Genomic DNA, 72089 nt, shown 5'->3' with positions numbered 1-72089 from the left:
TCATTTTCCAAAAATATAGCCTAAGATAGTGCTGTGCAGGCTAGATCCATGCCCCTGAAGGCTAGATTCATGGGTCTGACAATTAGGCTACTCAAAGTGTGAAAGGCTATGTTATTGTTGTATACGGAGCTTTCCACAAACAGTAACAAGGTGTGCAGGAGCTGTCAGGTCTTTGTACAGACATTCAGTACATACACTTCTCTCTAGAGAAAATCTACATCTTACATTAATCTCAACCTAAAAGGACAGTGGAGAATCATCCCAATGCCAAGATTAAGGTAATCTCATCATTACATTTAACACTATCTTTTATATTTTACTCAACGTCAGATTTGAGTCTAAAAACCTCTTAATCCACCTGTCATATTTGATAAAACAATGAGAAGTTACACAGGCATGGATATGGAAAGACAGAACACGTTCGATGCTTTTACCATAACTTGACGGCATTAAACACAGACAGGCAGGCGAGTAATGTGGCAGACATCTTTGTTACCTTGGGAGCAGGCTTGCTACAGGCAGGGGGTTGAAATCTATCATTGATGCCAAAGTACTGCGTAAGCCCATCCCGATGCCTTTCATGCTCCGCTTGAGGTTCTCTGCTGAGAAAAAAAAAAAAAGTGTTCATGTTCATTATCGGTTCAGTACAAGACTACAGCATATGTTTAGAATATACATGGGTGATAAGTACCCATGCAATTTTTAGAAAGTCCTAGTAAAATAGGCTATTAGGTAGGCCTACACCAACAAGGCTATGTCCCGATTCACCACCCTTTTTATGAAATGTGCACTTGAACACCTATCATCATGGATTAAAAAGCATAGGATTGGTGTAGCCTAAGCATTGACTAGAGCGAGTTTCCACAATTCTAAAATCCATGGAAGAAAGTATGCGAGCTGTAGTGGGTGAAGTACTGGGACTCAGCCTTGAAGAGTCTATTGTAGAGCTACAGTTGAAGTCAGAAGTTTACAAACACCTGAGCCAAATACATTTAAACTCAGTTTAACAATTCCTGACATTTAATCCTAGTAAAAATTCCCTGTCTTAGGTCAGTTAGGATCACAACTGAGGTCTTCACTGATTTCTTATGATTTTCCCATGATGTCAAGCAAAGAGGCACTGAGTTTGAAGGTAGGCCTTGAAATACATCCATAGGTTCACCTCAAATTATTTTCTAGAATTTTCCAAGCTGTTTAAAGGCACAGTCAATTTAGTGTATGTAAACTTCCCACTGGAATTGTGATACAGTGAATTAAGTGAAATAATCGTCTGTAAACAATTGTTGGAAAAATTACTTGTGTCATGCACAAAGTAGATGTCCTAACCGACTTGCCAAAACTATAGTTTGTTAATTAACAAGGCATTTGTGGAGTGGTTGAAAAATGAGTTTTAATGACTCCAACCTAAGTGTATGTAAACTTACGACTTCAACTGTATGTAATACAATTACATTTTCAAAAATAGATATAGCCTACATTACCTTTCATTGTTTGATACCATGTTCTTAGTTGCTGATTTTTCATCTGTTTAGTGACGTGAAACACAAAGTCATTTATCTTGGTTCCCTGTGAACGGTCAAGTAAACTCCAAAAATCACCCTGTTGTAGTATTGTGACTCATGACCCCAGAAATATAAACGGCACTGTGGTTATATGGTGACTTTTTTTTTTTTCAGTGACTTTTGATGGAATTGTATATCATTTAATTTTGTTTGCCGTGGATCCATTCCAGTTCAACCTTTATAATTTAGTTAATAGTCTTCTAGCTATAATCAGAATCAGAATTGAACAAGGACAAATGAAAGTCAGTGAATAGGCACTTTAAAAAACAAGGATCATGAGACACTTGGACACAGGATGACCCCTCTGCTCTGGTTTTCCCTTTTCCATTATTTCCGTGATGGATAGGTCAAGTAGGTTAGGCTTACATCTGACCAGAGCAAAGATCTCATTGATCTTTATCTTCAGTGGCTATTGTGGGTATGTGTTAGAAAAGTGCAATTCACCTTTCTTATATCGTCCTTTTCTCTGCTGTCTTTTTTGGGGGAGCTTCATTGTGTTGATCTCACATTTTTTCTTCTGTTGCTCTTTAAATTTCTAAAGAACAGGAAGTGCAACCGTTCACAATTAGCAATAACAAAAGCATTAACCCAAATCATGAAAATCTCATTTTCAACAGTTAATTATGTTTGCGTGATGGGTATATCACGTTAGTGTCTTTAGTCACTTTAAAACATACAATGTAGCTTTTCAAATGAGTAGCCTATCCACATTTTACTTGCTTTTGAAAGGTGGTGCAACACTTCACATTCTTGCCAATTCTCCTCGGAAATCCCGGGTAAGGAGTCCAAACACAGGTCATTTTCTATGAAGGGCTGGATACAAGAATAACTTGTGTCTCCAAGTGTAACACAATTTTGCTTAAGACCACGCGAAAGTCCAACTGCAGTACGTTGAACGTTAGCTGCGGCTATTTCTTGATTTGCAACACCTTGGTCGTCTTCATCATCTGAACTAATTTCTGCATCGGTCAGACCTTTCGGTAAAAGTCCGCTATACATGTTGAGAAGGGCAAATCAACAACGATGTATACTCCGGTTATGACGTGTTAGTCATAATCCAAAACAAACTGGTATACCTATTTTTTTTTTACAAAATCAAAGATTGTAAACCTTTTCACTTCCTGGTGGACACTATGACTCTTGCAAAACAACCGCTCTGATTGGGTAAAACAATGTCACTTCTACCAATGAGAACTGTTCTTCTATCGATGCGCCAAACCCCATGGTTGCGTTCCAGGTCGTCTTTATTAGGCTACAATTGCAATGCGCATCTCAGATTATTACTGAGATGTTGAACACTTGTCCCTGGTAGAATTAACAGAATTGTAGAGCGATAACTTGCAAAAAAGGGTAGAATTGTCACAACCCAAACAATGCTTTGGGGAGGGTTGTGTTTTTTTATTAGGCACAGAGGGTAGTGAGTCTTCTCCTTGGTTTACCTTCGCCCTTATGCAGGTGTTCACTATAATTTCTTCCATTCTAGACACATTTCCTCATCTGCTTGCATGCCCCTTCCCTACAGTGCATTCGGAAAGTATTCAGACCCATTGACTTTTTCCAAATTTTATTACGTTACAGCCTTATTCTAAAATTGATAAAATTGCTTTTTGAATGCCAAGAGTTTGCAAATGTTTCATGGAAAGGGTGGCTACTTCGAAGAATCTCAAATATAAAATATATGTTGACGCTTTTTTGGTTACTACATAATTTCATATGTGTTATTTCACAGTTTTGAAGTCTTCACTTTTATTCTACAATGTGGAAAATAGTAAACATAAAGAAAAACCCTTGAATTAGTAGGTGTCCAAACTTTTGACTGGTACTCTAACTGTATACATCTCTGCCAACATTTCTAGAAACCTGTTTTCACTTTGTCGTTATGGAATATTGTGTGTAGATTGATGAGGACATGTTTTTATTTAATCAATTTTAGAATAAGGCGGTAACGTAGCAAAATGTAGAAGTCAAGTGGTCTGAATACTACTTTACTTTAAATCAAGCTGTTTTGGTACTTTCCTTATGTTGTACTACGTTTTCCCGAGCGCTAACTACACCACAAGACAATACAGTCTGCGAGTTTAACTGTCTACGGGCTTAGCCGTATTTTCCTACATTTTACAGAACATATGGAGCTGTATTTGTGTGTGTGTTAAAAAAAAGTTCTCAATACCAAATTCTCTTGGTAACACTTAAGTACCTTACTGTAATTGTTTTCCACTAAAATTGTCAAAAAAAGCTTAAAAAAAATACATTTCTCAAGCAAGGTTTAAAATCACATATTTAGAAGATAAATTGTAGGCGGGTTTTATGACTTTGTGGCTGTGGTAACGAGTAACGACCAGGCGCAACTCTGATATAAAGTGTTTTTTCTCTCAAAGTTGCCGGTATGTCACGTGTCCTACTTATATCAGTACACTCGTAACAACCTAATCATTACAAAACTTCTATTCGATCAAATGAGCCATATGTAGCAAATACGCCATTACATTTTTTGTTTACCAAATTCGACACTCTCAATGACCTAACAAAAACTCCTCGCTTGGTGAACAAAAAAAATCTAAATCGCCACCTGCTGGAGAAGACAGGTTTTGGGCCCATTTATCCCTCTCGCTTCGCCCGTTCCTTTCTGGTGTGTATCAATCCACTCGAGCGGAGAGGCCTAACAGGAGAAATATGTAGCCTGAAAACGAGCTATTATTGTCAGAGAGGTGGAACTCTATTTGTTATTGGTCTATTAACTTATATCACCTGGTGATGTCACCAGGCAAGCCAAAACACCACTCATGTAAACCTGCTGATTAGAAGTTCCTGTGTAGACAGTGGCATGTATTCATGGATACCAAGAGAAGCCAGGCTTCCCCCCCCAAAAAATTGTAAAAAATTATTGTCTCTCTGTTTTTCATAATTTTCCTTAAATTCAGAAGAGGCTGAATGTATCTCACAGGAGAAAGCATCCGAGCGAGCGAAACAGCATCCCTCTGTCTCTCTACGTGTAGAGATGCAGTCTGTCTAAACGAGTATGACATTGTTGATGCCCATAGCATTGAAGGCAAGAGAAGCCAGTGAGTATCTAGTCGCCCTTGACAAAGTATACAAAATTAGCCAATCAGTTTTGAGCTAAACTGAGTGAGCTCAACTGTGAATGGTCCTGGCGCACCAAAAAAAGTTTCAAGGGATGCCAGCTTGGATTTGGTGTCACTCCTATCCAATCCAAATGAAAGCATTATTTAATTGACAGAAAAACTTGAATTGTTGCATCTTGTTGTGTTGTTGTCCTCCGGTGGCTAGCTAGCCAGCAAGCTAAAAATGTCCCTTTCCTAAATTAGCCATGGATGGAGATAGGGATTTGGACTTGTGGTTTTACTTAATTCTCTGTACTGGCCAATGATTATAATAGTGATTCTGATCCAACCATTAATTCATACATTGTTGTGCCCCTGGCCTGAGAGGATAGATGTTCAATATGTAGCTAGATGTATAATGCTAATGTTAACTAGCTAATGTTGCCCATGAATGGAAGTTAGGCTAGTGATCAAGCATTTTAGCCAGGTAGCGTAGGACAACAAAAAATAAGTGTATACTGTATGACAAAGTGATAGACCATTCATCAACATTAGAGGATGGCATTGGCATTCCTCTACAAGTAGTGTGAGTCAACATATTTTTCTACTTGCACGAACACGAACACGCACACACAGAAATCAGAACCATGGACAGCCACATCATTCCCCAGTGATTTTACCCACACACCACTACTGTGTGTAGATTGTATTTTTAGCCACAAATTATCAGGAAATACCACTGATCACATTTTTTTCACACTTTTACAGTGTTAATTTCATCAGCTGTTGTACGATATGATACAAAACACAGGAAACAGAATTCTTACGGCACTTGGCCTTCAACAAGGTTTAACATTACTCATGGCTTCTGGAAGGTTTCTAGAAAACATAGTAAGAGAGGAATGTTACATTTGAGTGGTGTTTTTAGGGCAATATAGTAAATACAATGTTTACCTATTAAATTTCAGACTCAAAGCCATAAACACTAACCAATCATTTTTTGGTTAAAAATGACACATTTTTATTGAGTTGCCGCCCACAGATTTAGAATATGTGGCAGGTGGTTGATCTCCCATGAGACAATCCAATCATTGGCCTCTTTCATCCTCCTCACTCTACTCTGACTCTCTTATTGCCTAACATAGCAGACACAGATATGAGATGTACCGTAGTGGGCCAGTGACAGAACAGTAGTCATTGATGCAGGCTTTTAGGTGGGGTAGTATACAGTATATATTTCGTGCCAGTTCCAGAGCCATGCTGCTATCATCAAGTGTGCCTTTGTTTTATGAAGCTGCACTTTACATGTCCTGAGACAGCAGCCTGTTTCAAACTCACCTTCCTGTCTGAATCTGAACTGTATCTCTTGCTGCTTTATGCTCTCTCTCTCTCTTTGTGCTCTCACCCACTTGTACAGGTATGACTGAGGAAGCCAGTGACAGATTACATTTAGGAAGAAGTGTAGTTTACCAAGGCTACAGTAATATAGTTCAAAATAGCTATCTGGAATATACATTTAAAGTTCGATTTGATTCAATTCCATATTCAACTTAGATGTTTGGTTGAGATGGAGACGTGAATACAACATATCAATTATTAATTTGTAGACAAACTGAATATTGAATTGTGTTTGATTGTCAACGCAACCGAATGTCAACATTTGAAGGAGATGTATCTTCTGCTTGGATAGTTCCATCTGTGCCACTGATTTAAATCAGTGGCACGTCTTTAATTCCAGTTTGTCTGCAAAGTAATCATTGATATGTTGGATTCAAGTCTCCATCTCAACCAAAAATCTAAGTGAAATAATAGGACTAAATCAACAACCTTAAATGCACTATTTAAAGTTTGATTTGATTTAGTCCTATTCTGTAACTTAGATTTTTGGTTCAGATGGAGATGTGAATCCAACATATTCATTATTAATTTGTAAAGACAGACTAATTAAGTGACACAAAAGATACATCACCTCAAAATGTTGATATTTAGTTGAGTTGTCACAGTCGTCGAAAGAAGTAGACCAAAGTGCAGCGTGGTGAGAGTACATTTTCCTTTTATTTATACAAAATGTCGCCAACAAAACGAAAAACAATCGTGAAGCTTATGAGGGCTAAGTGCCACTAACACAAGTCAACTACCCACACTGAAAGGAGGGAAAAAGGGCTACCTAAGTATGATTCCCAATCAAAGACAAAGATAGACAGCTTTCCCTGATTGAGAACCATACCCGGCCAAAACATAGAAATAAAGAAAAATAGAAAACATAACATAGAATGCCCACCCAAATCACACACTGACCAAACCAAAATAGAGACATAAAAAGGCTCTCTCAGGTCAGGGCGTGACATGAGTCGATGATAAAACTTTTGCAATACAGTAAATAGCCTTTCAATATCTTATCTTATCAATATCTTACAAACTAATAAACTGTATTTATTCAATCTTAAAATGTGTAACACATCCATGGCCACATTTTGAGGTTACTGTAACTACAGTTGAAGTCGGAAGTTAACTTACACTTAGGTTGGAGTCATTAAAACTCGTTTTTAAACCACTGCACAAAATTCTTGTTAACAAACTATAGTTTTGGGAAGTCGGTTAGGACATCTACTTTGTGCATGACACAAGTAACAATTGTTTACAGACAGATTATTTCACTTATAATTCACTGTATCACAATTCCAGTGGCTCAGAAGTTTACATACATGAAGTTGACTGTGCATTTAAACAGCTTGGAAAATTCCAGAAAATTATGTAATGGCTTTAGAGGCTTCTGAAAGGCTAATTGACATAATTTGAGTCAATTGGAGGTTTACCTGTGGATGTATTTTAAGGCCTACCTTCAAACTCAGTGCCTCTTTGCTTGACATCATGGGAAAATCAAAAGAAATCAGCCAAGACCTCAGAAAAACATTTGTTTAACTCCACAAGTCTGGTTCATCCTTAGGATCAATTTCCAAACGCCTGAAGGTACCATGTTCATCTGTACAAACAATAGTACGCAAGTATAAACACCATGGGACCACGCAGCCGTCATACCGCTCAGGAAGGAGACACGTTCTGTCTCCTAGAGATGAACATACTTTGGTGCGAAAGGTGCGAATCAATCCCAGAACAACAGCAAAGGACCTTATGAAGATGTTGGAGGAAACAGGAACAAAAGTATCTATATCCACAGTAAAACGAGTCCTATATCGATGTAACCTGAAAGGCCACTCAGCAAGGAAGAAGCCACTGCTCCAAAATCGCCCTAAAAAAGCCAGACTATGGTTTGTATCTGCACATGGGGACAAAGATCGTATTTTTTGGAGAAATATCCTCTGGTCTGATGAAACAAAAAATAAAACTGTTTGGACATAATGACCATCATTATGTTTGGAGGAAAAAGGGGGAGGCTTGCAAGCCGAAGAATACCATCCCAACCGTGAAGCACGGGGGTGGGAGCATCATATTGTGGGGGTGCTTTGCTGCAGGAGGGACTGGTGCACTTCACAAAATAGATGGCATCATGATGCAGGAAAATGATGTGGATATATTGAAGCAACATCTCAAGACATCAGTCAGGAAGTTAAAGCTTGGTTACGAATGGGTCTACCAAATGGACAATGACCCCAAGCATACTTCCAAAATTGTGGCAAAATGGATTAAGAAACAACAAAGTGAAGGTATTGGAGTGGCCATCACAAAGCCCTGACCTCAATCCTATAGAACATGTGTTGGCAGAACTGAAAAAGTGTGCATGAGCAAAGAGGCCTACAAACCTGACTCAGTTACACCAGTTCTTTCAGCAGGAATGGGCCAAAATTCACCCAACTTATTGTGGGAAGCTTGTGGAAGGCTACCTGAAATGTTTGACCCAAGTTAAACAATTAAAAGGCAATGCTACCAAATACGAATTGAGTGTATGTACACTTCTGCCCCACTGGGAATGTGATAAAATAAATAAAAGCTGAAATAAATCACTCTCTACTATTATTCTGACATTTCACATTCTTCAAATAAAGTGGTGATCCTAACTGACCTAAGACAGGGTATTTTTACTAGAATTAAATGTCAGGAATTGTGAAAACTGAGTTGAAATGTATTTGGCTAAGGTGTATGTAAACTTCCGACTTCAACTGTATGAATATCTTCTTGTCTTTACATTTGAGTCAAATCCAATCAAATTTTATTGGTCACATACACATGGTTAGGAGATGTTAATGCGAGTGTAGTGAAATGCTTGTTCTTCTAGTTCCGACCGTGCAGTAATATCTAATCTAATCTAACAATTTCCCAACAACTATCTTATACACACAAGTGTAAAGGAATGATTAAGAATATGTACATATAAATATGTGGATGAGCGATGGCCGAACAGCATAGGCAAAATGCAGTAGATGGTATAGAGTACAGTATATACATATGAGATGAGTAATGTAGTGTATGTAAACGTTATATAAAGTGGCATTGTCTAAAGTGACTAGTGATACATTTATTACATCCAATTTTGAATTATTAATGTGGCTAGAGATTTGAGTCAGTATGTTGGCAGCAGCCACTCAATGTTAGTGATGGCTGTTTAACAGTCTGATGGCCTTGAGATAGAAGCTGTTTTTCAGGCTCTCGGTCCCAGCTTTGATGCACCTGTACTGACCTCGCCTTCTGGATGATAGCGGGGTGAACAGGCAGTGGCTCGGGTGGTTGTTGTCCTTGATGATCTTTATGGCCTTCCTGTGACATCGGGTGTTGTAGGTGTCCTGGAGGGCGGGTAGTTTGCCCCCGGTGATGCGTTGTGCAGACCTCACTACCCTCTGGAGAGCCTTACGGTTGTGGGTGGAGCAGTTTCCGTACCAGGCGGTGATACAGCTAGACAGCATGCACTCGATTGTGCATCTGTAAAAGTTTGTGAGTGTTTTTGGAGACAAGACACATTTCTTCAGCATCCTGAGGCCTTCTTCACCACGCTGTCTGTGTGGGTGGACCATTTCAGTTTGTCCGTGATGTGTACGCCAAGGAACTTAAAACTTTCCACCTTCTCCACTACTGTCCCGTCGATTTGGATAGGGGGGTGCTTCCTCTGCTGTTTCCTGAAGTCTCCTTTGTTTTGTTGATGTTGAGTGTGAGCTTATTTTCCGAGGGCCCTCCCCTCCTCCCTGTAGAACATCTCTTTGTTGTTGGTAATCAAGCCTACCACTGTAGTGTTGTCTGCAAACTTGATGATTGAGTTGGAGGCGTGCATGGCCACGCAGTCATGGGTGAACAGGGAGTACAGGAGTGAGCTGAGAACGCACCCTTGTGGGGCCCCAGTTTTGAGGATCAGTGGGGTGGAGATGTTGTTTCCTACCCTCACCACCTGGGGGCGGCCCATCAGAAAGTCCAGGACCCAGATGCCCAGGGTGGGGTCGAGACCCAGGGTCTTAATGACGAGTTTGTAGGGTACTATGGTGTTAAATGCTGAGCTGTAATCGATGAACAGCATTCTTACATATGCTTTCCTCTTGTCCAGATGGGTTAGGGCAGTGTGCAGTGTGATTGCGATTGCGTCATCTGTGGACCTATTGGGGCGGTAAGCAAATTGGAGGGGGTCTAGGTTGTCAGGTAGGGTGGAGGTGATATGATCCTTGACAAGTCTCTCAAAGTACTTCATGATGACGGAAGTGAGAAAGTTGTTTAGTTTGTCTGGGAGCAAGACATCAGTGTCTGCAATGGGGCTGGTTTTCTTTTTGTAATCCGTGATTGTCTGTAGACCCTGCCACATACGTCTCGTGTCTGAGCCATTGAATTGCGTACAACATCACCGATGCACTTGCTAATAAACTCGCTCACCAAATCAGCGTATACATCAATGTTGTTGTCCGATGCTATCCGGAACATATCCCAGTCCACGTGATCGAAGCAATCTTGAAGCGTGGAATCAGATTGGTCGGACCAACATTGAACAGACTTGAACACGGGCGTTTCATGTTTTAGTTTCTGTCTATAGGCTGGCAGCAACAAAATGGAGTCGTGGTCATTTGCCGAAAGGAGGGAGAGGGAGGGCTTTGTATGTAAGTTAGAGAAGCAATGATCCAGAATTTTGCCAGCACGGGTCACGCATTCCATATGCTGATAAAATTTTGTGAGCCTTGTTTTCAGATTAGCCTTGTTAAAATCCCCAACTACAATAAAGGCAGCCTCAGGATATGTGGTTTCCAGTTTACATAGAATCCAATGAAGTTCTTTCAGGGCCGTCGAGGTGTCTGCTTGGGGGGGATATACTGTGCATACATTTTCATACTGGTCCCCCGTGGGAAACAAACTCATAACCCTAGCATTGGAAGCACCATGCTCTACCAACTGAGACACATAGGACCATTGTTACGTAAGCATAGTGTGCATGTTCAAGACAGCATGCAGGTCGCAGGTCTGTGCTGCCCTACCAAGCAAAAGAGCAGTAACTGCATATTTGGTCAAAAATATGTTATTCACATTTTTTATACATTAAATACATTAAATACATGCTTTATTATGTGGACACATATCCTACCTCAATTGTGTTATATTATGGAGAAAATTGGGGATCATATTTGCAATAACTGAAAAAAGTTAAAGTGAATGCAAGGAAAAAGGCAGTAACTGCCATCACATATGTCAGTTACTGCCTTTTACCTTGGTTTCACTGAGCTTTGGGCTGCAGTGTCTACGGTAAACCTTGGTATTATTTATTGTTCTTTGCTGATACAAGTATAAAACTATATGACACTGGCAGCCACATGCCAATAAATATACTAACACAAGATTGTATTCAAATAAAATCATCATGGAAACATTCCAGTGGGTGTTACAAGGAAGAAGGCAGAAACTGCCGTCTAGGGTCAAAGGTCAGGGTCAATATGAATAAAAAATAACCTCATAGTAATACGACTGTTACGACTTCGGAAGTCGAAGCCTCTCCTTGTTCGGGCGGTGCTCGGCGGTCGACGTCACCGGTCTTCTAGCCATCATTGATCCATTTTTCATTTTCCATTGGTTTTGTCTTGTCTTCCTACACACCTGGTTTCAATCCCATTCATTACCTGTTGTGTATTTAACCCTCAATTCCCCTCATGTCTTTGTCAGAGATTGCTTGTTATTCAGTGTTGTGTTGTTTTTTGTATTGGTGCGCGACGGGTCCTCGTGCCCACTTTGTTATTTGTTTACATTTAGTGTTTGGAATATGTTTAGTTTATCGTTATTAAATAACTCTATTACACTCAGTTTGATTCTCCTGCGCCTGACTTCCATGCCACCTATACACACACACAACTCTGACAACAACAGAACCACATTTCCAATGATCTGCCTACAATTCATTTGGCTGGACAATAAAACACTTTTTTCAGTTTCACTCTATGAGCAGTTACTGCTCTGTTGCTTGGTAGGGCAGTGTGAAGCTCTTCACAATTGCTATTATAATCTGCACAGAATCTCGAACAGCATTTGATCACTTGCACTATGTACTTTCAATGTAATCACAATTTCAATCCAGGTCTTTTGGTTGTGCTATTATACTGAAAAAAAATATAAACCCAACATGCAACAATTTCAAAGAATTTGCTGAGTTAGAGTTCATATGAGGAAATCAGCCAATTGAAATAAATTCATTAGGCCGTAATCTATGGGCGCAACCATGGGTGGGCCTGGGATGGCATAGGCCAACCCACTGGGGAGCCAGGCCCAGCCAATTAGAATGAGTTGTTCCCCACAAAAGGGCTTTATTACAGACAGAAATGCTCACTAACAGAGATGTTAACACATGTGTACACAACATTTGAGAGAAATAATCTTTTGTGCGTATAGAAAATGCCTGCGATCTTTTATTTCAGCTCATGAAACTTTACATGTTGCGTTTACATTTTAGTTCAGTGTAGATGAAGCACCGTGATAACACATTAAGTTGTTGTATAAATACTAAATATCTGACATTGCATTCCCATTTGAACTTTGTTGTGCTTTTAAATGATTGAAAGCGCAATGTTAACACATCTAGATGACAAGTAAACCAATAATCAGACATTGTTTTTCCATTGTAGTTTGGTTGTGCTTTTAGTGATTACACATTAGGAATTCAACAAACTTCTGGCTGTCTTTTTGAGTGGGTGAATAAAGGTTGAAATCTCATTGATCAACATCTCAACTAAATATTAACCAAATGTCCATGTATAAATTACGTGGTGTGCCTTCTTCTATTCCTTGTGACTGGTTGTGTTTATGTGTGGCACTAACAGAATCAGTCACAATGTTGTAGTAGATTTTGTTGCTTCAAAAGTCTCATGTAGGCTACCTGAGCACGTTCATCCAAAATATAATTCCAGCATCCAAACTGTGCTGAGGCCATTAAATGAATGGAAAAAGACATCTATTACAAAAAAACTAAAAGTGGAATGATATTTGGAGATTGCCAAGCCTTCGATACTGAGTAGGCCTACAAGGTAGGGAGGGATGTCCCACTGGGCAAAATTGAATCAAGGTTGAATCAATGTTGTTTCAACATCATTTCAACCCAAGAAATATGTTATGATGTGGAATCAACGTAGAAAATGATTGAATTTGCAAAAAATCATCAACATAAGGGCATTTTGTATTTTTTTTTCATCCAACTTTAAACCTAAATCCAACGATATGGTGATTTTTTTTGTTGATTTCACCTTAGCTGACAACTCCTCCAAATGTAAATTCAAACCAGACATTGAACTGACATCTGTGCCCAGTGGGGGTGGGCCTATTTTCTGTTTGTTGAGATTGACATAGTCTATTTGATTGTGGTGTATCAAACGCAAACCATGATGTTGAAACGCCCAGAGTCTGTGTGCCTTGCTTATTGATTGTGTGTTATATTGTCACAGAAACCTGTTGATCAAAAATGTGTTGCATATATTTTATAAATTAATAAATCTAAATGTGAAAATCTGATTTCTACCTAGCTGATCATTATCTGCAGCCGTAGTGTAATGAAACAGGCAGAGAGAGTTAGCTCGTCAATGGTGGTCAGCGAATCCTCAACCTTCTGGCCCGTTGCCCTGTGTGGAATCGACGGTGCCACAAAAGCATGCTGAAGAGACAAAGTCAATATCCACGTTTATAAACACAGGGTCAACTACAGTTATTGTTATATGTGGTCGTAAACATTATTTTGAGTTGATTCTGAGAAGTACATTTCAAACTATCCCTAATAACTATTTGGCTTTCCCGATCTAGAAATTCAGGCAAAACTAGTGTTAGTAATTGTAGAGAAGTGGCAAGTCAATGATGAAAAATATCTGTCAATGTTATTTATGCCGTGTTCTCAGGAAGATAAGCATTCTATTTTGTGAAAAATGGTTCACCATTTATTCAAATAGCCGAGGGCATTACATTATCATTAGAATGATTAGCATGCAAATCTTGTATAGCCCTTGGCATTGGCAAAGGAACCTCTCCCCTTAAATTGCTCATTCAATAAATCAGTCTTTTTTAGTTGCATTTGATTGCCAGACCAATAATCTACATGAATTATGTCTATACGGGTATATACTGCCTATATTCCTATTTATTCCTGTATGGCAGGATGTGACCGACAACGGTACATGTGTGCATGTTCTCTCTGGACTATACTGATTGGAAGACAGCAAATATGATTATTTACCGAAGTCCAAAATATGCACGGTAGTGAAAGTCACAACTAATGACCCAGATCTTCCTTAAAGGTGACCCTCAATCAAAACAAACGTGAATGACCCAGTACTCTTCTTGACCTCTCTGCGCCCTTTGTTGGAAATGTTCTCTACTTTAATGAGAAATGTAATATGCATATTAAACCTGGGTGACGGGGCTTATGCTAGACTTGTATATTAATATGTCATTCCCCAAAATGTGAAATCTCTATCTTATCCCCTGGAATATGCTACCATTAGCTGCTATCACTCAGAATTATTCCCAATTTAATTACTTATGTGACAACTTGATGGAAAAAAAGCAGGGTGAACTTTGAAGGTAAATGAGTGACCCACAATGTCAGGGTGAATACGTATTTAACAGTATTTTGGCATTAGAAGCTTGCATATTTTTTTTTATTGATTACCAGACTTTGTGTTCTATTTCACAGTTGAATTATTGTCTCTCTGAGCTCTCTCTCTCCTTGGCATGTGCTCCAGCCCATTATTTCTGTAATTTCTTGGTAATTTGGAGTTGGCTGTTTAAAACTTGGAGCCTCTTATTAAGTTTTGGCCATGGTGGATAAGAGGCAGCAGTACTGTAAGTGCAGAGAGATAAACTAATCATCTTAAACCCCTAATTATTAGTATCTTAGTGTGACAGACTGTTTTTGCGAGCTCGCCAAATTGAGCCTCAAATGAGGAAAGGCATATCTGTGGAAGTGATAATAATTTTAAGTCATCTCGATCTAGCTTGGGGTGGCAGAATTCATTAGTGCAGATTAGCACTGTGTGTACAAAGTAAATTAGATATCTAATAGCAAACGTGGAGGTCCAGGGATTCTTCATTTCCTGCCGAAGATGAGGGATGACGTTAACAGGCGATTATATATATTTTAACTATATGGATGTGTGTGCTGTTAGCCAGTCAGTTATACTTTATCAGCGAACCATTAACCCTCTATCCATAGCAGTCAACCACTTTGGGTTGCATCTAAAAAAAGACTGCAAGGAAGGGTAAAATGTGAAGTCCAAATCAGATTATGCAGTGTTACCCGACAGGGTAGCAAGAAGATTTGTTTTCCGCAAGGATACAGAGGAAGCTAATTATATGTGTAAGGAGAAGGTTGGGGCAAAATAATATGATGACAAAGAATAATTTGCTGATATAATTACACCAAAATTGGGTACACACAATCGTCAAATACATGTATTGCTTGACCTGGGTTAGCCAGTGAAATAAATCCTCCTTCTATAGCCTTTGTTAATTTGTTTTTATCATCTCCAAGTGGTGTTTGTGCAGGCAGTTCAATTTGCATGTGTAATTCCACTGTGCAAATTGACAACAAGTAGATAATTCTAGGAAATAGGCTGGATGCAGGCCCCAGCTATCTTCCCAAGCCTATTCATTTTGAGGAACTGCTGAGGCATGAAACTCAACTATTTCCTGACAACGCTCAGGCTTATTGTCCCCTAAAATGTCATTACAGCCATTATTTATGAAGCTAATTCATTTATTAAACCATATTTACTCTGACGGAATTTGTCACATTCTATCCATATCCCAAACATAGCTTTAGAACAATTTTGTTTTTATGAGTCAAGAAAAATCTCGCAAAGTGGTGAATTAATCTGATTAGGTTTATGGCTTTGGAATTGTTAAAATATATAAACACGTAAATAGATCACGTTTTTTTAAAATCTGTTGATAAAATCTAAGCGCAATCTAACGTCATCCACAGAAAATATCTTTGTTATGGTTTTCTGTTACTGTAGCCTGGTCTCAGATTAACAAACTCCCCTGACTATCATTAACAAGAATATAGTGGAACATCCACTACCGGTCAAAAGTTAAGACACTCCTACTCATTCAATGGTTTTTCTTTATTTTCACTATTTCTTCATGGGCTATACTCAGCCTTGTCTCAGGGTAGTAAGTTAGTGGTCTATTGATATCCCTTTAGTGGTGTGGGGGCTGAGCTTTGGCAAAGTAGTTGGGGTTATATCCTGCCCGGTTGGCCCGGTCTGGGGGCAAAGTTGGACGGGCCACAATGTCTCCCAAACCCCCTGTCTCAGTCTCCAGCATTTATGCCGCAATAGTCTATGTGCCGAGAAGCTAAGGTCAGTCTGTCAAATCCTGTGTAATTCTCCTGTGTGGTTTTAGGTATGCTCTCTCTACCTGGCCTGACGACTTCTGGCTATTTGACCCTGATTTACTAGAAAAAACCCTGCTATAAACGTTTGAACATCTTGAAGAACGATCTAGCCTTAATGGCAATGTACTCTTATAATCTCCACCTGACACAGTCAGAAGAGGACTGGCCAGCCCTCAGAGCCTCATTCCTATCTAGGTTTCTTCCTAGGTTCCTGTTTTTCTAGGTAGTTTTTCCTAGCCACGTGCTTCTACATCTGCATTGCGTGCTCTCTTGGGTTTTAGGCTCGGTTGTAAAAAGGGTTTTATAAATATGTTTGATTGATTGATTAAGGCTATCTCCATTTTAATTTAGTCCATTTTCATATTTTGTATTTTACAAAAGCGTGAAGCTAATATTAGAGATTTACTGCCACCTGCAGTGCTGGAGTCCTGAACCAAATCTTGTGTGTCATTAATTTATTGTGGCCACTAGATGGCGGTGATATAGCTTAAAGCCATTTACAAACCATAGCACCCAATTTGAAGAAGACAATGCTCTGATCAGCGGCTGATTGCTCCCAATAGGAATCCCTACCCATTTGACAACTTTCCCCAGTCGACAACGTCCATGCTAAAACGGGATATATATTAAAGTTGAATCCTCTAACTATCTCAATGACCTCCACCTGTTTCATACAAAAGGATGGTGCATTTCCTTGAGCCAGAGGCAGAAGGACAGGAGAAACACTGACATGGTGAGGGTTGACCTTGGCATATGGGAACTATTGGTGCTGTGTTTATTATTCTCGTGGTTTAGAGGTTCAAATGTCTAATGTTATAAACCCAGGAGAAGACGGTGTACTACTCTGGCCTTTGCGCTGACACAAATAATACATATATAAACACACATGACTAAATGCGTAAATCCAATTTTAAGGACTCTGATCTATTCCGCTCCGACAGCCACCTTTCCAAATGAGTGTCTAGTCAATGTTACACACAGACAGCAGTTAAATAAGTGAAGCTAAACGTTTCTTGCACCTAGCTCCCTGGCCTGTTACGGATATGTCAGTTGAGCACAGCAGAGTACATGGCAGTGTGAATAATTTGCAATTGTGAGAGATGAAGTAACACATAGGGGGTCATAAAACATGTACTCTGGATAATTCCATCATGCCATTCTCTTGTACTTCTTTCTTTCAACTCGCCTGTCACCCAAAAGCACTTATCACAGGAGTTACGTTGAGTTGCGTTTGAACTGTTTTAGAATATTGATTTGGAGGCATGACATTTTAAGTAATACTGGGTGTTGTTAGCTATCGTAGGCCATGTCTTTGGTTTGCATTTGAGGGAGATGAGGGGAGCAAAGGAAGTAAGAATAAAGCACTTCGTGTGAAAACCTAGTAAAAGGGGATTACGCGGATGGGAAAGAACCAATGATGAACTGTATTTAAGGTGTAAAAATAGCAAAATGCAGCATCAATCAACGTTTGCCAAGAGTGTGGAAAGCTGTCATCGAGGCAAAGGGTGGCTACTTTGAAGAATCTAAAATAAAAAAATACATTTGGATTTGTTTAACACTTTTTTGGTTACTACATGATCCCATATGTTTTATATCATAGTTGTGATGTCTTCACTATTATTCTACAATGTAGGAAATAGTAAAAATAATTTAAAAACCTTGAATGAGTAGGTGTGTCCAAGCTTTTGACTGGTACTGTATATTTATTTTAATACCTTATTTACATAAGTATTCAGACCCTAAGTATTCAATCTCGAAATTGAGCTCAGGTGCATCCTGTTTCCATTGATCATCCTTAAGATGCTTCTACAACTTGATTGGAGTCCACCTGTGGTAAATTCAATTGATTAGGTGTGTCCAAACGTTTGACTGGTACTGTATGTCTGTCAGTGTCTGTCTGTCCGTATGTCTGTCAATCAAAGTTTATTCTGTTATGTACAAAAGTCATTCAGACTTAACCAATCAATCTGTGTTTTCTCCCCACAGGTTGCAGTTAATGTCTGTTTAAGCAGGGAACTTGGCTTGCCAAGAGAAGGAGAGGAGTGAGAGAGAACAACGGGGAGATGAGGTAACTTTGCAGCACTCTATTGAACAGCAATAAGCTTTGAGGGCTTAGCCAGCATAAACACATTAAACAGATGAGATTCATCAACACTCTAGTGTCAAATCCATAATGCCCACAGGCAAATCTCAGCCAACTGCACATACAGGGCTCTCCTCAACACACAGGCAAGCCACCATCAATTCTGCAAAAGGCAAGGGGGAGAAACTAAAATCATACGTAAAGATAGGCCTAAGATTGACAGCCTTTCTGAATAAAGACATCATAAGCTAGTCTAGACATTCCTTCAAATGCATGTGAAGTTACAATTGTCACAGGAATATTACCTGCTGAGACTAAAGTCTGGTTAAATTACAAAGCAATGAAAAGCAATCTTTTAGCAGATCTAAATACTTAGTCTGAGACCAGGGCTGGTTCCAATTCAAACGAAACTAGGAATAGTGATGTTTATGCAGTAACTTTATTTGCAGTTAATTTGGAAAGTTTTCAGACCCTTTGACTTTTTCCACATTTTGTTATGCTACAGCGTTTTCTAAAATGGTTTAAATAAAAAATGTTCCTGAATTGCACATTTATTCAAAATAAAAAACATATCTTATTTACATAAGTATTCAGACCCTTTTCTATGAGAATCTAAATTGAACTCAGGTGCATCCTGTTTCCATTGATCATCCTTGAGATGTTTCTACAACTTAATTGGAGTCCACCTGTGGTAAATTCAATTGATTGGACATGATTTGGAAAGGCACACCCCTGTCTATATACGGTCCCACAGTTGACAGTGCATGTCAGAGCAAAAACCAAGCCATGAGGTCGAAGGAGTTGACCGAAGAGCTCCGAGATAGGATTGTGTCCAAGCACAGATCTAGGGATGGGTACTAAAACATTTCTGCAGCATTGAAGGTCCCCAAGAACACAGTGACCTCCATCATTCTTAACTTCTCTGGGATGTGTGGGACGGTAGCTTCCCACCTCGCCAACCGCCAGTGAAATTACAGGGCGCCAAATTCAAACAACAGAAATCTCATAATTAAAAATCCTCATACAACATACAAGTATTACACACCATTTTAAAGATAAACTTCTTGTTAATCCAGCCACAGTGTCCGATTTCAAAAAGGCTTTATGGCGAAAGCACACCATGCGATTATGTTAGGTCAGCGCCTAGTCACAAAAGCCATACAGCCATTTTCCAAAGAAGGAGAGTTGTCACAAAAGTCAGAAATAGCGTTAAAATTAATCACTAACCTTTGATGATCTTCACCGGATGGCACTCCCAGGACTCCATGTTAGACAATAAATGTGTGTTTTGTTCGATAGAGTTTATCTTTATGTCCAAAAACCTAATTTGAAATTGGTGCTTTATGTTCAGAAATGCATTGTCTCAAACAAAACATCCGGTGAAAATGCAGAGAGCCACATCAAATTACAGAAATACTCATCATAAAAATTTATGAAAGATACAAGTGTTATACATACGATTAAAGATACACTTCTTGTTAATCCAGCCACTGTGTCTGATTTCAAATGTTTTTACGGCGAAAGCACACCATGCGATTATGTTAGGTCAGCGCCTAACCACAGAAAACCATACAGACATTTTCCAACCAAGGAGAGGTGTCACAAAAGTCAGAAATAGTGTTAAAATGAATCACTTACCTTTGACGATCTTCATCTGATGGCACTCCCAGGTCTCCATGTTAGACAATAAATGTTTGTTTTGTTCGATAAAGTTAATCTTTATGTCCAAATACCTCCTTTTTGTTTGTGCGTTTAGTCCAGTAATCCAAATGCACAAAGTGCGAGCACAAAGTCCAGACGAAAAGTTTAAAAAAGTTCCATTACAGTTCGTAGACACATGTCAAACGATTTATATAATCAATCTTTAGGATGTTGTTATCATAAATCTTCAATAATATTCCAACCGGACAATTTCGCTGTCATTCGAAAGGAAAGGGAACAGAGCTCGCGCTCACGGCCGCGTGCGATAAACAACTCATAGCTTTCAGCTGAGCCACCAATGTGAGTGGTCCTATTCTCTCCCCTTTCACAATAGAAGCCTGAAACAATGTTCTAAAGACTGTTGACATCTAGTGGAAGCCTTAGGAAGTGCAATCTGACCCCATTTACACTGTATATTGGATAGGCATTCACTTGAAAAACTACAAACCTCAGATTTCCCACTTCCGGGTTGGATTTTTCTCAGGTTTTCGCCTGCCATATGAGTTCTGTTATACTCATAGACATCATTCAAACAGTTTTAGGAACTTCAGAGTGTTTTCTATCCAAATCTACTAATAATATGCAAATCCTAGCTTCTGGGCCTGAATAGCAGGCAGTTTACTCTGGGCACCATCCCTACAATTGAAGCATGGTGGTAGCAGCTTCATGATGTGGAGATGTTTTTCACTGGCAGCGACTGGGAGACTAGTCAGGATCGAGGGACAGATGAGTGGAGCAAAGTACAGGGAGATCGTTGATGTTCCAGGACCTCAGACTGGGGTGAAGGTTCACCTTCCAACAGGATAATGACCATAACCACACAGCCAAGACAACACGGCCGTGGCTTCGGAACAAGTCTCTGAATGTCCTTGAGTGGCCCAGCTATAGCCCGGACTTGAACCCAATCGAACATTCATGGAGAGACCTGAAAATAGCTCTGCAGTGACGCTCCCCATCCAACCTGACAGAGCTTGAGAGGATCTGCAGAGAATAATGGGAGAAACTCCCCAAATACAAGTGTGCCAAGCATGTGGGGTCATACCCAAGACTGGAAGCTGTAATCATTGCCAAAGGTGCTTCAACATAGTACTGAATAATAGATGGTCTGAATACTTACGTAAATGTGACATTTCAGTTTTTAATTTGTTATACATTTTTGCTTTGTTATTATGAGGTATTGTATGTAATGGTCTGTATGTAGATTTCTGAGGGGGAAAATTATTTAATACATTTTAGAATAAGGCTGTAGCGTAACATGTGGAAAATGTGAAGGGGTCTGAATACTTTCTGAATGCACTGTACCAAATACATTGCATACACTTGACATCCAATTGCGATAGGTTAGGCATGCATACTAGCAAGTGGTTAGGGTTAAGGTTACGTTTAGGTATGCTAGAGAGGGGTAAGGGTTAGGTTTCGAGGTTAAACCACGTCAAAACGAAAACCCAATTGGATTCAAACTGCTGCCGCATGCAGATTACAGTTCGTTACATCCTCCACCCTCAACTGGCTCAAAAATGCAAGCCATTTACAGTAAAACACATGTTGATTTGTAAAAACTTTCAAACAGTTCATCTTTAATTAGTTTAATCTCTAAGCTGCACAGCTGGACCATTATATCATACAATGATACATTTATATTGAAATATTTATCCTCTGAGGTACATTAAGGGGGGGCCTTTAACTTTATTTCACCATTTATCTGTTGTCTCATTTCTTTCCAAATCATTATAGCCTTTGCCTTTTGGATAGTTTCACTGGATGTTGCCAGATCACCATGAAATGAAGCTCAGTTTGAATCTTTACATGCTCCAATCAGATGAGCTGAGATTTAATCATCAGCTGCCTGCCCTACCGGAATGAGTCCCCTCTGATGAGATGGACTACATATTCATAGGTTCACTTACATGGTTGATTATAACAGCGGAGAAATGTATACATTTTTCTATTTCCTGTGAAAATTAAGATTGATATTGGCCCTGATTGATTGAGTCTGGAAGTATGAGAACAAATGGGAGGAGAACCCATCTCACATGGAGGAGAAATATGATGCTGGGCTGGATATGAACAAAGCATCTGATCTTCAGTTAGTTTACTCTTCTCAGATGTGTTCATGCATAAAACAGTCCTATTCATTCATTTCCAGCTGCTTAATGTGTCATTTTACAGCGGAGAGAACGTTGCGTTTTGCTGCTAAATTGTGTGCATGGCCTTGTAATCATTCCATTACCTTGCCTGACAAAAAATAATGCCTTTGAATAATGGGAAATATTACCTGATGAATTAATTTACGTGATAGCATCTGGGGTAAGTAGCTTAAATGCCATCTTAAATTACATGCAGGCATTGGGAAACTTTCAACTTGTCTCATTTGCATAAGAGGAGCACTGAGTGTAGCCTTGCTTCTCAGAGAGGACGGCACAATCCCGGAGAAGGCCAATTGATTAAATCATTTGACTAAATTATAAATCACATAATTAGTGAGCAGAAAACATTATCCACAATCTTTTTTTCCTCCATGACAGACTGTATCCCTCTCTATTGTTTGGTCATACTTAAATGTACTGCCAACAATTAAACGACTGCTCATTAGCACCCAGCTGTGGCACTGGTCCACATACTGTATCACAAGGAGTGCATCATTGTGTACCAATCATCATAAATGGTTATGTTTGTCACCTCTTTTGCTGTGTGACATTTGGCAGGTGAAAATACTCCTTTCAAAAGTGGTTTATACAGTATGCGCAACAAATCACTTAAAAAAAAAAGTTCTAGACTTCATAAAAGCATACCAGTGTAAAAAAAAGAGATGCGTTATTATGTTTGGACAGTGTTTCAAGACATACTGTATACGCAAGATAAATTGGGCCCTAAGGTAATAATAACAAAATATAATGTGGCTAGTATGGCTAGAATCTTTTCACACAATCGAGTCAAACCATTTAACTGTGGCACAGCTTGGCTAGGCTTGATTGTGTGAAGAGAGTACAAGTTGGTACCAGTCTTGATAGGGATTGTCATACTAGGTCACCAAATCCCAATGTAAAGCACACTGCACTAAATTTGTATTCCTACAATAGATTACTAATCACTTCCTTGTTTTCAGTTAACACATTTACAGTGTTCTACTAAATAGCATTAGTGTTGTAGTGAAATAACCCCTGCAAAGTTTATACAAAATAATACATCAAAGGCTTCACCTTATTCATTAAAACCTCATTTATTTTCCCAATAAAATTATTAGCGCAACAACTTGCTCTATTTTCATTACATTTTTTTATGTCAGAGATTACATTCTGTTAGGAAATTACTCTCTACAGTCATTTTAATTGGCTAAATTGAGGGAATGTCAATTTAAAGTGGAAATAAAACATGTTCAACTGACTGATATCATCTCTTTCATTTCGGTCATTGAAAATGTTGATGTCATTAAAATGCGTTATTGATAGAAAAAACACCTATGGCAACAATGTTTCTGAACATTCATTCAACTAGGAAATCACTGTAACGGGGTTAGCAACAGGAATGTCACTCGGGTGTCCATCTTGAAATGACAAAACCTGCTACAGTGTATTGCAGCCCAAAAGTATTGTCCCACTCGCCAAAGACGTCAGGTCAACATCTAGTTTGGTTTCAGATGTTATTGAGTCGTCAACTTACATGAATTGAATGTGAAATTCACAAACATTTCAGCAATGTCATTGGTTTAGGTTTTAAGTTGGGTGAAAAAAAAAGACAAATTCCCCAAATTCCTTTACATTGATGACTTTTGCAAATCCAATCAGTTTCCATGTTGATTCAAAATCATGACATTGCATTTTTAGATCATGTGGATACAATGTACTGTATATCTTTATCTTTCAGGGATCCCCAGCATTGTTAGCAACGTCCTTTGTTCAGCATAACATTCATTCTTTCTCAACTGGGGATTCATATAGTAGCTGTTAGTTAGATCCCTTGTTGTCGTTTGAATGGAGACAGAACCTCAGAACCAGTATCATCATTTTCTAATTAGGTGTTTATTTTTATTGAGCCTGAGGTTTGCTTTTGATTCTTTTGAAGGATTTTTCATTTTATTGTTGTTTAAAAGTTCCCTCTGTTAATTTTGCTCATCTACAGCAAAGTGCTCAGGTAAGCTCCACCATAGCTCAGGGAGAGAGAACCCCCCCCCCCCCCCCGCCCAGATTGTGGAAAATCTCCTGCCTTTAGATTAAGAGCGAGAGAGGGAGAGGAATGCCTTTCCTTCCTCATTACACTGCTGTCATTTACTCTTCATCCCCCTGTACTCTTTAGTGGCATTAAGACGGGATGTAAATTTGACAGTTAACGCTGTTAGAAAATGGCTGGTTCAAGAAGGGCAGGAATTAGAGATGGGCATTAGGCACTGATAAGCTCTTTTCCTCTGCCGCGGCGGCGGCTGCTTAACATTCATGGGAAAGTCATCATCAAACAACGTTATCGCAGCTCTGTTGACGGCTGAGGAACATCATCACTATGATAATTTTTTTTATAGCTGTGAGCCAAAAAAGCACTCTTTTATTTCAGCGGTTTGTTAATGAGATAGGAGCTTGTTGGTATGGGCGATGCAAACTTGCCACTCTCCAGTGTTTGTTTGAGTCCCCCCCCCTTGTCCCCCATCCCCACTCTCCCAAATTCCCCCTCTTCCCCCTCCGTGCTGTTTAATGTTGCAGGGGGACATTTATGTACTCCAATAGAAGTGTTCTGTGTACGATGCTGAAGGAGGGCCTTTATGTGTACCTTACAGATAAGTTGCTCAAAGAACGAAAACAGAGTGATATCAACAAACACTCTCTCTAAGCAGCAAGGTGCCTTGGTGTGTGGCACCTGTCAATCACTTACTAGCATACGGACACGGGTGCAAGGAGGGGTTGAACTATAAGATATCATTGGTTGACCTATAGATATTTTAGTTGTGGTATATTTCTGGTGTGATCACAGCAACAAAAGTGGTTATTATGATCTCTCTTTAAATGGTAAAATTCTATTTTTGATCGTTTAGTGCCGACTTAATTTGACTAATGGTGGAATTGAGGAGTATGGTTTGAGTTGTCTGAAATGCATCTAAGAGATATAGGAAAGCATCAAGGACAAAAATAAGGTTAAATGTGTAACCCAGGTTCCAGAAAAGCCTATTAACCTTCATACATTTTTACCGCCCGGTACCAGGTTAACTTCTGAGGAGTTTTGTGAAGCTTGCTCAAACCATTCAGACTGTACAGAAGTTTATTACAACAACAACAAAAAGGTCACACGACGAGGGAACCAATATCAGACTAGTCCAGTGAAAATTGTGGGCGTCTTAGAGCAGGACGGACGTGAGAGTCTCAGCTTTTTAGAACGGGGTCCAAATAGTTTCTAGCAGTTTGGACATTACATACATTTTCATGAGAACAACTGTTTCCGGGATGTGTCCTGGTCTCCCAAACAGCATTGTCCCTCTGCCGCATTCCACCGCACAGCCGAATAGCCGACACTGGCGGATGCAGTGGATTGAGACGCAGCCAATTTAAACATCGGAAGTCTCTAGGTTTAACTGACGGATTTGGATGAATAGAACAGTGATTTATTATGCTAATTCCACGTGGGTGCGGACATCAACTCCAGGGGGTTGGACCCTGCATTGGGTTGGACCCTGTATTGGGTTGGACCTTGCATTGGGTTGGACCTTGCATTGGGTTGGACCTTGTATTTTGCACTATAATGGCCCCGGGGTAGAGATTTCTACAGCTTTGGAAACCATTACAAGATGAGCAATGTATGAAGTGTGGTCGCTGCCAGCACAAAGCAGCTCTGTTTTGGATGGGGATGCATACACTGTGGACTGTAGATACCCAAAATCAGATTTTGGATTTATTACTCAGCTTTTGTTTGCTGAATGGCTTAGCAGATATTTTATCTTTTGATATCCCTACCAAGGGAGCCTACCAAGGATATCTAACGTGCATTAATTTGTTTTGAAACCCGTGTGGACTGGACTGACAATTGTGATCTGCCATTCATTCATTGTCATTTCAGACATTCCATAAGTCATAAACAATGGTCCTAGCAGCAAATCTCCCTAGTATATATTTTTTCACTTTTTTGAACTTTGCAACATCTCTTGCTTTGAACTCAGACTAACAGAGCCATTATAGCCTAACTGAATGTCCCACTGGGTAGAGTTGTTTGTTTATATATCCATCCCCATGAGCTGTTCATTTCCCAGCATAAGGCCCTTCTATTGCTTTCAAAGTTAATTTTTTCCCTCATGGCCTTGAAGTTCTAGGGCACAAAAAGGTGCGTTTGTGAATTGTCTATTGTTTTTTAGCGCTTCCCAGCTTATACCTTTATTGAACAGAGAAAAGGCAACTTTGTAAATAAATTGGTGTTTATTTCTTACCAGTTTGTACCCTAGGCATATTTTAGAAGGGTAACCTTGAACGCACCCATGACAAAAGTAGGCTACAATACAAATAAATATTGCCATTCATTTTCTTAGAATGAAATGTGATACATGGTGTTTATGTCTCATTGTGTGCCTGGCAGACACCATGATCACTACACACGGTGTCCCCCTCCAGAGTGTAAAGAACCTTGACGTGATCTTGGTCAAGCCCCTGTCTTTCTCTGCAAACATCAAAGCAGTGACTCGATCCTGCAGGTTCACGCTCTAAAACAGCTGTAGAGTACGACCTTTCCTCACACAGGAAGCGGCGCAGGTCCCGTCTAGACTACTGCAACTCTCTGTTGGCTGGGCTCCCCGCTTGTGCCATCTAACCCCTGCAATTTATCCAGAACGCTGCAGACGTCCTGGAGTGCAACCTTCCTAAGTTTCCCCTGTAACCCCGCTCCTCCGCACACTCCACTGGCTTCCAGTCGGAGCTCGCATCATCTTCAAGCTTGCCTATGGAGCAGCAAAGGGAACTGCCCTTCCTTAGCTTCAGGCTATGTTCAAACCCGACATCCCAACCCGAGTGCTCCTCTCCGCCATCTCTGGTCTTTTGGCCCTCCTACCCCTATGGGAGAGCAGCTCCCACTCAGCCCAGTCAAAGCTCTTCTCTGTCCTGGCACCCAAATGGTTGAACAAGCTTCCCCCTAAAGCCTGGAGAGCGGAGTCACTCCCTGCCCATTTTTCAAAACGTCCAAAACTGTTCAAAGAGGTAGGTTACAGTGTCTTAAATAACTCTGCCCCACCCCCCACCACCAAACATTTTAAATAAATAACTACTAGCACTGACTTTGCTGAAATATACTTTGTTGAGGGAAAATGTACTTACGACACGATTGTTATGTGAAGTCTAAGCCTTATAAGTTGTTTGTTTAAAGTGGGTCTAGTTGACCCTTTCTGAGTACATTTACTACATTGAATTACTGTTATTCTACAGTACCAGTATGCTTCAGTAGAATTTTGAGCCCATTACTTAGTAATCACATTGTAAAATCCTCTGTGCCTTTCATCCAACCCACACCCTGCTGCTGTATTTGTGATCCCTGCTTCTCTCTCTCCCTTGTTCACTCTCTCGGTTTCCCTCGCGTTGGTGTTTAAATTCTGAGGGAATGAATGGATTACTCTTACTGAAATAGCTGTAACTATGATTTGAGGTCAACAGCAAATCCATTTAGAAAAAACATACAAATAACCTCACTTTTCTCTCCCATCCATGGTGACCTGTTTTTCAACAGTTCCTCATCATGTGGAGCTGAGCCAAGAGCTTAGTGCCCCATTGTTAGGAGGTAATCTGTAACACTATTTCTTCCCTAATATATTTACATTATTGTATTAGACTAAAATAACACCCTATGTGAGTGAGAGCTGGAGTGTTGTTTAATGATTACCTACAGGACTGACAACAAACAGAAGGGGAGGGGAATCAAGGGGAAGCAAGGGGAAGCAAGGGGAAGCAATGGGAAGCAAGGGGAAGCAGTGGGAAGCAAGGGGAAGCAAGGGGAAGCAAGGGGAAGCAATGGGAAGCAAGCGGAAGCAATGGGTCATGGCGGAAACATACTGTGATGCAATTCTTCACATTCTGGATTCTAGTAAAAGGCTTAGTTTTGTGACTTCACAATAATGTGTCTCAACCTTTTCATCAAACGCATGCAATAATGCTTTAATTAACTTATAACAAAGCTACAACTTTTTCTTGGGAGGAGAGGCTGATCTGATGCTAATTATGGATACCTAATGAGTAAATGTAGAAAGCATGTGATATTATGACCTAATCGCATGTGTTCTTGAAAATGGTTGACCATAGATCAATAACAGATGAGGTCAATAGGGCAGAATGGTTTTTTTATGGATTTATTCATATTTTAAATTTTAAATGATCATTTTAAATAAGCAGATTAAGGGATAGAAACTTTTGTGAAAATGTCCTTAGTTTAGGATTGGATTCGAGACATTGTCTCCCTGCATACTGAATATGATGAGGGGTGCCTACATTAAGACTTCATAACACATTCCCAAGCAGTGGATAATTCTTATCTCAACCACTAATATGTCACAGTAATGGCCCTTATCAACTAGCTACAATTATGAGCTGCTGCTTATGAATGTGTTATGGATGTATTATGAAGCCCTTATGTAGCCTAGCCTACCGTTCAAAGTGTTACCATTTTTTCTGGGTTATTGATTTGCCATGGCGGAATTATTATCATTTACAAGCACTACTTTCTAAATAGAAGGCTCTGAATTTGCGGGCAGTTCTTGTGATGCACGGGTTCACAACTTATTCATTTATAATTAGCAGGTATTACTTCTTAATTGACACTGATACTGTTTTAATAGTTTTTAGGAGTACAGTTTCAACAGAAACAAATCCGCTCATTCAATACAATAAAACTGGTGGCATGGAAGAAATAAAGGGGAAAAGCAACGAGCATTGAAGCTAACGAAGTGCATTACACACATATTAAAGTCATTTTCTCTCTGCCTCCCAGAATTGGCCAAAACACTTTTAAGTTTCCATTGTACTCCCAGGTATGTAGTTTTTTTTTCTAGTTAACTTTGAAGTAGCTAAAAAAAAAAAACACATATAGGTAGAGAGGGGATGGCATCAAATAATGGGCAACTTCAAAAAGCATGCTGCCACTTAGCTCTCCCTAAGCTAATGTCCTCGAGACATTCCGAATGGAAATGATTCAAACTCATTTAGTGGCAGCAAATTGGTCTAAGTTCAATCAGGAAACAGACTGACGCTGAACAAGAAGCACAGCGTAATTAGACTTGTTTGTCAAATGAAAATTTCATTTGGGCAGAAATGAAACCTTCCAGCAACTTATTTTAAGGTGAGCTTCTAGTTGTATTATCAGCTAAATGCAGTAAAATCCATAATCATATGGTGATAATGAAAATGGAGCCAATGTTAACATTCAGGCTTCGGTTACCCCGGGCACATGGCGATAAAAATTAAGTACCATAGTCCTCTGCCAGGCACGTTGACACCCGGGCTGGTCTTTAGCCTCTTAGATGCGTTTTTGCATTTTAAAAAACTTTATCAAAGCACTGTTTCCATGTGGAAAATGTCAACGTAAAATGCACTGAAGGCAAATTGGAATTTCATTAATTGCAAAATTATTGCTTTTGACTGATGTATTATTATGCTTGTTAAGAGCTCGAGACTGGAACGCTCTTCGTCTGTCTGCTGTGCAGTCTCGCCTCCTCTTGTTCGTTGTCCTTTTCGGAAAGTTAGTTCTACTTTCTGACCAAAACGGAAACATAAAGTAGTTGTACTGAAGGGTAAGTGGGGTAATATCTGAATATCTAAAACATTCATTTCTAACATAATAGCATTTATCTTTTGTCTTATGTGGATCTAAATGATGCCACGCAGAGTACAGGGACAAGTTATGGGGAAAGAGGAAAGACGATGGACACATGATCAGACACTATTCTCCATTTGTTTTGAATTGTGTTAGCAACCTACTGTTGGAGTGTATTGGTCTAAATCAGTCACTTACAGCCTGAGCTACAACACACCATAATGGTTGGTCCTAGATTAACCAATGTTATCATACAAAGAGGCGACCTCCCATGGTCTAGTTGGTAATGATCCATATGTTTCACTAGGAATATAGACTGCATAGAGAGAGCGCCTATCAGTCCTACCAAGAGTATTGAGCTGCAACCACAACACAGCTTTAGAGAGGCCCCTGTGTGCAGGTATCAGACAGTCCAGAGTGTTGTAGGTATCAGCTGACTGATATACCTACCCTTACAGAGCTTGTGTTTATTGATTTACCTCTTAATCCTCTGTATCTCAATGTTGTCAATGATGTGGGAGTGAAGGAATCAGTGGGCCGACTGATCAAATCCAACAGATTTGTCAACAGAAAATGATGACTTAAAATGAAGTAAACTTTTTTTCTTCACTTACTTGGTTTGAATGACACACTGACTCTTGGGGGATTCAAACCATGACCCAGGCTTGGAAGCAGCATTTTTTCATATTTTATTTGTTCTTCTCTTCTCACCTCAGGTGTGCTATTTATCATGCACGAGCCCAATTGCAAAAGTCATATGCTGCATAGAATATCAACTAAAGGGAACTACTGTCCCTGTACTTCGCCATGCAGGAAAGGGGGACATTACGTACAAACAGACGCACACGTGTTATACCATACAGGCCAGAGTATTAGTCTTACTACTATATACCTTTCACAACAGTTTAATATGTAAAGACAAATAATGCTGTTTTTTTGTTTAGTAATTATTTGATCATTTCCAAACCTAGGCGTTCAAATAATTTGTGCACTTGCAATTAACGGCTTGCAATTAAGCTTTTGGAGGTGGTTATCAATTAAAATGTCTCCATTTAGACATCACTTTAATATCAAGGCAGATTGTTACCTGGTAACCTGTGTCAGTCATGGACATTATTAAAAAACTATGTAAAAAACTAAACCTACAGTATTGTCACACGGCTCATCTCGATTAATCACATCATGACTTGGATTTGTAATGACGTTTTATGCTAACCTATTGCAATAGACATTGGCCTTGATACACAGAGAGCTGCATACGGTATACACATATGTCTTGCATAGATGAAATTGAGAGCAACTGCAAATGTATTTGCAGTGGAGCTCTGACCTCTTGTGAACCATCCAGGTAGTGCACTAGTGACTAGTATGCTACTTCATTGAGAAACGCAGAACAAATTATGAATCATGTTTGCCACTCAAAATAATCGAAATCTAGGCACATTTTTCTGTATATAGAGTTTCTGTGAATGCAAACCCACTAACCCACCCTGTTGGAAGTAATATTCTGTGCAATTGGACAGTATGAGTTTGCTGTTTGGTCATATTTGATCAAATGTAATGTTAAATGTTACATTTTCTACTTATAATCCAGCATTGAGAGCTGAGATTCTGTTTCATGAGAGCTCTACAGTAGGACTACACACAATACTATTATTCAAAAAACCATTACATGTTGCAGACAACTACAGTATATTCTGTATGGGGATAATCAATGATTGAAAAGTATACTGCATGCAGCAGCCGGTTTTGATATCTCACCTCTGTGGTGCAGTTGGCTAGTTATACATAGTCACTTGTCAATCTATTACTCCTTGACATCATTGAATTAGATACTGGATTAAACAAAAAAATAAGGCCAAGTATAGTTCAGCTTCATGGCCACGAGTACAAACTCTTTAAGAATGAACAGAGTAATACATTGAACCATACTCCTGCCACGGGTGGCACCTTGCTAAACCTCTTCACTATTTACCCTATTAATACAAGTATACTGTACCTCCGATATACCACATTGTCAAGGATTGCACAAAATGTCAGTATGTATATGGAATATAGCACTAATTTGTGTTGCCGTGAACTTAGTACCTTATGCAATTGGCATGCTAACTGAAGGAATGTCCATGCTAACTGCAGGAATTTATTTCCAGAGAATGTAATGTTAATTTCTTACCAATGTCGTTTTAGAGAATTTGGCAGTACGTCCAACTGGCCTCACAATGTGTATGGCGTTGTGTGGGTGAGTAGTTTGCTGATGTCGACATTGTGAACAGAGTGACCCATGGTGGCGGTGGGGTTATGGTATGGGCAGGCATAAGCTATGGACAAAAAACACAATAGCATTGAATCGATGGCAATTTGAATGCATAGAGATACCATGATTAGATCCTGAGGCCCATCGTCATACCATTCTTCCACTGCCATCACCTCATGTTTCAGCATGGTAATGCACAGCCCCATATTGCAAGGATCTGTACACAATTCCTGGAAGCTGAAAATGTCCCAGTTCTTCCATGTCCTGCATACTCACCAGACATGTCACCTATTGAGCATGTTTTGGGATGCTCTGGATCGACGTGTATGACAGCGTGTTCCAGTTCTCGCCACTATTCAGCAACTTTGCACAGCCATTGAAGAGGAGTGGGACAACATTCCCTAGACCACAATCAACAGCGTGATCAACTCTATGCGAAAGAGATGTGTTGTGCTGCATTACGAAAATGGTGTTCCCACCAGATACTGACTGGTTTTCTGATCCACGTCGCTACCTTTTTTTTTAAGGTATCTGTGAGTGTGACCAACAGATGCATATCTTTATTCCCAGTCATGTGAAATCCATAGATTAGGGCCTAATGAATTTTTTTCAGTTGACTGATTTCCTTATATGAACTGGAACTCAGTAAAATATTTGAAATGATGACATGTTGCGTTTATATTTTTGTTCAGTATATTTCCTCAGCGATAATCTCTTTAAAACGTCATTGTATTATCAATGTTACTGACTTCAGCTTGTGGCAGCTCTAGCATCTAGCAAGAGGAGGAAACTGCAAAAGAAAGCAACACTTTTTTTTAAAGAATGTAAACATATTGGATTTCATAATTTTTATGCTGTTTATAAAACTAAAATATACAATATAAGAAGTAACAATTTGTCATAAGTTTGGCTACGGGCATTAACAGACCATCTCAGTGCCCTTGTTAGTGTCCGTCCTCAGATTTGAAGGTTGGGGGTTCAATCCCCAGTCAAGTCATACCAAAGACTAAAAAGGGACTCTGCTTGGCACTCAGCATTAAGGAAATAGATTGGGAGTACGGCTCTGCGATAAACTAGTATCCTGTTCAGTGGGTGTACTTGTATATCAAACTCTCACTCTACAGAAACAGGAGACAGGTTCCTGGGCTGTTCTGGATCGGACAAGATTACTTACTGTCAACGGCAACCACCACTCATTCTTTCTAGTAAAACAGGTCGTTTTTAGAAGGACTACTTAAAGGGATGGTTCACTTTTTTCTTTAGGTTTTAGTTTATTTTCATAGGGGTGTTGTCATTTCATACAAACTGGTTTTCAACAGGCTAGGTAATGCACGGATAAGCTAAAGCGTGAACTATCCCTTTATGACACAAAATCTAGATAATTATAACATTGCGAAGTGGCTTGTCTAAAACGTAAGATTACAACAACAGTCAAACAATAGCAGTTTAGGAACCACCACCCGTATACTTTGACAATGGCCAATTGAAATAGGACCCTTCAATGGCACACTTATCTTTGTATTGTTCTGCCAATGACTACCTCAACCTAATGTCTAAAAACCCATGAATAGGATTTGTTGTTGTCTCTTCTGAGTAAGACTGCATAGAACGTCCTTGTTGAGGGAAATGTCAATGCTATTTTCCTCCTTGCTAGTCAATGCAATGCTTGTTTAAATAATAATTGGAATCTTATCCTGCTCTTTGCTCATCATTTCCCTTGTGTGGGTTTTCTCGAGCTGAACTCCATTTAAGTTGTTAATAACATTTTAGAATAGTTCCAATTCAGGTAAGCAGAAATCTGATTACCTTGAAGGATTGGAAAATGTATGTCTGACCTTGGTTTATTAGATTTATTTCTGAGCTACAAATGGAGCAGTTTTATCAAGGGAAACAAACATTGCTCAGGTACTCAGGCACAACATATGATATATTCAGCCTCAAAGTATGAAAACACTGGGGAAATATTGGAGTGACATACAGTACTTATACTTGTTTTGTCATTTGTGCCACTGTGTTGTATCAAATGATTTCTGGAATCCAGAAAATACAGTATAAGTAATGTGTCGCTGCAAATGACATATGACTAATGTGTCAGTTTTGGTGACATATACATGTAGGTTACAATGATAAAATGTCACTACTTTGAAATGTTCTAATGAGACCATATTGAGAAATCCTCAGTCCCACTCTTTGACCCTGATTGGGTAAAAAAAAGTGCAGTATTGATGCTCAAACTTGAAAAACTTGATAAAGAGTTTATTATTAATAGGCACAAAAACATGCAGTGTGATGATCCAAATTGAAGTGCCAATTAAAATAATTGCAAATATGTTCTCATGTTTTGTACAGTAACCTCTGAGGGCAAAACAGAGCTCAAGCACAGAAGTACATTTCCGAAGATGTATTTGTGTGGCCTAATGTGAGTGTGGAAATAAAATCACCTGAATATATTTTCATTAGGTACAAGACTCCATGTGCAGGGTCTAAAACTATTCTCAGATTGTTTTAGATTTCCTTCCATAAGCATCTCATTCTGTCTGAGGGACAGCTTTCCACAACTGCTGGCCAGCTCTTTACCAAAGGAGGTTATAGTGTTTCCCCTACCAACTATACATTTCAACAATTTGTTGGAGGGGCCTCTCACTATCACTTTTTATCAATGATGACTCAATTTCGCCTCGGCCACTCCAACTGGAGAGCTGAACCCGGCCCTATTACAGTCCTGTAATGAAGTGCAATGGAGTGGTAATTGGTCCACATTATACCAGATCAGGTAACATTAGACGTATTTCCTTATCACAATGAGCCCTGCTGCTGACTCATAGTCCTTTTTTATGCAGGCTATCATCCAAATAACATTTCAGCTACCACCCCCTATTTCAGTTTTCCATTTCAAGATTTCACTCCACATCCTTAGGCTGTAAGTGCAACTTGTTTCTGGTTACTCCCGAAACCATTACTAATGCAGATATGTGGGTGGATCCAGATATGTCTCCTAGGATGGGGAAGTACAGTAAGTGAGCAGGTTACATGAGCGTCTTCCTGTAATGTGAGATGCACACAGTACAGTTCTGGTCCGGCCCTGTAACGCTTCTCGTTGGTGGAAGGAGAGGAGGACCAAAATGCAGCGTGGTAAGTGTTCGGTCATGTTTTAATAGAACAAACTGAACACTACACAAAATAATAACAAAGAGAAAACAAAACAGTTCTGCCAGGTGAACCAGACACTAAACAGAAATTAAACACCCACAACCAAAATGGGGAAAACGGGCTACCTAAGTATGATTCTCAATCAGAGACAACGAACGACACCTGCCTCTGATTGAGAACCATACTAGGCCAAACACATAGAAATATAACAACCTAGAAAAAATAACATAGACTACCCACCCCAACTCACGCCCTGACCAACCTAACACAAAGACATAAAAAAGGAACTAAGGTCAGAACGTGACAGGCCCATTGTGCTCTTGTGGCTCCGAACAATATTGTTCTTTTTTGTCCTGGTGTGAGTCAAGTTAATAGGCAAAATCATACTCCACCTTTTTGAAATGATATCTCACTCTACTCTAAGAAGTGTTTTTCTAACTGAAATCCCCAACACATTATGTCCCATTTCTGATAAAGTTCATTCATTTAAGAATATTTCAAGATATCACTTCAAATCCCAATCATATCTTTGAGATGAGGTTAAACGTATCCCAGGGAAATGATGGTAAGATTCAGATAGAGAAGCTGCCCTATATTCATGGCGGTTGAATATTTGCACTGTTAATGAACATGCACATATGGAACAAGTATAACTTTTGTTGAGAATGTCAGTGGCCAGGGTTATAATTATATGGGTCACACCTTTTCTATAATTTTGTCAAATTATAAATTATATCCAATATCCAAGCATTCAACTGAGCTGAATAACATATTTGCCTATAGTAGACTAGGCATGATTCCCAACTCTCAAATATTCAACCTTTAAATGATTTACTCTCTCAATAGAAATGTGACACTGCAAGGTCAACTTACTGGATAGCATGTACTACAGGGTTGAGGTCAATACAGTGGAAGCTAACAGTGTGGAAGGGAAAAGACAAATGGGAAGTATTGACAATGGCTGGTATTGTTTCATTGACTGTTACACAGTAAATGCAGAGGTGTACAAAGTCAAGGATACTATTTACTGACACTTCACACAGATTCACCATGCGCTTGACAATTGGGTTCAAATCAGAGAATGCACGAATTCTGAGCTTGTTGAAATGCATCTGTAGAGATATTGAATTTTGGTCGGTTTTTTTCCCGTTTTCTTGACAGAACAATGGTCCAGAAGTATACTTTTAAAAAAAAAGTGTAGATTTAAAAAACAATGGACTTTTGTTTTGACATACTGCAGTGTAGGCCCAGCCTCCTGCTCTGAACGGAGTCTGGCTCTCTGGTAAGGTCAAACCCATGTGCTGAACACTCACTGAGGAATAAAAGACAGGATATTGGATAACAAGGTTAAAATATAGGAGCAAAATATGCTCTTATTAAACTTAGGCTGCTGGGATTTGATATGAGCCACTTAATAGACAGTGGTTTTGAGGGAATCCAAACAAAAGGTAAAGGTATGGTCATGCTTATGGTAGCTAATGGCTGAGTTAAAATAAATTAGGGGACTTTTTCCACAGGAAATTGTACTTAGAGACAGGTCATGGATCACCAGACTCTTCAGAGGCAGGTTCAGAAGTAAGCGTTTATTAGAACTATTCAAAAGTCAACATACTTTTCGGGGAAGGAGATAAAAAAAATATTATACACACAGTCCCAGTCAAAAGTTTGGACACACTTACTCCTTCAAGTGTTTTTCTTTATTTGTACCATTTTCTACATTGTAGAATAATAGAGAAGACATCACAACTATGATGAAGTGATGGAGTGCTGCATCAGATCACCTGTCCTCCACAATCACCAGACCTCAACCCAATTGAGATGGCTTGGGATAAGTTGGACCGCAGAATGAAGGAAAAGCAGCCAACAGGTGCTCAGTATATGTGGGAACTCCTTCAGCATTCAGCCAAAGCATTCCCCATGAAGCTGGTTGAGAGAATGCCAAGAATGTGTAAAAGGTGGCTACTTTGAAGAATCTCAAATGTAAAATATAGTTTGATTTGTTTAACCATTTTTTTTATTACTACATGATTCCATATGTGTTATTTCATAGTTTTGATGTCTCCACTATAATTCTGCAATGTTGAAAATAGTAAAAATAAAGAAAAACCATTGAATGAGTAGGTGTGTCCAAACTTTTGACTGGTACACACACACACACACACACACACACACACTCTGTTATTAAACGGAAAAGAGAAGTGCAATATGATTTCATGGCTGGAGCACCAACTGATTTCATTTTTAGATAAGTTTAAAAACTAGTGGAAGTATCAGTCTCATATAACTCTCGAATTGGATTTTGATCAATAAGTGTGTGGAGTTGGAGCTGGAGTTAGTGTTTGTATTCAGTAACGATGTGCTGCCCTCTGGTGGCATCACTAGCCCTATTCTGGGCATGTGTCAATGTATACACTATAAAGTTCTGGAAATCAAATCAAAATCAAATCAAATTTTATTTGGTTAGATGATCAGGAGTCTTATGGCTTGGGGGTTAAAGCTGTTTAGAAGACTCTTGGACCTAGACGTGGCACTCCGATACCGCTTGCTGTGGGGTAGCAGAGAGAACAGTCTATGACTACGGTGGATGGAGTCTGACAATTTGTAGGGCCTTTCTCTGACACCGCCTGGTATAGAGGTCCTGGATGGCAGGAAGCTTGGACCCAGTGATGTACTGGGCAGTACGCACTACAATCTGTAGTGCCTTGCGCTCAGAGGCCGGGCAGTTGCCGTACCAGGCAGTGATGCAACCAGTCAAAATGCTCTTCGATGGTGCAACTGTAGAACCCTTGAGGATCTGAAGACCCATGCCAAATCTTTTCAGTCTCCTGAGGGGGGATAGGTTTTGTAGTGCCCTCTTCACGACTGTCTTGGTGTGTTTGGACCATGTTAGTTTGTTGGTGATGTGGACGCCAAGGAACTTGAAGCTCTCAACCTGCTCCACTACTGTCCCATCGATAAGAATGGGGGCGTGCTCGATCTTCCTTTTCCTTTAGTCCACAATCTCCTTGGTCTTGATTACATTGAGGGAGAGGTTCTTCTTAGACGTGCTTATGAGTGTTGTAATGTGGTTTTGCTGTGAATACTTTATGCATGACGATATAGTCACATAACTATAGAAATACAAACTTTTTTCATTTTTTATAAATGCTTACTGAATAGGCTGTTTGATGAGGCCATCTTTTGGTCTAATATGTAAGTGATGGGGAACCACAAGACATATATACCGTCAACTTGCATGAGCCCTCAGTCTCTGACATGCTTTTTGTTGTATTTTCAGGTTAACATTGAAAAGCACTAATTTTAATCTGTGAGGAAGTGAAAAAAGGAACATGTGACAACTATCAGGTGTGCATGTGTGTGGGTGTGTGTGTGTGTGTGTGTGGGTGTGTGGGTGTGTATATGTGTGTGTGTGTGTGTGTGTGGGTGTGTGTGTGTGTGAGGGCGTGTGTGTGTGGGCGTGTGTGTTATTGGTGGTGTCAAATATAATGACTGTTTTGTGGTCTTCGTATGTTTGCTCTATCGTTATTGTTTTGACTTGAGGTTTGTTTTAGGTTTTGTTGTTACAAACCAAACTTTGTGAGAAGAGATGACTCATGTCGCAAGCACTAGTTCATTTCTACACAAATTACTACAGGATACAGTCTGCATTTCTTTCACACTCCTCTCAGGGGAATGTCTCACTGCTGTAACTGTTTTAGGAAGTGACACCGTGCCACTCAACATCAGGAAACTGTTTCTATTAATAGGGGGTTAGTTCGTGAAAGCTGTTCATGCGAAGAGCCTAAATTCAGCAGGAAAGAAAGAAGGGCTTAACTCCAAAAAGTGAGGACAGCCATTGACAAGGACAGATGTTTTGTGCTGTGGGGTGAGTTAATGCAACTGTTCTCAAACTTCACAATGGATAGAGTTGTCTCGTCTTCAGAAACGGGTAAGAAGTGAACTTGTTGACGTCTTAAATGTCTTTCTTTTTTTGTCCGGTGTTAGCCTGACAACAACATACAAATTCTAATTGTACAAACCAATACTATAAGCACTCACTGCACACTGTAGAACCTATTTTTGGTCAATCAACAATTCAGTGGGGAAGAAAGAAGGGTTTGGTTTTAATGAATGTTTTCTTTGAGAAACTTAAATATGACATATACCTAAAAACGTTTCAAGAATCTGTTAAAATTGCTTTTTTGTAGTTTGACTGAATGTAAAACCATTTACAGATCTGCTTTCAAAATAAGGAAGTTAGTGTTTTACTCTTCCTGTAGTTAGTTAGCATTGGTGACATGTTTCTGCATGTCATCTCAGCAAAAGTTTTGCAAAACCATTTCTGTACATTATGATTGAAGCACATTTATGATTACGGATAATAATGTTGGTTCAAACAAATGACACGTGTTTCTTAATTGTATGAATGTAGTGGTTTCTGACAATAAAGAAGCCATACTTATGCTGTTTCTTTAACTCTTAGGTTTACAGGGATGAACTTGGCTTGATGAAGTACGGTCATGAGTTGCAACAAATTACTCTGGTCAATGTTTGTTCAGCTCCCTATTGACTGTACTCAGTGTTGACATCTCAAACAGGACGCTTATTGATTCTTCTAACCACATCAACCTTGAAATCTCATAGCTCAGGCTGCTTTGGACACTTGGCGTTGTGTACAGTTTTAGTGCAACGTTTAGCATAACCCCAGCTTTAGTACCCTGACTTTTCTCTTTCTCAAGAGAACAAAATAACTATAAAGATAATTTGATATAAATGTAGGCATATTAAGTACAGTTATGTTTATAAAAGTTATAGATCTTTTAATAATTCATTAATAAAATAGATCCCATAATTTGTCTTCCAGCAATGTCTGGATTCCACTCCACGTGCGAGCTGTTGATTGTCCATTCTAGCGAGGCTCAGGAATGGGCAATGTATCTGCAAAAAATCTTGAAGTCTTCGCAGAAGTTTCCCAAGAGGTCTATCGTATTGTATGCAGTTGACTGTGCTGATCAGCTACATGGATGTGACCTCAACATTTTCCGTAATAGTAAATGCATTGTGCTGCTACTGACAGCCGCATTCGTAGACATTCTAGATGACCCTGAAGTCCTGGCCACTTTTCAGAGACTCCTACACCCTCCACACAGAGTGGTGGCGCTGTTGTGTGGAATATCAGAGGATGACATATCGACTGAATGGTTTGAGGACTGGCAGAGCTGGAGAAAACTTTATCCTGAAGATGAACCTGCTCTCTACATCTCCACCATTCTACAATCCATTGCTGACAGTATGTTCACTATAATACCCTTATAAAGTTTGGGGAAAGTATATTACATGTTTTTTTTTTTTTTTTTTACCTTTATTTAACAAGGCAAGTCAGTTGAGGGCAAATTCTTATTTACAAAGACGGCTTACACGGCCAAACCCAGACAACGCTGGGCCAATTGTGCACTGCCCTATGGGACTCCCAATCACAGCCGGTTGTGAAACAGCCTGTATTCGAACTAGGGTGTCCGCAGTGACACTTCTAGCACTGAGCTGCAGAGCCTTAGACCACTGCACCACTCAGGAGCCAGATACAGCCAGATTCTCATAACATTCAGACATAGGTTTACGTTTGGATTTTTGTTTCTCTGTTTAAAGTGCATGTAACCATTATTGAATTATACTCAGAGAATTACATACCATCTAGAACTTACAGGCTAAACTTTCAGTTCATTAAACTCACCCATTTCACAATTTTCAACTGAGACCTACCGATAGGTTTTTATTTTGACTTTGTATTCAAAAGGTAATACAGAAGAGGCGGGACATGATGTGGAAGCTATGGCAACAACAGAAGCAAAAATCCCTGTGGTCCAGAACCCCAAAGCTGAGGGGACAGAGGATGAGTCAGTGACAGAACCAGAGTGTGTCCAGGATGAAAGTGACAATGTGAGAACAGAGGTCCACCCAAACCAGGCAACGAGCCCCACACATCCCGCCTGCCTCACTGTACAACCAAACAGAGTTCTATGTGGGGTAAGAATTGCTTAACATACTATATAGACAAGGCGGTAATGGCACTGAACAAAGTTCAAAGATTTCTTCTGGACAGCACAGCATAAGGAAAGATTAATGGGACATAACTGGTACAGTGCCTTTAGAAGGTGTTCAGACCTCTTGATTTTTTCCACATTTGTTGTTTTGCAGACTGAATTTTAAATGGATGAACTTGTAGAAGAAAGAGGAAGGGAAGCGCTGCTAAGGTACACAATAGTAGATTTTGGTAGACAGAAGGTGCTCTTTGGTAAAAGGGGTAAATTGGTTATCAAAAAGAAAGAAGGAACAAGGCACTCTTCATATAATTAATTAAAATTACTTTATTTGTATGGCATGTTCAATAGAAACAAAGATTTAAAAAATTGCGTTTCGGCTGCATGGCCTTCATCAGGGAGTACAAAGAAATGATAATACAATGTCCTCTTTTAAACAGCTTTTTCCAATCAGCCCTAGTTAGAAGAGGGTGTGGTTACAACCTTGATTGGACAACAGCTAGTAAGCAATACCATACACATTAAAAAGTGAAATACTGTAGATATCTTATCAACATGGTTTACTCCAAGCTAGAAGAATGAGAACGCCTAGAAAGGTAGTTCTAACCTTAAATATGACTGGGCAAAGTGCCAAGAAAAGGAAAGTAATCTATTACATAGTACACAGCAAACATGTACAACAACAGTCTGAACATAAACCATAAACTAAGCAAAAAAAGAAACGTCCTCTCACTGTCAACTGCATTTATTTTCAGCAAACTTGTATGAACATAACAAGATCCAACAACTGAGACATAAACTGAACTGAAGTTCCACAGACATGTGACTAACAGAAATGGAATAAAGTGTCCCTGAAAAAAGGGGGAGGTCAAAATCAAAAGTAACAGTCAGTATCTGGTGTGGCCACCAGCTGCATTAAGTTAAGTACTGCAGTGCATCTCCTCCTCATGGACTGCACCAGATTTGCCAGTTCTTGCTGTGAGATGTTACCCCACTCTTCCACCAAGGCAAGTTCCCAGACATTTCTGGGGGGAATGGCCCTAGCTCTCACCCTCCGATCCAACAGGTCCCAGACGTGCTCAATATGATTGAGATCCGGACTATTCGCTGGCCATGGCAGAACACTGACATTCCTGTTTTGCAAGAAATCATACACAGAACGAGCAGTATGGCTGGTGGCATTGTCATGCTGGAGGGACATGTCAGGATGAGCCTGCAGGAAGGGTACCACATGACGGAGGAGGCTGTCTTCCCTGTAACACACAGCGTTGAGATTGTCTGCAATGAAAACAAGCTCAGTCCGATGCTGTGACACACCGCCCCAGACGATGACGGACCCTCCAAATCAATCCCGCTCCAGGGTACAGGCCTCAGTGTAACGCTCATTCCTTCGACAATAAATGCGAATCCGACCATCACCTCTGGTGATACAAAACCCCTACTCGTCAGTGAAGAGCACTTTTTGCCAGTCCTGTCTGGTCCAGCGACGGTGGGTTTGTGCCCATAGGTGACGTTGTTGTCTAATGTCTGGTGAGGACCTGCCTTACCATAGGCCTACAAGCCCTCAGTCCAGCCTCTCTCAGCCTATTGCGGACAGTCTGAGCACTGATGGAGGGATTGTGCATTCCCGGTGTAACTCGGAGTTGTTGCCATCCTGTACATGTCCCATGTTCAGTTGCCATCCTGTACCTGTGTGATGTTCAGATGTAAGTCAGAACTGTAGGATAAATAACAGGGGCATATAAGCAGACAATGAAAGGGCTTACAATATTTGATTATGACATTTCTCTAAAACAGGCTATAGACTACATGTGCACCACCAAGTCAGAACATTAGGCTAACTTCTGTGGGGGAGACAGACCAACTTCTTAGGGTGATGGTCTACAAACAGCTTACTACATTCTCTGGATTTATGGTGCTTTCAAGACAACAGGGAACTATGAAAAAAACTAGGTTGAATTATATCAGTGATCTTATAAATCCTTAAACCCAGACCCCGACTGCTTGTCTAGCTTGCTAGCTAATATTGTGAAATTATGATGTTGACATCAGTCTAATCAAAGCTACAATAAATATAACTTGATTTGACGAAATTTTATCTGTGGCTAATGACCTTGAGACTTCTTGGACGGACACTTCTAATGTAAATACACTGCTCAAAAAAATAAAGGGAACACTAAAATAACACATCCTAGATCTGAATGAATGAAATATTCTTATTTTTCTTTACATAGTTGAATGTGCTGACAACAAAATCACACAAAAAGTATCAATGGAAATCAATGGATTTGGAGTCACTCAAAATTAAAGTGGAAAACCACACTACAGGCTGATCCAACTTTGATGTAATGTTCTTAAAACAAGTCAAAATGAGGCTCAGTAGTGTGTGTGGCCTCCACGTGCCTGTATGACCTCCCTACAACGCCTGGGCATGCTCCTGATGAGGTGTCGGATGGTCTCCTGAGGGATCTCCTCCCAGACCTGGACTAAAGCATCCGCCAACTCCTGGACAGTCTGTGGTGCAACGTGACGTTGGTGGATGGAGCGAGACATGATGTCCCAGATGTGCTCAATTGGATTCAGGTCTGCGGAACGGGCGGGCCAGTCCATAGCATCAATGCCTTCCTCTTGCAGGAACTGCTGACACTCCAGCCACATGAGGTCTAGCATTGTCTTGCATTAGGAGGAACCCAGGGCCAACCGCATCAGCATATGGTCTCACAAGGGGTCTGAGGATCTCATCTCTGTACCTAATGGCAGTCAGGCTACCTCTGGCAAGCACATGGAGGGCTGTGCGGCCCCCCAAAGAAATGCCACCCCACAACATGACTGACCCACCGCCAAACCGGTCATGCTGGAGGATGTTGCAGGCAGCAGAACGTTCTCCACGGCGTCTCCAGACTCTGTCACGTCTGTCACATGTGCTCAGTGTGAACCTGCTTTCATCTGTGAAGAGCACAGGGCGCCAGTGGCAAATTTGCCAATCTTGGTGTTCTCTGGCAAATGCCAAACGTCCTGCACGGTGTTGGGCTGTAAGCACAACCCCCACCTGTGGACGTCGGGCCCTCATACCACCCTCATGGAGTCTGTTTCTGACTGTTTGAGCAGACACATGCACATTTGTGGCCTGCTGGAGGTCATTTTGCAGGGCTCTGGCAGTGCTCCTCCTGCTCCTCCTTGCACAAAGGTGGAGGTAGCGGTCCTGCTGCTGGGTTGTTGCCCTCCTACGGCCTCCTCCACATCTCCTGATGTACTGGCCTGTCTCCTGGTAGCGCCTCCATGCTCTGGACACTACGCTGACAGACACAGCAAACCTTCTTGCCACAGCTCGCATTGATGTGCCATACTACCTGAGCCACTTGTGTGGGTTGTAGACTCCGCCTCATGCTACCACTAGAGTGAAAGCACCACCAGCATTAAAAAGTGACCAAACATCAGCCAGGAAGCCTAGGAACTGAGAAGTGGTCTGTGGTCACCACCTGCAGAACCACTCTTTTATTGGGGGTGTCTTGCTAATTGCCTATAATTTCCACCTCTTGTCTATTCCATTTGCACAACAGCATGTGAAATGTATTGTCAATCCGTGTTGCTTCCTAAGTGGACAGTTTGATTTCACAGAAGTGTGATTGACTTGGAGTTACATTGTGTTGTTTAAGTGTTCCCTTTATTTTTTTGAGCAGTGTATATGACACCACCCAATGGGGCTTGAACTGCTTAGCTCTTCCTGTGGATTTGGGGGAAACGTAATGTCCCCATGAGTGACAGAACACTGAGCCAATCATTGCGCAACTAGAGAAGATTTCCAACGCCTATGCTCTGTACTTTCGCTGGCAGCCCCTCCACCACAGAAAGTACTGATCTAGGCTGAAACACCTGCATTTTGGAGCGTCCTTACTCAAGAAAGAGACCATGTTTGTTTGCGGCTTTATCAACTATTAACTACATTGTTTGCAAACTGATATGTGAAACAAATTGATGCCAAAATAACATGCAAAACAGGCAACAACAATATATATACAGTAGCAAAAGTTTGGACACACCTACTCATTCAAGTGTGTGCAAAGATTTTATCAAGGCAACGGGTGGCTACTGAAGAATCTCAAATATAACATGTATTTTGATTTGTTTAACACTTGTTTGGTTACTACATGATTCCATATGTGTTGTTTCATAGTTGATGCCTTCACTATTATTCTACAATGTAGAAAATAGTAAAAATAAAGAAAAACCCTGGAATGACTAGGTGTGTAAAAACCTTTGACTGGGACTGTATTTAATAAAACATTTGTTTATTTATTTCATAAACAGGTGGGGCAGAGCCTTGCCCTGAAGGATGGTTTGCCACTGTCCTACTAACCTAAATGACAGAGTGAAAAGAAGGAAGCCTATACAGAAACATTTTTATCCCCCAAAACATGCATCCTGTTTGCAATTACGCACTAAAGTAAAACTGCAAAAAATGTGTCAAAGAAATTGGCTAATATGTCCTAAATGCAAAGTGTTATGTTTGGGGCAAAACCAACACATCACTGAGTACCACTCTTCATATTTTCAAGCATTGTGGTGGCTGCATCATGTTATGGATATGTTTGTCATCGGCAAGGACTAGGGAGTTTTTAGGATAAAAAGAAACGGAATAGAACTAAGCACAGGCAAAATCCTAGAGGAAACCTGGTTCAGTCTGTTTAAATTCACCTTTCCGCAGGACAATAACCTAAAACACAAGGCTAAATATAAGAATCTATGGCAAGACTTGAAAATGTCTGTCTAGCAACGATCAACAAGCAACTTGACAGAGCTTGAAGAATTTTTGTAGGAATTTCGTACAATCCAGGTGTGCAAAGCTCTTAGAGGCTTACCTAGAAAGACTCACAGCTGGAATCGCTGCCAAATGTGATTCTAAAAGGTCTCAAGGTTGTGAATACTTATGTAAATGAGATATTTCTGTATTTCATTTTCAATAAATTTGAAAACATTTCTAAAACATGTTTTCACTTTGTCATTATTGGGTATTGTGTGTAGATGGGTGAGAATTGTTTTTTTTAATACATTTTTAATTTCGGCTGCAACGCAACAAGGTAAGTCAAGGGGGAAGAATACTTTCTGAAGGCAATGTACATGATACTGTCATAAGTGTAAATTTGTCTGATTATTTCTTGATTCATATCGAGGCGCACACTTAAATTACACTCAAATTATAATCAGCCCAGGGCAACTTTATTTGCAAGTGCAGTTTTTTTTGTTGCCAACTCATATTAAGCCTAGAATACAATTGCTTCCAGTGTCTGATGTCTCCATGATGACTGTACATGTTTTACAGGACCATGCAACTATTTTCATAATCTTTTCAAATAAACTGGACAACCAATTGAAAATGGAGGTGGAGTTTTCCTCTAAAGATTCAGCTGCAAAACGGGTTTTAGGGATTTTGGAGAATGAATACACCATTAGTGTTAATGCGCCTGGTAAGTAGGCTAACCTTTAGACTTTCGATCGCAAAGCTATAGAGAAAAATGTTGACCGCTTACCCAGACTTCTGTTTCACTTTCACTTATTATTCTATTTCACTATTACATTCTTATTGTGGACATTTCTTTGACAAATGTGAATAACTTGAAGTGATTTGCCAGCCACTATTATGTACAGTAGATAAATAATGCTAACCCAGATAAATGTTATCTTTACCAGATATGCCAGCAGGAGAGGTGTCACTCACTCTGCATGGCAACGACTCACCAGTCTGTTTGAGGCCTGTAACATACTACACAGCCATGGGAGAAGTCAGTCGTTACCTTGAACTTGCAGCTGCTCCCATGGACTTTATGTGTCAGGTGAGAGTTCTCAGTATAGAGTGAAAACAGAATACTGAAGACGGACAAACTCTGTTTTCAACACCTCAAAATAATTGATTTTGAAAGGGATAGTTCACCCAAAATACAAAATTACATATTTGTTTCTTAACCCTGTAAGCAGTGTATGGACAAGGTTTGACAGCAATCCATGCTTTGTTTAAGTTTCTATGGCACTGTTTCCAAATTCTAACATTTTATCATTTGTGCCAAATCCAAGTCCTGGTGCCGATATTAGAATTTTGTCCAAATCATCCGAAAGTATCTCAAAATCATTGTGAAGCTCAACAAAAATCAGTTTTAGATGATTTGAACATGATGTATGAAAAACGCTAATATCGGTACCATAACTTGAATGGGATTTGTGCCACAAATGCGAGTCCCTGTTACCATTTACTAGGCTTGCAACAAGCCAAGGTGCTGGGGATGGGCTTAAAATGAAAGCTACGGCCCCAAGCATCGGGGGTTCCATCCCAGTGATAAGCACACATTTTGTGTTTTAACCCTATCCCAAACCTTAGCCAGTTAGAATTACTGCCTAAACTTAAGTTTCGCTTTCGTTTTTGTGCAGTTTGACTGAAAGCTAACATATGGCGAATACGCTGTAATTAAAAGGGCTTAAGAGGCCATCTCCTGTTGCCTGCAGTTATGTCAAATGTCTAAATATTTAATTGGAGGCTGCACTGCATTTCACACAGGCTAAAGCTTCAAGGAAACCTAAAAAACATTTCTATTTCAATTCTTTAGAACATATTCTATTTCCTTCAATAGTGTGTTGTTCATTTCTATGTTTCTAGGCATTCAATATCACATCCAATGCCACAGAGTCACTTGACAATATGCTGACAGACTCGTTAAAAGGCAGGATTCCTGCAAGTGGAATTCATGTGTTTGGAATCAGACAGATTGAGAAAGACAATATGGCTGCATGTAAGTGCTTTACATTTTGACCAGAAAATATAATGGAATGATACATTTGCTTGTCTACACACTTAACAGTTCTATTGTAACTGCTATTGCGCGTTTTTGTTGTATGGAAAAACCATGTGCTAGCTAGTTTCTAGTGAATACTTACACTACATTGTTGTAGATTTTTCACAAGAGAGTAAAGGGAGTTCCTCAAACAATTCAACTAATCTCAGTCAGGCATTTTTTTTATCATATTATTTCAAATCAAGTGATAGTTGCGGCCAAATATATTGGCGCCATTGCACTTTCCCCTATTTCTTATAAAATAAGTTGACATTTAAACATCAGACCTTGTAATTGGATTTTCCACATTACATTTTTTTAAACTTAAGTTTACTATTTTAATTGAGAAAATAAAGGTAAATGACATTGCAATATTATTGCCATCCAGGAGCTAGTAATTGGTTGCACAGCCTTTGGCCAAGATAAATACAGACAAATGCGTCTTGTTAACTGCAGCTTTCTACTGGCAATTTGGCCCACTTTTTAGCAACAAACTGCTCTAATTCTTCAATGTTTAATGAGTGCCCTCCAACTGCCGTTTTCAGATCTTGCCATAAGTTTTGGATGTGATTCGATGGACACTCCAAAACAGTCCAGCATCTCTTACTGAATCATTCCTGGGTGCTTTCTGATGTGCGTTTGGGGTCGTTTTCCTGCTGGAAAACCCATAACCTTCAATGGGGATCCAGTTTTTGGACACCGGGTTGAACATTGGACTCCAAAACACCTGCACGCATTCAAGGCTCCCAGTACCAGAGGCAGCAAAGCAACCCCACAGCATTATCAAACCTCCCCCATATTTGACTGTAGGGAGGTTGTTATTTTCTTTGAATGCTTCATTTGTCTGTCAGTAATCACTGTATTGCCAAAGAGCTCTAATTTCATTTCGTTGGTCCACAGAACATGTTCCCCAGGATTTAGGCTTGTTTTAGGTGGGGTTTTGAGTTCAATCAGGTTCTGTCTCCTTCAGCAGTGGAGTCTTTCTATGATTTGTTTACCAACAACAAAATGAAGCATTCAAAGAAAAGAACACCTACCCTACAATCAAACATGGGGGAGGTTCGATAATGCTGTGGCGTTGCTTTGCTGCCTCTGGTACTGGAAGCCTTGAATGTGTGCAAGACATCATGAAATCATCAGATGATCAAATCAAAGTGTATTTGTCACGTGCACTGAATACAACAGGTGTAGTAGATCTTGCAGTGAAATGCTTACTTACAGGCTCTAACCAATAGTGCCAAATAGTATTAGGTGAACAATAGGTAAGTAAAGAAATAAAACAATTGTAAAAAGACAGGCTATATACAGTAGCGAGGCTATAAAAGTAGAGAGGCTACATGCAGACACTGGTTAGTCAGGCTGATTGAGGTAGTATGTACATGTAGATATGGTTAAAGTGACTACGCATATATGATGAACAGAGAGTAGCAGTAGCGTAAAAGAGGGGTTGGCGGGTGGCGGGACACAATGCAGATAGCCCGGTTAGCCAATGTGCGGGAGCACTGGTTGGTCGGGCCAATTGAGGTAGTATGTACATGAATGTATATTTAAAGTGATTATGCATATATGATAGACAGAGAGTAGCAGCAACGTAAAAAGTTTCGGAGTGTCAATGTTCAACCCATGTCTGCAAACTGTCTCTGTTGAAGTTTGTGGGTCTTCCAGCAGGATAACAACCCCAAAAACACATCAAAAGCATGCAGGATTTGTTAAAAAAAGAAACGCTGGACTGTTCTGGAGTGGCAAGAGTCTAGATCTGAATCACATACATGACCAATGGCGAGAGCTGAAAAAAGAGTTGGTGGAGGGCACCCCTCAAACATTGAATGATTAGATATGTTTGCTGCTGGAGAGTGGCCCAAATTTCCAGTAGAAAGATGCATCAAGCTCACATGAAATCCAATAACAATGAGTGGAGACATTTTATTATTTTAATTTCAATTTATTTTAGAAGAAATAGGGAATTATTTCAGAAAAGCGCAACTGTTCTTGCTTTTTTTTTTAATGGGGAAAAAAATACAGACAGTGGCTCTAAGCAGAGTTGGTGTCAATTCCATTTAAAAATAGGGGTTGATTGAAATTCCCTATATATTGGGAATCAAAAGACACTAAAACATAAAGAATGAAGAAAAACAAACGTTCAATTTGGGTTATAACAGTTTAATACATTTGTAGTAAGCAAGCCCAAAAGCCACGTATAAGTTATTTTCTTATTTCTTTGGCATTACCATTTAATTACAGGAACTTTTACAGACTATGCCTTATATTAATTACAGATTGTGACATTAAATTTACTCTGACAGTCATCTTAATTCATAGTCGGATGTACAGTGGGGAGAATAAGTATTTGACACACTGCCGACTTTGCAGGTTTTCCTACTTACAAAGCATGTAGAGGTCTGTAATTTTTTATCATAGGTACACTTCAACTGTGAGAGAAAATCACATTGTATGATTTTTAAGTCATTAATTTGCATTTTATTGCATGACATAAGTATTTTATACATCAGAAAAGCAGAACTTAATATTTGGTACAGAAACCTTTGTTTGCAATTACAGAGATCATCCATTTCCTGTAGTTCTTGACCAGGTTGGCACACACTGCAGCAGGGATTTTGGCCCACTCCTCCATACAGACTTTCTCCAGATCCTTCAGGTTTCGGGGCTGTCACTGGGCAATACAGACTTTCAGCTCCCTCCAAAGATTCTGTTGGGTTCAGGTCTGGAGACTGGCTAGGCCACTCCAGGACCTTGAGATGCTTCTTACGGAGCCACTCCTTAGTTGCCCTGGCTGTGTGTTCCGGGTCGTTGTCATGCTGGAAGACCCAGCCACGACCCATCTTCAATGCTCTTACTGATGGAAGGAGGTTGTTGGCCAAGATCTCGCGATATATGGCCCCATCCACCCTCCCCTCAATACGGTTCAGTTTACCTGTCCCCTTTGCAGAAAAGCATCCCCAAAGAATGATGTTTCCACCTCCATGCTTCACAGTTGGTATGGTGTTCTTGGGGTTGTACTCATCCTTCTTCCTCCAAACACGGCGAGTGGAGTTTAGACCAAGAAGCTCTATTTTGGTCTCATCAGACCACATGACCTTCTCCCATTCCTCCTCTGGATCATCCAGATGGTCATTGGCAAACTTCAGATGGGCCTGGACATGCGCTGGCTTGAGCAGGGGGACCTTGCGTGCGCTGCAGGATTTTAATCCATGACGGCGTAGTGTGTTACTAATGGTTTTCTTTGAGACTGTGGTCCCAGCTCTCTTCAGGTCATTGACCAGGTCCTGCCGTGTAGTTCTGGGCTGATCCCTCACCTTCCTCATGATCATTGATGCCCAACGAGGTGAGATCTTGCATGGAGCCCCAGACCGAGGGTGATTGACCGTCATCTTGAACTTCTTCCATTTTCTAATAATTGCGCCAACAGTTGTTGCCTTCTCACCAAGCTGCTTGCCTATTATCCTGTAGCCCATCCCAGCCTTGTGCAGGTCTACAATTTTATCCCTGATGTCCTTACACAGCTCTCTGGTCTTGGCCATTGTGGAGAGGTTGTAGTCTGTTTGATTGAGTATGTGGACAGGTGTCTTTTATACAGGTAACGAGTTCAAACAGGTGCAGTTAATACAGGTAATGAGTGGAGAACAGGAGGGCTTCTTAAAGGAAAACTAACAGGTCTGTGAGAGACGGAATTCTTACTGGTTGGTAGGTGATCAAATACTTGTGTCCTGCAATTAAATGCAAATGAATTACTTAAAAATCATACAATGTGATTTTCTGGATTTTTGTTTTAGATTCCGTCTCTCACAGTTGAAGTGTACCTATGATAAAAATTGACCTCTACATTCTTTGTAAGTAGGAAAACCTGCAAAATCGTCAGTGTATCAAATACTTGTTCTCCCCACTGGATATAAATCCATCCTAAAGCAGACAGTTATGTTTATGAAATTGGATACTTCAAGAAAAATAAGTTGCAAAAATGTGATTTTTTTCAAATGACTGATGAACTACGTTACCTGCTGTAACCTGCTTTTATCTGGCACATCCAAAAATGTTATCTGGACATTCAGAAATGCTATCAAATCATTTTTTTATCTAAGAGTCCAAGAATCTTATCCCCATTGAGTTACGTTGACATCCAGGGATATGATCCAAGGTCCAAAAGGTCAATACATTCTGTGTTCTAGGTGAATTGGGAACATTTATTTTTTATCAAGTTCAACTTATATCCTGAAGGTTGAGTCTTCAAGAACGTTCATAACAAGTGGAATAGATCACATTTGACTGTTTTTGTCACTCAGATCAGCAAAAGCAGGAGCTTCCCACTCTGCTTCATTTTGCTGCAAAGTATGGGCTGAAGAAGCTTACCACAGTCCTGCTACAGTGTCCAGGTGCCTTGCAGGCCTACAGCGTGATGAATAAGAATGGAGACTACCCAAATACACTGGCAGAGAGGAGCGGCTTCTCTGACCTGAGACAGTTCATGGACGACTTTGTGGTAAGTCCATTGTTAGTATATTCATTCAGTGATGTGTTTATCTTGTATCTCTCTAGTGTGATCTCAATTTTGGGAAATGCTCTGGATTGCACAACAATGATTTCGAATAACAGCCGCCGGTAAATCTTATTGTGGTAACTTTGTGAAATCATATCTTTAGTGAAGACTAAGACTATGTGCACGATATCTTGTATGTAGGAGACGGCTGACATGCTGAAGTCTCATATCGAAGAGTCCATCTCGGCTAAAGAAGATGAGGACGTGTACGAGTCCACGTCCAACTCCTCTCGAGATATCATCATGAAATATTCCCTAAACCCCGGGTGCCAAGAAGACATCTATGAGTCCATGATGGGGTTAAGCCCAGACTACATGGAAGACCTATGTATGATTAATTACATGAAGTACCATTTCCCTTTGATGATGATGACGATGATGACGATGATGATGGATTACTATTATCTTTGAATATTTATTTCCCTCAGATGAGGACATGGGGAAGGCATTAGGAGAGTCGCATAACCCAGAAGAAAGCATACTTAGAAAATTCTTTCAAGGTAAATTGACAAAATACTAATGGTGGAAACCAATATCGATTATTCAATATGATATTGATATCGTTGGATATCGATAAACAGTGCAATCGAAAAGTATTCCGAATCCTTGACTTTTTCCACATTTTGTTACGTTACAGCCTTATTCTAAAATGTATGAAATGTTTTTTTCTCTCATCAATCTATGCACAATGCCCTATAATGACAAAGTACAAATAGGTTTTTGGACATTTTGCAAATAAAAAAACTGAAATATTACATTTATGAAGTTATTCAGATTTACTCTGTACTTGTTGAAGCACTTTTGACAGAGATTACAACCTTGAGTCTTCTTGGGTATGACGCTCCAAGCTTTGCACACCTGTATCAAATCGGGTTCAAGTCCGGGCTCTGGTTAGGCCACTCAAGGACATTCAAAGACTTGTCTCGAAGCCAGTTCTGCGTTGTCTTGGCTGTGTGCTTAGGGTCGTTGTCCTGTTGGAAGGTGAACCTTCGCCCCAGTCTGAGGTCCTGAGCAAGTTTTCATCAAGAATCTCTCTGTACTTCGCTCTGTTCATCTTTCCCTCGATCCTGACTAGTCTCCCAATACCTACCGCTGAAAAACATCCACACAGAATGATGCTGCCACCATGCTTCAACGTAGGGATGGTGCCAGGTTTCCTCCAGACGTGACGCTTGGCATTCAGGCCAAAGAATACAATCTTGGTTTCATCAGACCAGAGAATCTTGTTTCTAATGGTCTGAGAGTCCTTTAGGTGCCTTTAGGCAAACTTCAAGAAAGACTGTCATGTGCCTCTTACTGAGGAGTGGCTTCCTTCTGGCCACTCTACCATATAGGCCTGATGGGTGGAGTGCTGCAGAGATGGTTGTCCTTCTGAAAGGTTATTTCATCTAAAAAATTTGGAACCACCAAGATTCTTCCTATAGCTGGCTGCCTGGCCAAACTGAACAATCGGGGAGAAGGACCTTGGTCAGGGATGTGACAAAGAACCTGATGGTCGCTCTGTCAGAGCTCCAGAGTTGCCTAACCTTTCAGAAGGACAACCATCTCTGCAGCACTCCACCAATCAGGCCTTTATGCTAAAGTGGCCAGATGGAAACCACTCCTCAGTAAAAGGCATATGACAGTCTGCTTGGAGTTTGCCAAAAGGCACATAAAGACTCACACCATGGAGCAAAAAGTTTCTCTGGTCTGTTGAAACCAAGATTGAACTCTTTGCCCTGAATGGGAAGCATCACATCTGGAGGAAACCTGGCACCATCACTACGGTGAAGCATGGTGTTGGCAGCATCATGCTGTGGGGATGTTTTTTAGCAGCAGGGACTGGGAGACTAGTCAGGATCGAGGGAAAGATGAACGGAGCAAAGTACAGACAAATCCTTGATGAAAACCTGCTCCAGAGCGCTCAGGACCCCAGACTGGGGCGAAGGTTCACCTTCCAACAGGACAATGACCTTAAGCACACAGCCAAGACAATGCAGGAGTGGCTTCGGGACAAGTCTCTTTATGTCCTTGAGTGGCCCAGCCAGAGCCCAGAATGGAACCCGATCAAACATCTCTGGAGAGACCTGAAAATAACTGTGCAGGGATGCTCCCCATCCAACCTCCTAGAGCTTGAGTGGATCTGCAGAGAAGAATGAGAGAAACTCAGCAAATACAGGTGTTCCAAACTTGTAGCATCATACCCAAGAAGACTCCACTCTAATCGCTGCCAAAGGTGCTTCAGCAAAGTACTGAGTTAAGGGTCTGAATACTTAAATGTAAATGTGATATATCCGTTTTAGATTTTTATTAACTTTGCAAAAATCTCTAAAACCTGTTTGTGTTTGTCATTACGGGTATTGAGTGTAGATTGATGATGGTGTCTGAATATAATCTGAATGCACTATAATTATCTGCTTATGGGCCCTCAATGTTTGATGGGGTTCTCATTGTCTTTAAACTGGTTGGGTAAGTTGATGTCCCCAGAGCATTCACATCTGGCTCAAGGGGCAATTAACAGTTGTCTAAACTTCACTACAAAATACTGTACTGCATTGTACTGTAATTGGACTTGTGGACGTACTCTTTTTTTCAACAAATTGTGTGGCTTTTTTAAGGGAAACCTGATGCAGGTGTGGCCCAAGTTGGGGAGCATACAGCTAATGAAGAGGTGGAAGAACCAGAGGGGTTTGAGGAGGAAGACCCTTACAACATGTGTGCTCAAGATCAAATCTATGACATGGTGGACGAGAATGCGACCTATATCCCAGACATTTTAAACCGTCCACCAGCTCCAATTCCGAGACCTGTAACGTTTCCAGAGCCTGAGGAGTCCAAGACCTACATCTCAAGAGGTACATGACTGAACAGCACAAGTGTTCTCCAAAGCTATTAGCTAGTGCATAAGTCGCCAAACCAGCGGTGTATTTAAGGTCCAGGTGAATGACTATGCTTTTCACAGTGTTTTCGGGAAATGAAGAATCAAATCCACAGAGGAACCTCAGAGAAGTCCCATCAAACACAGGTACATATCAAATTGAACATCACTTGAGATTGTATTTTCTATGCATTGCACATTGCCCTGAATCACAGCTTCTCCACTAATTAGTTAACAATGTATGTGACTCCAAACCTCCAGTGAGGCCTGTGAGTGACGGAGGGGCCACCTCCTCTTCCCACGACCCTTATGCTGGAATGAAGACCCCAGGCCAGAGGCAGCTCATAGCCTTGCAGGAGAAAGTGAAGGTGGGGGTCCTGAGTGTGGATGATGCTGTGCAGGAATTCAAGACCTGGCAGTTGGACCAGGATAGGAGATCTCAGTCTCTGCGCTATCAACAGGTACAGTAGTAGATTATAGTTAATACTCATCTCTTGGCAGAACACAAGAAACCAATATTTTCTGTGGCCCGGGCCTAGCTTTTGGGTGTACAATGATTATCTGAAATACTACCTCCATGAATTCAGAAAATATTTTTTTGTCACAGGAAAATCTGAAAAAATTACGAGACAGCATTTCCAGACGCCATAAAGAGAGGGAGAAGATTGGGAAGGAGATTGGTAGGCATATTTGGAGACTCTTCTATACTTTCCCTCTACATGTGACAAGAGCATATTGTATTTTATAGGCTACTTCAACTGCAATTACAGTACCAGTCAAAAGTTTGGACACACCTACTCGTTCCAGGTTCTTAATTTTTACTATTTTCTACATTGTAGAATAATAGTGAAGACATCACAACTATGAAATAACACATATGGAATAATGTGGTAACCAAAAAAAGTGTTAAACAAATCCAAATATATTTTCTATTTGAAATTCTTCAAAGTAGCCACCCTTTGCCTTGATGACAACTTTGCACATTTCATTTATCAAGCTACTGAAAAGTGTACATTTTTTATTTTAATAGCCTTTCCTCTTTGACTATGCCTACAATTATGTCAGTCCAGAAGACAGCATTAGTGGTCACATTTGATCAGTTGTGTAAAGTACTTAACTTCTTTGGGATCGGTGTTCATTCCACGGGACAGTTGAGGTAACGTAGGCTAATGCAATTAGCATGAGGTTGTAAGTAACAAGAACATTTCCCAGGACATAGATATGTCTGACATTGGCAGAAAGCTTAAATTCTTGTTAATCTAACTGCACTGTCCAATTTACAGTAGCTATTACAGTGAAAGAATACCATGCTATTGTTTGAGGAGAGTGCACAATTTTGAACATGAAAAGTTATTAATAAACAAATTAGGCACATTTGGGCAGTCTTGATTGAACAGAAATGCAATGGTTCATTGGATCAGTCTAAAACTGTGCATATACACTGAATCCATCTCGTGGCCAAAATCTAAATTGCATCTATGCTGGAGTTATACTTTATGGCCTTTCTCTTGCATTTCAAAGATGATGGTACAAAAAAAAATACAAAGAAGTTAAAGTAGCCTTTTGTTGTCACCAGCACAATGTGCTCCTGTGTAATGATCATGCTGTTTAATCAGCTTCTTGATATTCCACACCCGTCAGGTGGATGGATTATCTTGGCAAATTAAAATTGCTCACTAACAGGGATGTAAACTAATTTGTGCAATTTTTTTTTGAGAAATAAGCTTTCCGTGCATATGGAGATATTTTATGCATATGGGATCTTTTATTTCCCAAACCAGAAACCGTTGATTGATGGCAGCATTTGCGCGAAACTGAAAGCGCGAACCACTGCTTTTAACCAGGGCAAGGTGACCGGAAACATGACCCAATACAAACAGTGTAGCTATTCCCTCCGCAAGGCAATCAAACAATTATCAGTATGGAGACAAAGTAGAGTCGTAATTCAACGGCTCAGACACAAGAGGTATGTGGCAGGGTCTACAGTCAATCACGGATTACAAAAAGAAAACCAGCCCCGTCGCGGACCAAGATGTCTTGCTCCCAGACAGACAAAATAACTTTTTTGCTCGCTTTGAGGACAACACAGTGCCACAGACAAGGCCCGCTCCCCAAACCTGCGGGCTCTCCTTCACTGCAGCTGACGTGAGTAAAACATTTAAACGTGTTAACCCTCGCAAGGCTGCAGGCCCAGACGGCATCCCCAGCCACGTCCTCAGAGCATGCGCAGACCAGCTGGCTGGTGTGTTTACGGACATATTCAATCAAGCCTTATCCCAGTCTGCTGTTCCCACATGTTTCAAGAGGGCCACCATTGTTCCTGTTCCCAAGAAAGCTAAGGTAACTGAGCTAAACGACTACCGCCCCATAGCACTCACTTCCGTCATCATGAAGTGCTTTGAGAGACTAGTCAAGGACCATATCACCTCCACCCTACCTGACACCCTAGACTCACTCCAAGTTGCTTACTGCCCCAATAGTTCCACAGACGATGCAATTGCAACCACACTGCACACTGTCCTAACCCACCTGGACAAGAGGAATACCTATGTGAGAATGCTGTTCATCGACTACAGCTCAGCATTTAACACCGTAGTACCCTTCAAACTCGTCATCAAGCTCGAGACCCCGGGTCTCGACCCCGCCCTGTACAACTGGGTACTGGACTTCCTGACGGGCCGCCCCCAGGTGGTGAGGGTAGGTAACAACATCTCCACCCCGCTGATCCTCAACACTGGGGCCCCACAAGGGTGCGTTCTGAGCCCTCTCCTGTACTCCCTGTTCACCCACGACTGCGTGGCCATGCACGCCCCCAACTCAATCATCAAGTTTGCGGACGACACTATAGTGGTAGGCTTGATTACCAACAACGACGAGACGGCCCACAGGGAGGAGGTGAGGGCCCTTGGAGTGTGGTGTCAGGAAAATAACCTCACACTCAACGTCAACAAAACAATTGAGATGATTTTGGACTTCAGGAAACAGCAGAGGGAGCACCCCCCTATCCACATCGACGGGACAGTAGTGGAGAGGGTAGTAAATTTCAAGTTCCTCGGCGTACACATCACGGACAAACTGAATTGGTCCACCCACACAGACAGCATTGTGAAGAAGGCGCAGCAGCGCCTCTTCAACCTCAGGAGGCTGAAGAAATTTGGCTTGTCACCAGAAGCACACAAACTTCTACAGATGCACAATTGAGAGCATCCTGTCGGGCTGTATCACCGCCTGTTACAGCAACTGCTCCGCCCACAACCGTAAGGCTCTCCAGAGGGTAGTGAGGTCTGCACAACGCATCACCGGGGGCAAACTACCTGCCCTCCAGGACACCTGGACACCTGTCACAGGAAGGCCATAAAGATCAAGGACAACAACCACCCGAGCCACTGCCTGTTCACCCCGCTATCATCCAGAAGGCGAGGCCAGTACAGGTACATCAAAGCAGGGACCGAGAAACTGAAAAACAGCTTCTATCTCAAGGCTATCAGACTGATAAACAGCCACCACTAACATTGAGTGGCTGCTGCCAACATACTGACTCAACTCCAGTCACTTTAATAATGTAAAAATGTATCAATAGCCACTTTAAACAATGCCTCTTCATATAATATTTACATACCCTACACTACTCATCTCATATTTATATACTGTACTCGACACCACCTATTGCATCTTGCCTATGCCGTTCTGTACCATTCTCATTCATATATTTTTATTTACATATTCTTCATTCTTTTACACTTGTGTGTATAAGGTAGTTGTGAAATTGTTAGGTTAGATTACTCGTTGGTTATTACAGCAATGTCGGAACTAGAAGCACAAGCACAAGCACAAATTTCACTACACTCGCATTAACATGTGCTAACCATGTGTATGTGACAAATAAAATTTGATTGATTGATTTCAGCTCATGAAACATGGGACCAACACTTTACATGTTGCGTTTATATTTTTGTCCAGTATAAAATCATGATAATGTTACAGTAAAACACTTAAATGGAAATACTTTGGAACATATACTGTATGTACTGTATATATGACATTTAGCTATTGTTGATGATTGATGCTTATTGTTGATCTTTCCTCTTCCCTGTGAGGTCTGGAGATAAGCGCCCCTTTGCAGAGGAACCTTAACTGGGGCTCGAACATGGCTGTGGAGTGTTCTGTGTATGAACCTGCCCCACAGGTCATGACCGAAACCCCTCCTGTGGCCCGGCCAATCCAGAGAAGCACTTGGAAGACTGGCAGTACCTCCAGCACATCTAGTGAGTCTTATCTGTCATTTTCATGTCACTATGATATACTATCAAAAATGACAGCTGATGTAGTTTTGATGTTGGATATATTGCAAGATGATGTTAGCATGGATTGTCTTGATCAATAATCTGTTTTAGTAGAAAGATTATTCTATAAGAACACACAGTCATTTGTTGTGCTGATCAACTCTGATTATTTCCATATCATCTATGGTCATTATGTCTAAAAGATTAGACCGGTAGCTGCGGGGGGGGGGGGGGGGGGGGGGGGTTCATCACATCCTACTGCAGGCTCTTAACTCTTCAAGAAATTGTTTTACATTTACTTGTCGTGTTTCTTTCCTGAGCGTATAGTTTTGACTTTTACTTTCTCAGGTAGTGGCAGTAACAGACTCAGCACACATAGTAACATGAGCTACAGCAGTGGAACTGAGCCTGAGTTTGAGGTAAGGCCAAATTGTTCTTCAAAGCCCAGTTCACCCAACACGCTTCTGGTATATTTATGTCTTTGTGAATACATGGCTTAGTCAACAAAGCTAAATAGCTTATCCTTATTCCTACATGTAGTTGCTGAGAGACATTAAATCCAATTGAGTCAAATCTCCGCAAAAAGCGTTACGTTATAAACACCTTTGTAATTGATCTAAAGCATCTTGATATTTAAAAATCATACTTAGGAAGGCACCATGTACAGTCGTGGCCAAAAGTTGAGAATGACACAAAAATGTATTTTCACAAACTCTGCTGTCTCAGTTTGTATGATGGCAATTTGCATATACTCCAGAATGTTATGAAGAGTGATCAGATGAATTGCAATTAATTGCAAAGTCCCTCTTTGCCATGCAAATGAACTGAATCCCCCAAAAAACATTTCCACTGCATTTCAGCCCTGCTACAAAAGGACCAGCTGACATCATGTCAGTGGTTCTCTCGTTAACACAGGTGTGAATGTTGACGAGGACAAGGCTGGAGAGCACTCTGTCATGCTGATTGAGTTTGAATAACAGACTGGAAGCTTCAAAAGGAGAGTGGTGCTTGGAATCATTGTTCTTCCTCTGTCAACCATGGTTACCTGCAAGGAAACACGTGCCGTCATCATTGATTTGCACAAAAAAGGCTTCACAGGCAAGGATATTGCTGCCAGTAAGATTGCACCTAAATCAACCATTTATCGGATCATCAAGCACTTCAAGGAGAGTGGTTCAATTGTTGTGAAGAAGGCTTTAGGGCCCCAAGAAAGTCCAGCTAGCACCAGGACCGTCTCCTAAAGTTGATTCAGCTGCGGGATCGGGGCACCATCAGTACAGAGCTTGCTCAGGAATGGCAGCAGGCAGGTGTGAGTGCATCTGCACGCACAGACAGGCGAAGACCTTTACAGGATGGCCTGGTGTCAAGGACAGCAAAGAAGCCACTTCTCTCCAGGAAAAACCTCAGGGACAGACTGATATTCTGCAAAGGGTACAGGGATTGGACTGCTGAGGCCTGGGGTAAAGTCATTTTCTCTGATGAATCCCCTTTCCGAAAAAACCCGGAAAAAAGCTTGTCCGGAGAAGACAAGATGAGCTCTACCATCAGTCCTGTGTCATGCCAACAGTAAAGCATCCTGAGACCATTCATGTGTGGGGTTGCTTCTCAGCCAAGGGAGTGGGCTCACTCACAATTTTGCCTAAGAACACAGCCATGAATAAAGAATGGTACCAACACATCCTCTGAGAGCAACTTCTCCCAACCATCCAGGAACAGTTGTGACGAACAATACCTTTTCCAGCATGATGGAGCACCTTGCCATAAGGCAAAAGTGATAACTAAGTGGCTCGGGGAACAAAACATCAATATTTTGGGTCCATGGCCAGGAAACTCCCCAGACCTTTATCCCATTGAGAACTTGGGTTCAATCCTCAAGATGTGGGTGGACAAACAAAAATCTGCAAATTCTGACAAACTCCAAGCATTGATTATGCAAGAATGGGCTGCCATCAGTCAGGTTGTGGCCCAGAAGTTAATTGACACCAGCCAGGGCGGTTTGCAGAGGTCTTGAAAAAGAAGGGTCAACACTGCAAATGTTGACTCTTTGCATCAACATTATGTAATTGTCAATAAAAGCCTTTGACACTTATGAAATGCTTGTAATTGTACTTCAGTATTCCATAGTAACATTGACAAAAATATCTAAAGACACTGAAGCAGCAAACTTTGTGAAAATTAATATTTGTGTCATTCTCAACTTTTGGCCACGACTGTACTTATTTACAATGTACTCTTGTCAATGTATTTACAACGTTCTGTCAATGTCGCTTTTGTCGATAACCTGATTATTAATTATGCTGTATATTGATTTGATCCATGGAAAGGACACAGTTGACTTCATCCCTCTTCCTCCACGACCCCCAAGGATCGCTGAGTCCGCACCTCTACTTCCTCCCCCCAGAATCCCACCACGACTCCCAGACCGGTAAGCCCACTCTCTGGAGAAGAGAGGCCCTTTCATACGTTCCTGTGTCAGGATCACAGAAACTTGATGCAACTTGATTACAGAATGTAATTGCATGTTATGCAACATGGAATTACAGAAAGGCAATATTGCAGGAGTTAAAAGTAGAATCAGTAATATTATACCTTAATTTAACTAGACAAGTCAATTAAGAAAAAATTGTTTATTTACAATGACAGTGGGTTAACTGCTTTGTTCGGGAGCAGAACGACAGATTTTCACCTTGTCAGCTCAGAGATTCGATCTAGCAACCTTTCGGTTACTGGCCCAACCCTCTAACCACTAGGCTACCTGCCACCCCGTCATCACAAACAGCAGAGTGACTTCCTGGAGTGTGACATTCTATTCTTTGTGAGAAGGTGTTAAAGTTCACAGCTAGCCATTGTTATGTGAATGAGAGCTGAAAAGTACCCAAGGCCTGGCCTTGGCTCCCAGTTAGAGCAGTGCCGCCAGAGCCATGGCCCAGTGAGACAACAAGAAGCCTGAGCCTGAATAAAACACTGGGGTAGACAGAAATTCACAATCATAGTACTACATCAATATGAGTATTATTGCGGTATAGAATCACAAATGGTCTAATATTGCAGTATAACAACCAATGTTACAATGGGATGTATTAATGCTGTAGTCTAGATAGCAGCTCAATAAATATGAAAACCGGTGGTTTATTTGAGAATATTGCATATTGAAAAGGCAAGCCAACTTGAGAAACACCTCAGTGCGCATTATACACAGTGGTAAAAGTGAGATGACGGAAATGATAAAGAGGAAATATAAGCTGACTGATTGATGACTGCACTGTCAGAGAGGAAACCTGAAGTTTGAAGATATTCATGTCAACTTTTTCTTTATTATCTAAAATGAAAACTTGTCACCAGGTAGAGAGATGGATATACACTGAGTATACCAAACACGAGGAATACCTTCCTAAGTTCCTAATTTCCTAAGTTCCACATCCTTTGGGTGGTGGACCATTCTTGATACAGACAGGAAACTGCTGAGTGTGAAAAATCCAGCAGCATTGCAGTTGTTGACCTAAACCAGTGGGCCTGGCACCATGTCTCAATTGTCTCAAGGCTTAAAAATCCTTGTTTAACCTGTCTCCTCCCCTTTATCTACATTGATTTGAAGTGGATTTAATAAGAGACATCAATAAGGGATCATAACATTCACCTGTATTTACCTGGTCAGTCTATATAATGGAAAGAGCAAATGTTTCGTACACTCAGTGTATATTGAGTTTGAGTTTATCAAAAGGCTTTTACCACAACTTACTGTATATAAGGCTACTCATAGAAAGCTTTTATTGTCTAGTTTTATGTTCACTGTATTCATATGAACATTTGCTTCATAAGGCCTTGGTCCATGGTCTCACGTCAGATTCCGTCACTCCTCCGTAAAGCTCGTCCCTCAGCCGATCTGTCTTGTAAGGACATGGAGCTCAAACTCAAACCGACATTCAAAAGATGAAAGTACAGTACAAAATGTAACAATATCACTGCGCCCTCAAATGACTCTCCATGAAATAGGCAGAATAACTAGCTAGCTAAATTGTTAAACATTGTGACAGTGATTTAATAGTTTACAACTGTGAGAAAAAATAAAAACAAACCGGTGGCCATCTTCTGCACAAATTCTGTGCTTGGACGTTGGCTGTGTAGCTAACTGTCGTAGCTAGCTAGCTTACTGACATAGATAGTAAAGAAAGAGATAACAAATTACCTAACACAAAAAGCTCGCTTAGCCTGTTTACCTCTTTAGAACCAAATAGAATTCCAGAATGCTGCTGTAGATTACTGAGAATTTTCAAGCTAAAGCTAATTTTCTCAAACATTTCAAACAGACAAAGGTCAAAAACAAATGATAAATGACAATTTAACTTGGTATTAAAGAGCACAGCCTCTTCTTTAACAGGACACCCTTCATGTCAATAGAAATAACACTAATTTTGTCTTCCATTGTGTAAAGACGCAATCAAAAAACGATTAACACTCAACACAACAAAAAAACTAGAGTATTTCAATTGAAGTAAATTTGACTAAATTACTCACTGAAAATGTACCAAGTATAATATGCTATACTTATAAATATTATTTACATATAAATAAAATAATTATCCAAAATGTGACCAGAGGACAATATTCAGAAAGTATTTCAAAACCCACACAAAGTAGGCTATTTGATTGAAAACGATTCTTACTTCTGTAACAATGTAAAAATGTAAACAACTATTCAGAGACTATTTCAAAATGTAGGTAAACTCTCAATAAGATTTAGTACAGAGCAGGTCTGATACAAAATGTAGAAAGAGTAGCCTACTGTCGTGGAAATTTCCTCTATTTACCAAATCATGGGAGCAAACCACACACAAATCAGAGTTAGTTATCAAAGTCCATCTTTAATTATATCAGCTCTATCACAATCCTGTGACTCTCAGATAAATTCAGTGTCTCTCAATGAATTCTCTGAGAGCCCCTTCCACATTTCAAATGAGGTCCTTTATAGCAAAGACACACACAGGATAAGACAGCATCGGCATAATTCATCGTTCAGCTTTGTCTCCTTACTCAAACCCCAGAACCATAAACCAACCCTCCATATCAACAGGCATATATCAAATTGTAATTTAGATACAACCAACTCTAAATACAACCAATCCTATCTTGACAAGATCACAGAGACACACTGACTGGCACACAGACATTGTGGAGCCAAGAGATACACGCTTGACCTCTCCCCTCTCTCTAGTCCAGACAACTTAGTCTTGACATAGAACAGATACTGCAAACCCTCTCACAGTATTATACAAAAATAACATTCTTGATGAGAAGTAATTTACAAACATATGATGAATATAAAACATCTTACATATGTTACCAACAAATTCTGATTATTCCACAACACTACTTTGACAACAATACAGCGAATGCAACAAGTATTAGATAGAGACCGATAAAGAGAGAAGATACAAAACACAACTGTTCAAAGGTAATAAAATATTAAATTCATATTTCACACTGTCACTTTAGTGTGTGCCTTTAGCCCACAACATGTCATGGAACTTCTGAAAGCATGGCCCCATCCTGAAAAGTGGCACAGAACATGTAGTGCACCCAAAGGAGGTTTCTATACCCACTCTTTGCCCTGCATCCATTTGGGATGCACACCACACAACCTCTCTTGCGACCTTCAAACTTCACCTGCTTTCAAATTAGTTACAACTCGGTCCACATGCCCTGGTGCCACACTCTTGGCTCCCCTCTTCCTACCACTGTAGCCATATCCCAAAGTGAATGCCCAAGCTGCATTTTTAATGCCTTCATGGACTAGCGCCTGCGGTTTCTGGGAAGGGGCCTTTGCAGAGTCCACCACACAATGCATTTATGATGGCAATATTGAGCATCCCCAAACACATACTTCCACCATTGTGCACCCAACATTGTAATAGCTCAATAGCTCCTCAATCTTTTGAAAAGATATACAGTTGAAGTCGGAAGTTTACATACACCTTAACCAAATACATTTAAACTCAGTTTCACAATTCCTGACATTTAATCCTAGTAAAAATTCCCTGTCTTAGGTCAGTTAGGATCACCACTTTATTTTAAGAATCTGAAATGTCAGTATAATAGTAGAGAGAATGATTTAATTCAGCTCTTATTTCATTCATCACATTCCCAGTGGGTCAGAAGTTTACAGACACTCAATTAGTATTTGGTAGCATTGCCTTTAAATTGTTTAACTTGGGTCAAACATTTCGGGTAGCATTCCACAAGCTTCCCACAAGAAGTTGGGTGATTTTTGGCCCATTCCTCCTGACAGAGCTGGTGAACAGTCAGGTTTGTAGGCCTCCCTCGCACACGCTTTTTCGGGTTCTGCCCACAATTTGTCTATGGGATTGAGGTCAGGGCTTTGTGATGGCCACTCCAATACCTTGACTTCGTTGTCCTTAAGCCATTTTGCCACAACTTTGGAAGTATGCTTGGGGTCATTGTCCATTTGGAAGACCCATTTGCGACCAGGCTTTAACTTCCTGACTGATGTCTTGAGATGTTGCTTCAATATATACACATAATTTTCCTGCCTTATGACGCCATCTATTTTGTGAAGTGCACCAGTACCTCCTGCAGCAAAGCACTCCCACAACATGATGCTGCCACCTCCGTGCTGCAAGTCTCCCCCTTTTCCCTCCAAACATAACGATGGTCATTATTGCCAAACAGTTCTGTTTTTGTTTCATCAGACCAGAGGACATTGCTCCAAAAAGTACGATCTTTGTCCCCATGTGCAGATGCAAACCATAGTCTGGCTTTTTTATGGCGGTTTTGGAGCAGTGGCTTCTTCCTTGCTGAGCGGCCTTTCAGGTTATGTCGATATAGGATGAACCAGACTTGTGGAGGTTGAGACTTGTTGAGAGAAAAATGTCATCAAGGCAAAGGGTGGCTACTTTGAAGAATTTCAAATATAAAATGTATTTTCATTTGTTTAACACTTTGGGGTTACTACATGATTCCATATGTGTTGTTTCATAGTTGTGATGTCTTCACTATTATTCTACAATGTAGAAAATAGTACAAATTAAGAAAACCCCTTGAATGAGTAGGTGTGTCCAAACTTCTGACTGGTACTGTAGTTAGTGGAGTTACAAACAAACTATACAAAACAAGTGAAATGTCTTACCTGTGATTCTATGTTTTCCACACACATAAACTAGCTACGTGTAGCCTTCCTACTTTGACACAACTGGGTCCCACATTTCCAATGTCGAATAGCTTGAAGTCACAAGGCTGTTCTCACAGGCTCTATGTCCCTACGTGGGAGCATTGCGATCCATAGGTCAAGATTTTTGACCTGGTTACATGTACATTGAACGACACAGCAGCTTTCTGACACATTTTGTTTTATTTCTTTATAACAAAAAAAATTATGACGAAGTTGGCTTTTCACGCTGTGGGTTTAAAGGAAAGAATGTTTGTTTTTTCCTGAATTTTGTTGGCCTGGTCTAAATCAAATCAAATTGTATTAGTCACATGTGCTGAATACAACAGGTAGACCTTACAGTGAAATGCTTACTTACGAGCTCCTGACCAACAGTGCAGTTTCAAAAAATATGAATAGAAATAAGAGATAAAAGTAACAAGTAATTAAAGAGCAGCAGTAAAAAATAACAATATATACAGGGGGTGCCAGTATAGAGTCAATGTGTGGGGGCACCGGTTAGTTGAGGTAGTATGTAGGTAGAGTTGATTAACGTGACAATGCATAGATGACAATAGAGAGTGGCAGTGGTGTGGAGAGGGGAGGGGGTGCAATGCAAATAGTCTGGGTAGCCATTTGACTAGATGTTCAGGAGTCTTATGGCTTGGGGGATAGAAGCTGTTTTGAAGCCTCTTGGACCTAGACTTGGCACTCCGGTACTGCTTGCTGTGCTGTAGCAGAGAGAACAGTCTAAGACTAGGGTGGCTGGAGTCTATGACTAGGGTGGCTGGAGACTAGGGCCTTCCTCTGACACTGCCTGGTATAGAGGTCCTGTATGGGTGGAAGCTTGGCCCCAGTGATGTACTGTGCCAAGCAGCTGCCATACCAGGCAGTGATGCAACCAGTCAGGATGCTCTTGATGGTGCAGCTGTAGAACCTTTTTGAGGACCTGAAGACTCATGTCAAATCTTTTCAGTCTCCTGAGGGGGAATAGGTTTTGTCTTGCCCGCTTCACGACTGTCTTGGTGTGCTTGGACCATGTTAGTTTGCTGGTAATGTGGACACCAAGGGACTTGAAGCTCTCAAACTGCTCCACTACAGTCCCATCGATGAGAATGGGGGCGTGCTTGGTCCTCTTTTTCTCTTAGTCCACAGTCATCTCCTTTGTCTTGATCACATTGAGGGAGAGGTTGTTGTCCTGGCACCACACAGCCCGGTCTCTGACTTCCTCCCTATAGGCTGTCTCGTTGTTGTCGGTGATCAGTTGTTGTCGGCTGTGTCATCTGCAAATTTAATGATGGTGTTGGAGTCGTGCCTTGCCGTGCAGTCATGAGTGAACACGGAGTACAGGAGGGGGCTGAGCACTCACCCCCGAGTGGCCACTGTGATGAGGATCAGCGTGGCGGATGTGTTGTTACCTACCCTTACCACCTGAGGGAGGCCTGTCAGGAAGTCCAGGATCCAGTTGCAGAGGGAGGTGTTTAGTCCCAGGGTCCTTAGCTTATTGATGAGATTTGAGAGCACTATGGTGTTGAACGCTGAGCTGTAGTCAATGAATAGCATTCTCACATAGGTGTTCCTTTAGTGTAGAAGTAGTTTAGCTCATTCTGTAGGCTCGTGTCACTAAGCATCTCGCGGCTGTGCTTCCCTTTGTAGTCTGTAATGGTTTGCAGGCCCGGCCACATCTGACGAGCATCAGAGCCGGTGTGTAGTATGACTCGATCTTAGTCCTGTATTGACGCTTTGCCTGTTTGATGGTTTTTCGGAGTGCATAGCGGGATTTCTTATAATCTTCCGGGTTAGAGTCCCACTCCTTGAAAGTGGCAGCTCTACCCTTTAGCTCAGTGCGGATGTTGTCTGTAATCCATGGCTTCTGGTTGGGCTATGTACGTATGGTCACTGTGGGGACGAAGTCATCAATGCACTTATTGATGACGCCAATGACAGATGTGATGTTCTCCTCAATGCCATTGGAGGAATCCCGGAACATATTCCGGTCTGTGCTAGCAAAACAGTCCTGTAGCTTAGCATCTGCTTCATCTGACCACTTTTTATTGATCTAGTCACTGGTGCTTCCTGCTTTAGTTTTTGCTTGTAAACAGGAATTAGGAGGATGGAATTATGATCAAATTTTCCAAATGGAGGGAGAGGGAGAGCTTTGTATGCATCTCTGTGTGTGGCGTATAGGTGGTCCAGAGTTCTTTTACCTCAAGTTGCACATTTAACATGCTGATAGAAATTTGTTAAAACTGATTTAAGTTTCCCTGTATTACAGTCCCCACCTACTAGGAGTGCCACCCCTGGGTGAGCGTTTTCTTGTTTGCTTATGGCGGAAATACAGCTCATTCAATGCTGTCTTAGTGCCAGCCTCTGACTGTGGTGGTCTAGTGGAATGCCTTATTATCACCTGAATATTGACTCGGAGTAGCAGAACTACTTTCGAGCTATCCCATTACCTTTTGCAAGATACGAGACAGATCAGTGCAGGCGGATTTGATGCTCTATCTGACGTAAGACAATGGCCATGGTCATAATGCAGTTTGAATGTCTATGAGCAGTTATTAGCGCCCAATTTCTCCATTGTAATGCATTTCTCATAAGGAGTTAAATATGCATTATGAAGAGGGTATTCATATGCAGTGTTACCATTTATTCTCCTTACTTGTAATGAAACTGGTCTGGGTATATTTCTGTTGATAGTTCTGTGAATTTTGCATCTCAAACTAAATTATTTGGGTAATCCGAGTTGATGTGCATTTTAAACTGCCAACCACAAAACCAACCCGACCCTAATGATTGCCAAATAATTGCTCTCGTGGGTCTTTAATGACCTAGATGTAACTTTAACTGTGTCATAGGTTATATGTTGAAATGTTTAAAAAAAAATAAAAAACATGTCCAGTTACTGCAGCTGACATTATGACTGTTTTTTTCAATGATTTTTGAGCTGAGACTTACTGGACTAACTGTGAAACAGACAATCAGCTATAAGGGGCTCTACAGACTGACATCTCTACAACACCTTGACTATTTTAATAATTCCCCTGAGAGACACACTCATTTATGACTGAAAATACTGTGTGACTCACACAAATACACTCTGCATTGCTTAGTCTCGGTTTAATTTGTCATGCCAAGTGTAACAACCATGTTATCCGTTATACATTTTAGGGCCTCAGAGAGTTTGTTGCTGGAGCGTTACACATCATGCCCCTCTCGAGCACTTCCTAAAACACCAACTCAGAGGACCACCTTTCCCCCTCCCATACCCCGGAGAACACGGTGACGCACATCTCTGCTGAAATCTGTTCCAAAGTATTCCCATGCATAATAAAGAGATATACTGTATGTGATCGTGTACACATGTCAGCAGGGTTAGAAATGATTATGTTTTAGTCAATTATTATATCTGTTTGGGCTTCTTGTGGTCAATTTGCAGTCTATAAATGATGTGTAAATATGTTCCGGCCCCCTGCTCAGTAAATCTAGTTGATGATGGCTGATTTACATGAACATTAGCATACATAAAGGTTTGAGTGTGTAGAACAGAAGCACATAGAGCATGATCATCAAGTCAGTCAATTCAGGAAGTAAACTGAAATTCCAATTTAAAATGGCCAATCTTGGATTCAAACATCAACAAAGCACACTTTTTAGGTGAACCGCTGAGAGATGGGTCTGTAGAAATGTAATAAAAAAAAGGGAAAACATTTTTAATGACTTCTTAATAAAATTTAAAAAAGCTATTCATTTCAAAAGTTTCATTGTTTAGAATTTTCGATTTCAATAATTTTCAGAATTAACTGACTTGAATTCTAACTGACCCCAACCCTACCATAGACCCATTGATACTGTACATGGATCTTGTAATAACTCCATGCGTTAGAATTGTAAAGGGTTTTCAACAAAGTGATCAAATAAAGATTGTGTTTGTTTATCAAGCTTGTGCATGCGTACTACTGTATTATACAACCGATCACACGATGAAGTTTGATTTTACAAATGCAAATTTGAAACATTCATGTAATCTGTTTTAAAATAAATGTGTTGAGTTCAGTGGCGATTTTAGCGTGTAAATCTTGATGTGTTTTTTTAGATGCATGCCAGCAAACCCACAACCCAACACTAAACAATTCATTAATTGCACTATAACGCTGACAAACGGTGCCCACAAACTGTTAGGGTCTACATAAAGCTGTCCCAACACCTTACCACTGCTACACCTGGCTATCAGCGGAGCCTTGTCTGACGGTGAAACAGTTCCTTCAGCCTCATTTACTGCCTTTTAAAAAAACATAGCTGGTATGGCTGACTTGCTTAAACAAATGTGGTTTCTACTGACAATTCAGATGTACAAACTATGGCATAAGGGAACGACGACTGGATAAGAGGCGATCCGTAATTTTGATTAAGACATTAATGAGCGAGGTAGGAAGGACGTAGTCAATATAACTATTTGTTCAATAAAATAAGCATGTGAAAGTTCTAACAATATTCAATGATTACATTTCTCTTAAACAGGCTATAGGCTACATGTGCACCATCAAGTCAGAACGGCAGGCGAAATTAGTAACATGGGCTACTAACAGCTTACTACACAACATGCGTTTAATATTACTTTCTTAGCTACAGTATGCATATCTCCCTGGCATATTACATCATTTATGCAGCAGCATACAATACATGTTTGGACTCACCTTGTTGTCCTGTGCTCACTTGAACAGGAAGGTGGTGCTGCGGTCCTTCGTGGGAAAATTTTGTCATCAGACTTGGTCATTAAAGTCTGGCATTCTCTGCATTTATGGTGCTTTCAAGCTAACTGGGAACTCGGAAAAAAAACAAGGTTGAATCATGATGACCTCAGGGATCTTCAGGTCAGAGCTAGAAAGAGTGTCACGGTTCTCTGTATGTGAAGGAGAGTCGGACCAAAATGTGACGTGTCTATTGCGATCCATGTTTATTTAAACTGAAGCAACACAAATCTAAATTACAAACGCTACAAAACAATAAACGTAACAAAAACCGAAACAGCCTATAC

General features: G+C 40.5%; 2 protein-coding genes across 10 annotated transcripts in view; one reads left to right on the top strand and one right to left on the bottom strand.

Moving 5' to 3' along the window:
- The window catches only part of LOC139381635 (protein FAM204A-like), a 17531-nt gene extending 14821 nt beyond the window's left edge, over positions 1-2710 (bottom strand). For 4 of the 7 annotated variants that reach the window (XM_071125304.1, XM_071125307.1, XM_071125301.1 and 1 more), the window contains exons 1-4: positions 2283-2703; positions 2007-2097; positions 1482-1524; positions 497-602 (exon numbers count right to left, since the gene is read on the bottom strand). In XM_071125304.1, the coding sequence (XP_070981405.1) occupies positions 497-602; positions 1482-1524; positions 2007-2097; positions 2283-2561 (519 nt within the window). In that variant the 5' untranslated portion in view covers positions 2562-2703. Of the gene's footprint in view, positions 1-496; positions 603-1481; positions 1525-2006; positions 2098-2282 lie in introns of all 7 variants that reach the window. The other 3 variants (XM_071125303.1, XM_071125306.1, XM_071125309.1) reach the window with 2 other exon arrangements.
- A 36158-nt stretch (positions 2711-38868) lies between these two features.
- Positions 38869-71128, top strand: LOC139381176 (phosphoinositide-3-kinase adaptor protein 1). 3 transcript variants are annotated; one of them, XM_071124571.1, is made up of 18 exons: positions 39206-39287; positions 39822-39850; positions 40203-40628; positions 41133-41362; positions 46697-46841; positions 47065-47207; positions 48023-48155; positions 52496-52692; positions 52891-53077; positions 53178-53249; positions 55347-55583; positions 55691-55753; positions 55868-56067; positions 56214-56286; positions 59704-59871; positions 60238-60308; positions 62214-62314; positions 70223-71128. In XM_071124571.1, the coding sequence occupies exons 3-18, from the start codon at positions 40205-40207 to the stop codon at positions 70335-70337; spliced, it is 2559 nt and encodes an 852-aa protein (XP_070980672.1). In that variant the 5' UTR covers positions 39206-39287; positions 39822-39850; positions 40203-40204; the 3' UTR covers positions 70338-71128. The 3 variants fall into 3 exon arrangements, with proteins under 3 accessions (XP_070980671.1, XP_070980670.1, XP_070980672.1); XM_071124570.1 differs by lacking the exon at positions 39822-39850 and having other exon boundaries at positions 38869-39224; XM_071124569.1 differs by lacking the exon at positions 39822-39850 and having other exon boundaries at positions 39143-39287.
- Positions 71129-72089: the final 961 nt, after the last annotated feature.

This window comes from Oncorhynchus clarkii, chromosome 23 (genome assembly GCF_045791955.1).
Source record: "Oncorhynchus clarkii lewisi isolate Uvic-CL-2024 chromosome 23, UVic_Ocla_1.0, whole genome shotgun sequence".
Taxonomy (NCBI): Eukaryota; Metazoa; Chordata; class Actinopteri; order Salmoniformes; family Salmonidae; genus Oncorhynchus; species Oncorhynchus clarkii.
This window is presented reverse-complemented; position numbering and strand designations above follow the sequence as displayed.

What these genes read in the sequence shown, in the direction of transcription:
- LOC139381176 (XM_071124569.1), top strand. Translation starts at nt 39,233, where the DNA reads ATGCAACTGTTCTCAAACTTCACAATGGATAGAGTTGTCTCGTCTTCA. An exon ending in TGTCTCGTCTTCAGAAACGG is followed by an intron (nt 39,288 to 40,202) that starts GTAAGAAGTGAA and finishes TTTGTCTTCCAG; the next exon opens with CAATGTCTGGATTCCACTCC. An exon ending in GAACTGAGCCTGAGTTTGAG is followed by an intron (nt 60,309 to 62,213) that starts GTAAGGCCAAAT and finishes ATCCATGGAAAG; the next exon opens with GACACAGTTGACTTCATCCC.